At 40.0% G+C, this 71,846-nt stretch overlaps 8 protein-coding genes across 9 annotated transcripts; 4 read left to right on the top strand and 4 right to left on the bottom strand.

Annotated features, from left to right (window-relative positions):
- Positions 1-11,570: 11,570 nt before the first annotated feature.
- LOC106090397 (cytochrome P450 6A1) lies at positions 11,571-13,286 on the top strand. The gene is made up of 2 exons (XM_013256562.2): positions 11,571-12,738; positions 12,800-13,286. The coding sequence occupies exons 1-2, from the start codon at positions 11,646-11,648 to the stop codon at positions 13,216-13,218; spliced, it is 1,512 nt and encodes a 503-aa protein (XP_013112016.2). The 5' UTR covers positions 11,571-11,645; the 3' UTR covers positions 13,219-13,286.
- Positions 13,287-25,263: 11,977 nt separating this feature from the next.
- LOC106090392 (cytochrome P450 6A2-like) lies at positions 25,264-26,874 on the top strand. Its single transcript, NM_001365011.1, is given in 2 exon segments — positions 25,264-26,386; positions 26,456-26,874. Coding segments are annotated over 2 exon segments (1,503 nt in total). The 5' UTR covers positions 25,264-25,302.
- Positions 26,875-31,184: 4,310 nt separating this feature from the next.
- Positions 31,185-32,761, top strand: LOC112806049 (Cytochrome P450-6a2-like). The gene is given in 2 exon segments (NM_001365018.1): positions 31,185-32,274; positions 32,340-32,761. Coding segments are annotated over 2 exon segments (1,503 nt in total). The 5' UTR covers positions 31,185-31,193.
- Positions 32,762-38,274: 5,513 nt separating this feature from the next.
- On the top strand, positions 38,275-39,913 carry LOC106090411 (probable cytochrome P450 6a21). Its single transcript, XM_059370061.1, has 2 exons — positions 38,275-39,427; positions 39,495-39,913. The coding sequence occupies exons 1-2, from the start codon at positions 38,329-38,331 to the stop codon at positions 39,911-39,913; spliced, it is 1,518 nt and encodes a 505-aa protein (XP_059226044.1). The 5' UTR covers positions 38,275-38,328.
- A 963-nt stretch (positions 39,914-40,876) lies between these two features.
- Positions 40,877-42,559, bottom strand: LOC106090398 (probable cytochrome P450 6a21). The gene is made up of 2 exons (XM_013256564.2): positions 41,378-42,559; positions 40,877-41,317 (listed from the first exon to the last, which is right to left on the bottom strand). Exons 1-2 carry the CDS (start codon positions 42,474-42,476, stop codon positions 40,890-40,892), a joined length of 1,527 nt encoding a protein of 508 aa, XP_013112018.2. The 5' UTR covers positions 42,477-42,559; the 3' UTR covers positions 40,877-40,889.
- A 3,690-nt stretch (positions 42,560-46,249) lies between these two features.
- Positions 46,250-48,131, bottom strand: LOC106090407 (probable cytochrome P450 6a21). The gene is made up of 2 exons (XM_013256571.2): positions 46,947-48,131; positions 46,250-46,750 (listed from the first exon to the last, which is right to left on the bottom strand). The coding sequence occupies exons 1-2, from the start codon at positions 48,061-48,063 to the stop codon at positions 46,332-46,334; spliced, it is 1,536 nt and encodes a 511-aa protein (XP_013112025.2). The 5' UTR covers positions 48,064-48,131; the 3' UTR covers positions 46,250-46,331.
- Positions 48,132-51,409: 3,278 nt separating this feature from the next.
- On the bottom strand, positions 51,410-55,737 carry LOC106090393 (probable cytochrome P450 6a21). The gene is made up of 2 exons (XM_059369340.1): positions 54,346-55,737; positions 51,410-51,828 (listed from the first exon to the last, which is right to left on the bottom strand). Exons 1-2 carry the CDS (start codon positions 55,442-55,444, stop codon positions 51,410-51,412), a joined length of 1,518 nt encoding a protein of 505 aa, XP_059225323.1. The 5' UTR covers positions 55,445-55,737.
- A 5,693-nt stretch (positions 55,738-61,430) lies between these two features.
- LOC106090408 (probable cytochrome P450 6a21) lies at positions 61,431-69,644 on the bottom strand. Of its 2 annotated transcripts, none has more exons than XM_013256573.2 (2): positions 68,471-69,644; positions 61,431-61,849 (listed from the first exon to the last, which is right to left on the bottom strand). In XM_013256573.2, the coding sequence occupies exons 1-2, from the start codon at positions 69,567-69,569 to the stop codon at positions 61,431-61,433; spliced, it is 1,518 nt and encodes a 505-aa protein (XP_013112027.2). In that variant the 5' UTR covers positions 69,570-69,644. The 2 variants fall into 2 exon arrangements, with proteins under 2 accessions (XP_013112027.2, XP_013112026.2); XM_013256572.2 differs by lacking the exon at positions 68,471-69,644 and adding an exon at positions 62,182-63,377.
- Positions 69,645-71,846: the final 2,202 nt, after the last annotated feature.

Here is a 71,846-nt window from a genome sequence, read left to right as displayed (position 1 = left end):
CAAGACGATCAAGAATATATAAACTTTATGGGGTCCTAGATCAATATTTCGAGGTGTTGCAAACGCAATGACTAGATTAGTATACCCCCATCCTTTGGTGGTGGGTATAAAAAGAAGATATTGAGCTAATATATCGAACAAATTCCTACTTTCTCCATAGCACTTTCGTTTTTTAGCACGGAAGCAAATCCCACGAAGCAGCTAGGACTCCACAAATTTTGAACCATCGACTGTGACGACAACAAACGACGCTGCCAAAATTTGAAGTCTATATGATCTATGCTACACCTATTTATAGCGGTCTACATTTTACTGATCACAACAACCGGCTCACATAGCGATAATCAAAATGACAAAACAAAACCAGAAATACAAAAATATAAAAATATAACAGTCAAGTCATGCCGGTAAAGTGTTAAAAACAAAATGACTTGGCAAAAATAAGTCAAAACAGTAGTTACAATCAGATGGCTATTCTACCGCATGTTTTTTGCTTTGTGACAAGCCATATATTTTAAATAAATACATTGTTAAGCTAATCGTTTTGTTGTAGGTCAGGAGAATGACTTTGCTCAAATGCGTACACTGAAAAAATATTGATTCTAATTTTAAATATTCGAGCTGGAGATTAGCAATCTTAATTGAAAGATGATCAATTTTCAAGTATTTTAAGGGAACATTCCATTTGTAGGAAAATATTTCGTTTATATTAAGGATTTTCATACCCACCGTATGGGGGCATACGTATCCCGTCATTCCTTTTACAACACCTCGAAAAATTCATCTAATCTTATATATAACAAGTAAAAGCGTGCTAAGTTCGGCCGGGCCGAATCTTATATACCCTCCATCATGGATCGCATTTGTAGAGTTCTTTTCCCGGCATCTCTTCTTAGGCAAAAAAGGATATAAGAAAAGAGTTGCTCTGCTATTAAAACGATATCAAGATATGGTCCGGTTCGGACCATTGGGGCTCACAAAGTAAAATAGAGAGAACGATTTATATGGGATCTGTATCGGGCTATAGACCGATTCAGACCATAATAAACACGTTTGTTGATGGTCATGAGAGGATCCATCGTACAAAATTTCAGGCATATCGGATAATAATGGCGACCTCTAGGGGTCAAGAAGTCAAGATCCCAGATCGGTTTATATGGCAGCTATATCAGGTTATGAACCGATTTGAAGCATACTTGGCACAGTTGTTGGGTATCGAAATAAAACACGTCGTGCGAAATTTCATACCAATCGGATAAGAATTGCGCACTCTAGAGGCTCAAGAAGTCAAGACCCAAGATCGGTTTATATGGCAGCTATATCAGGTTATGGACCGATTTGAACCATACTTGGCACAGGTGTTGGATATCATAACAAAACACGTCGTGCAAAATTTCATTCTGATCGGACAAGAATTGCGCACGCTAGAGGCTCATGAAGTCAAGACCCAAGATCGGTTTATATGGCAGCTATATCAGGTTATGGACCGATTTGAACCATACTTGGCACAGTTGTTGGATATCATAGCAGAACACGTCGTGCAAAATTTCATCCCAATCGTATAAGAATTGCGCACTCTAGAGGCTCAAGAAATCAAGACCCAAGATCGGTTTATATGGCAGCTATATCAAAACATGGACCGATATGGCCCATTTACAATACCAACCGACCTACACTAATAAGAAGTATTTGTGCAAAATTTCAAGCGACTAGCTTTACTCCTTCGGAAGTTAGCGTGCTTTCGACAGACAGACGGACGGACGGACGGACGGACAGACGGACGGACATGGCTAGATCGACATAAAATGTCGCGACGATCAAGTATATATATACTTTATGGGGTCTCAGACGAATATTTCGAGTAGTTACAAACAGAATGACGAAATTAGTATACCCCCCATCTTATGGTGGAGGGTATAAAAATCAATTTGTGTTTGTTTGTTTGTGTGTTCCTTATAGACTCAAAAACGGCTGAACCAATTTTCATGCAGCACATTTTTTGATATCTGAAGGGGGAGCGGACCCTCCCCTTACTCTAATTTTCAGAAACGCCAAATCTTGGAGATGGGTGGTGCTCTCTTATAGTAACCTAAAAACAAAAATTTGGTATCCTAATTCCGGATAGGGTACCTGGGGGGCCGCCCCACCCCAAAACCTACAAAATATATTCATAGACCAATCATGGCAATATGGGACTTAAATGAAAGGTATTTGAGATTAGAAAACGTATCTGATATCCAATTGTCGGACCAAGTGTTTGGGGGACCACCCTAAACCCCAAAACACCCCTAAATCGGACATATTTACCGACCATGACAATATGGGACTCAAATGAAAGGTATTTAGGAGTAGAATACGAATTTAATATCCAAATGTGGGACCAAGTTGCTGGGGGTGCACCGCTTCCCCAAAACACCCCCCAAACAATACTTATTTACTGACCATGGTAATATGAAATATGGGGCTTAAATTAATGGCTATTTAAGTGTAAAATACGAATCTGAAATCCAAATGGTGGCCAAGTGTTTGGGGAGCCGCCCCTCCTCAAAAACATCCCCCAAAGAGAACAAATATATTACCATATCAATATGGGGCTCCAATGAAAGGTCTTTGGGAGTTAAGCATGAATCTGATATCAATATTCGGGGAAAAGTTTCTATGGGGGCCCACCCCCATAACACCACATAAACAGCAAGTATTTGCTAACCATTGCAATATGGGGCTCAGATAAGAGGTATTTTCGAGTAGGACACGAATCTGATATTTATTTTCAAGGCTGAGTCACTGAGTGGCCGCCCCATCCCCCAAACCGGTCATGTTTGCCGACTATGGAAATATGGGGCTCAAATGAATGGCATTTGGGAGAAGACCACGAATCAGATATCAACATTCAGGACCAACTGTCTAGGAGACGTCCCAACACAATAAAAACTTCCAAATAGGACTTAATTGCTCACGAATACAATTTGGGTCTTCAAGACAGTGGAGCTCTATATTGATGGTTCTTGGGGCCCATACCCCAAACCGGACGTATTTGTTGACTTTTGCAATAAGGGGCTTAAATGAAAGGTATTTGACATTAAACAAGTTATAGTCCGATTCGGACCATAAATGAATGCTGAATATTGTAAAAGTCATTGTGTAATATTTTAGTTCAATCGGATAAAAATTACGCCCTTTAGGGGCTCAAGAAGCAAAATCGGGAGATAGGTTTATATGGGAGCTGTATCAAGCTATTGACCGATTTAGACCATATTAGACACATGTGTTGAAGGTCATGAGTGAAGCCCTTGTACAAAATTTCTGTCAAATCTGATGAGAATTGCGTCCTCTATTGGCTCAAGAAGTCAAGATCCCAGATCGGTTTATGAGGCAACTATATCCGGTTATGTACCGATTTGCTCCGCACTAAGCACAGTTGTTGGAAGTCATGACAAAACACCTTACGCGAAATTTCAGCTAAATCGGATGAGAATTGCGCGCTCTATTGGCTCAAGAAGTTAAAATCCTAGATCGGTTTATATGACAGCTATACCAGATTATAACCCGATTTGAATCGGGTAATATACTGGAAGTGATAACAAAACACCACACGCAAAATTGCATTCAAATCGGACTCAAGAAGTCAAGACTCAAGAAGTCAAGACCCAAGATTATTACCTGATTTGAATCATACTTATCACAGCTACTGGATGTGATACCAAAACACCACGTGCAAAATTTCAGTCAAATCGGACGAGAATTGCGCCCTCTAGAGGCTCAAGAAGTCCAGACCCTAGATCGGTTTATATGGCAGCTATAGCAAAACATGGGCCGATTGGGCCCATTTACAATCCCAACCGACCTACACTAATAAAAAAGTATTTGTGCAAAATTTCAAGCGGCTAGCTTTACAAATTTCAAATTTTGCCCATGAACATTCCACTAAGGAACAGAGACAAACTTCTCACCTATAAATAAGTGCAGTCCGATTCAAGTTTAAGCTCAATGAAAAGGGACTCCTTTTTAAGGCCGAGTACGAACGGCGTGCCGCAATGCACCATCTCTTTGGAGAGAAGTTTTATATGGCTTAGTACCTCACAAATGTTGCCAGCATTAGGAGGGGAAAACCACCACTGAAAATTTTTTCTAATGGTCTTGCCAGGACTCGAATCCTGGCGTTCAGCGTCATAGGCGGACATGATTACCCCTGCGCTACGTTGGCGGCTAGCTTTACTCCTTCGACAGACAGACGGACGGACGGACAGACGGATGAACGTACAGACGGACGGACATGGCTAGATCGCCTTAAAATGACTTGACGATCAAGAATGTATTGGGTTGCCCAAATAGTAATTGCGGATTTTTCATATAGTCGGCGTTGACAAATTTTTTCACAGCTTGTGACTCTGCAATTGCATTCTTTCTTTTGTCAGTTATCAGCTGTTACTTTTAGCTTGCTTTAGAAAAAAAGTGTAAACAAGTAAAAAGGCGTTAAGTTCGGCCGGGCCGAACTTTGGATACCCACCACCTCGGGTATATATGTAAACCATCTTTCATCAAAATTCGGTGAAAATTTCATACCTTATACTCATATACCTCATACCGATCTGAACTATATACGACACGGATGTCGAAAACCGAACATAAGTCACTGTGTCAAATTTCAGTGAAATCGGATTATAAATGCGCCTTTTATGGGCCAAGATTTTAAATCGAGATATCGGTCTACATGGCAGCTATATCCTAATCTGGACCGATTTGGGCCAAGTTGCATAAACTTGTCGAAAAGCCTAACACAATGCACTGTCGCAAATTTCGGCGAAATCGGACATAAATGCCTCTTTTATGGGCCCTAAAACTTAAATCGAGAGATCGGTCTATGTGGCAGCTATATGCAAATCTGGACCCATCTGGGCAAAATTGAAGAAGGATGTCGAAGAGCCTAACCATACTCACTGTGTCAAATTTCAGCGACATCGGACAATAAATGCGTCTTTTATGGCCCCAAAACCTAAAACCTAGATATCGGTCTATATGACAGCTATATCCAAATCTGGACCGATCTGTGCGATATTGCAGAAGTATGTCAAGGGGCTACATCGGACAATAAATGAGCATTTTATGGGCCCAAAACCATAAATCAAGAAATCGGTCTATATGGCAGCTATATCCAAATCTGAACCGATCTGGACCAAATTGAAGAAATATGTCAAAGGCCCTAACACAACTCGCCGTCCCAAATTTTAGCAAAATCGGATAATGAATGTGGCTTTTATTGACCTAAGACCCTAAATCGGAGGATCGGTCTATATGGCAGCTATATTCAAATCTGGACCGATCTGAGCCAAATTGACGAAGGATGTCAAATGGTCTAACACAGCTCACTGCCCCAAATTTCAGCAAAATCGGATTATAAATGTGTCTTTTATGGGCCTAAGACCCTAAATCGGCGGGTCGGTCTATATGGGGGCTATATCAAGATATAGTCCATCTTCGAACTTAACCTGCTTATGGACAAAAAAAGAATCTGTGCAAAATTTCAGCTCAATATCTCTCTTTTTAAAGACTGTAGCGTGATTTCAACAGACAGACGGACAGACGGACGGACATGTCTAGATCGTCTTAGATTTTTACGCTGATCAAGAATATATATACTTTATAGGGTCGGAAATGGATATTTCGATGTGTTGCAAACGGAATGACAAAATGAATATACCCCCATGAATATATTCCAATGAGAAGAAATTTTTATTGAATGTATGCTGGTCCCACTAATGTCTAAGGTTGTCTCAATCTCACGATAGGTCACATGACGATCTTGAAATATCCGTTGGTGCACATCATCAATGGATTGTGGAACAATAACTGATTTTGGACGATCTTCACGAAATTCGTCTTGAAGTGAACTACAACTCGGTTGAATTCACCATACCATCGATGAACACTGGAACTTGATGGAGCTTCATCCCCAAAAGTTGAATTGAGATAAATCTTTTAAGTTACTGTAAGCAACACAAATAGCGCTCATATGTCAAAACGTTCTGAGTACGCATAACCTCAAAAAGTCAATCTTTACGATACAGCTCTCAGTTGGCAGAGTGCAACACAAGGGTTATCCAATCCCGAAATATTAAAGGCATCCCTCGTATAGTTCACATATTTTAGCAAAATCCATGGTGGTCTGTTCCCAAGATTAGGCCCGGCCGAACTTAGCACGCTCTTACTTGTTTATAATTTTCTTGATTGGTTTTCGTGATAATTATAATCATTTTTCTTTTTTTTTTTTTTTTGTTATTTTCCCACGTTTATTATTTTTTTGCTAGTCATTAAGATTTTGTTTCACCGCCGTACTTTCTTTCGTTTCTTATCAACCAGAATGACTGTCAGTGGCTTGCCTTATCACCAAAACAATTACAAAGCAGAAAGCAGACCAGTGCTCTGTTGAATGATTTGCGGCAAGGTAATAAGTGCTGACTCATGCTATAGCCGAGAAAACCATTGATGTTCTGATGATTATTAACATCGCAGTATTGACGCTGAAATTTAATATCAAGTGACTGTGCAAAAAAAAACTAGGTGAAATAGAAACACTTATGGAAAATTGAAAATCATATGTAGACAAATTAGGTAATAAATCGAATTGCGCTACCCAATTAATAAAATGAGATTGATTAGAACAAGATTGTTGTCAACAAGCAAACACGTGCTAAAATCGTCCAGGCCGAATCGTATACTCCCTTCACCATGGATCGTATTTGTCGAGTTCTTTTCCCGATATCTCTTCTTAGGCAAAAAAGGATAAAAGAAAAGATTTGCTCTGCTATTAGAGCGATATCATAACAAAACATGTCTTGTAAAATATCATTCCAATCGGATAAGAATTGCGCCCTCTAGAGGCTCAAGCAGTCAAGATCCCAGATCGGTTTACATAGCAGCTACATCAGGTTATTGACCGATTTGAACCATACTTATCACAGTTGTTGAAAGTCGTAGCAAAACACGTCGTGCAAAATTTCATTCCAATCGGATAAGAATTGCGCCCTCTATAGGCTCAAGAAGTCAAGACCCAAGATCGGTTTATATGGACACTGTATCAGGCTATGGACCAATTTGAACCATACTTGACACAGTTCTTTAAAGTCGTAGCAAAACACGTCTTGTAAAATTTCATTCCATTCGGATAAGAATTGTGCCCTCTAGAGGCTCAAGAAGTCAAGATCCCAGATGGGTTTATATGGCAGCTATATAAGGTTATTGACCGATTTGAACCATACTTAGCACAGTTGTTGAAAATCGTAACAAAATACGTCGTGCAAAATTTCATTCCAATGGGATAAGAATTGCGCCCTCTATTGGCTCAAGAACTCGAGACCCAAGATTGGTTTATATGGCAGTTATATCAAAACATGGACCGATATGGCCCATTTACAATCCCAACCGACCTACACTAATAAGAAGTATTTGTGCAAAATTTCAAGCGGCTAGCTTTACTGCTTGAAAGTTAGCGTGCTTTCGACAAACAGACGGACGGACAGACGGACGGACAGACGGACAGACAGACGGACGGACGGACATGGCTAGATCGACATAAAAGCTCACGACGATCAAGAATATATATACTTTATGGGGTCTCAGACGAATATTTCGAGTAGTTACAAACAGAATGACGAAATTGGTATACCCACATCCTATGGTGGAGGGTATAAAAAATTGCATGCTACTGGAGACATACCAAAGACGAAAACTGCACCGCAATGAGTCAAAAGACTGGGGTCACCTGGAGGGCATCCCATGCCTAAAAGAACTAAGGCGAACAGTGGTAACATGGGTTCAAGAACCTTTGCTAATGTCGCTAGAGACAGTTTAGTAATGGCAGTTGTCGACAAGGGAGAAGAACAGGGCTGCATGCATAGGAATAATTGGAGTGGAATAGTCAATGGACTGTCATCAGTATACTCCATACCAAGGAAATGCAATCCCAATCTTTCAACCACCGACTGGAAGATTGGTAAATTGGATGAGGCTGATGGTGACCGGAGACATGCAGTATTCGTACTAAACTCCGGCTGTCTCGCAGACCTCAAAAAGTCTGAAATGGCTGTATCTTACGGATTCAACAAGTTGCAACTGAAGATCTATAGCAGCGGTGGGGTTGGGGAATCAGGATACAACTCAGCAGTTGTTGCTGAACACTTGCCTGAGGAACTATCGACCACATCGCTAAAGTCTGGCGGATTGCAAGAGACTAAAAACCTCCTTGCCACAATCGAGACTGGAGGGAATGGCATCGAAACGGGACCCAACAAGCCCTGCGTGGGTGGATCACAAAGTTGGACTGGGCTTAAAATGTGCGCCAGCGGGGAAGCACGGAACTCAGAAAGTAATTCGACAGCAGCAGTTAGTGAAGCATCTAAGGAAGAATCGTCAATATTGCAAATGTCCAGTGACCTGAGGAAGAGTGGTTCCACAGTTTTCTCACCTCCCCTTGGATTCATACGGAAGTTCAACATGACAAGTTCTAACGAATCTTGTGAGGATGAACTCCAGGTAGAGTCAGAAGGCGAAGCTAACACAACAGTAGTGGAAGTTCTGAATCCTGACTATGGTACGGTTCCTGCAGATAAATCTCCAACATTGTAAGGCCACTTCGGCGGCATTTAAGGTCCTCCTAATGACAGGGTGGATTTGACGCTGTTCTTATCCAGGAACCATGGGTGTGTGGAGGAATGGTTCGTGGACTAAGAATTCCGGGATTTAAACTTCTCAAGGGTAATGGGAGACATAGAGCCTGTATTCTGGCAAAGAGTAGCCTAAATGTTTTTCTTCTTCCGTCGCTAAGCACTGAAGATTTAGTAGTAGCCAGCCTTGAAAGAAACAAGTCTCATTACTGGCTGGCTTCCCCATATACGGCACACGATTCAGAGATGCCACCTTCAAACCTTAAGTTGCTGGTTGAAGCCGCTCCAGCAGGGAAGAAAAGCCTCATTGTGGGAAGTGATGCTAATGCACATCACCAGATATGGGATGTTCGGATATCAACGAAAGGGGTGAGCTGCTTATCGAATCTAATATACAAAATTCAAGGAAACATAGCCTACATAATTTTTGATATCGGGTGGAGGCGGACCCTCCCCCTTACCCCAAAAACGCCACCCATATCCGAAAGTAGTCCGATGGCCACAGTAAGGGTATCAAATGAAAGGTATTGGAGATCAGAAAACGAATATGGTATTAAAATTTGGGTCCAAGTAGCCAGCGGGCCCCCCAACCTCAAAACTCCTCTAAACAGATTTATTCGAAGTTCATGTCAATATGGGACTCAAATGATAAGTATTAGGCAGTAGATTACAAATATGGCATAAAACATTAGGTCCAAGTAATGGGAGACCGCTCACCCCCAAAATACCCTCAAATGGGCATATTAGCCGACCATGACTATATGGGACTCAAATGAAAGGTATTAGGGAGTAGATTACGAATATGACGCTTTTCCTCCTAAAGATACGTCAAATAAGTTATTTGACCCATTATGACAATTTGGGACTCAAATTAAAGGTATTTGAGAGTAGAAAACGAATTTGATATCCAATTTTGGAACCAAGCACCCCCTAAACTGAACTTCATATCCGTTGGGAATAAAGTACGAATTTAATATCTATTTTCAATGCAAAGTGCCGATGGCCGCGCCAGCCCTAAAACACCCTCCGAACGGTTCATATTTACCGGCCATTACAATATGGTGCTCAAATTGAAGGCATTTGGAAGTGCAGCACGAATCTGATATTCATATTTGAGTCGAAATGTCTGAGGTGCCATCCCTCCCCTAACGAGAACCTTACCCTAAGGACGAACATTACCACCAGGAACCGGGAAGGGGCGAATTCTCACACATCACTGAGTGCTTTCCGATTTAAGTTGAAACTCAATGATGAGGGACCTTTTTTATAACCGAGTCCAAACGTCGTCCCGCAGTGGAACACCTCTTTGGGGAAAATTTTTTAAATGACCATGCATGGCAATTTACCTCGCAAATGTCGCCAACATTAAGAGGGAATAAACACCGCTTTGACCCTAAGACCTAAATCGGAGGATCGGTCTATATGGCAGTTATATCCAAATCTGGACCGATCTAGGCCAAATTAACGAAGGATGTCGAAGTGCCTAACACAACTCACTGTCCCAAATTTCAGCGAAATCGGTTAATAAATGTGGATTTTATGGGCCTTAGACCCTAAATCGGAGGATCGGTCTATATGGCAGCTATATCCAAATCACGACCGATCTGAGCCAAATTGACGAAGAATGTTGAAGGGCCCAACACAATTCACAGTTTCATATTTCACCAAAATCGGCTAATAAATGCGGCTTTTATGGGCCTAGGACCCTAAATCGGAGGATCGGTCTATATGGCAGCTATATCCAAATCTCGACCGATCTGGGCCAAATTGACGAAAGATGTTGAAAGGCCTAACAGAACTCACTGTCCCAAATTTCAGCGAAATCGGATAATAAAAGTGGATTTTATGGGCCTAAGATCTTAATTCGGAGGATCGGTCTATATGGCTGCTATATCCAAATCCGGACCGATCTGGACCAAATTGACGAAGGATGTCAAAGGACCTAACATAGTTCACTGTCCCAAATTTCAGCAAAATCGGATAATAAATGTGGCTTTTATGGTCCTAGGACCCTAAATCGGAGGATCGGTCTATATGGCAGCTATATCCAAATCTGGTCCGATCTGAGCCAAATCGGATAATAAATGTGGCTTTTATGGCTCTATGACCCTTAATCGGCGGATCGGTCTATATGGGGGCTATATCATGATCTGTGCAAGGTTTCAGCTGAATATCTCTATTTTGGAAGACTGTAGCGTGATTTCAACAGACAGGCGGACAGTCGGACAGACGATCGGACATGGCTCGATCGTCTTAGATTTTTACGCTGATCAAGAATATATATACTTTATAGGGTCGGAAATAATTATTTCGATGTGTTGCAAACGGAATGACAAAATTAATATACCACCATCCTTCGCTGGTGGGTATAAAAAGGGTGTCCACAATTTTGTTGTTTTTAATTTGAATTCCTGATGTTGGGTCTCCTTTTAGTTAGTCTATACGTGCAGATGTCCCCTAGGGTGCATCTCCTTTTCATCACCACACTTTTTCCTCCCTTATCTGCGCTTAGTATTAAAATGTCCTCATTTTCCTTTCGAAATTTTCGAGTTTCCCCCACTGTGCTTAGAATAAGTGTGTCTCTCCTACCTAAATTATCTTTCTGTAAGTGGTTGTCTATCAATGTAACTTGTCTCACGCTCGCCTTCTCTTGTATTTCTCTGCTCCCCAAAGTCTGAACACACTCCACCCCCTCCGCCAATACATTAAACAGTAGAAATGTAATTTTTGTTGTCGGAAGTAAGAATTTTGGGCCCAATGACAATAACCTTTTTACTTACTTTTCATGCGCAGATTCGTTCTTATCAAGGAGATATATAAGTGAGTGTAGTACATTGGAATTTTTTTTTTTGTCAAGTCATCATAGGTGAACATAGTAAGATTACTGCGTATATATAAATTCGATCCAATGTATTGCTTTTAACTCATAATCAATCAACACTTTGTCAAGATCATTAGCTAGTAGAGCAACAGATTGACCGAGAAATGGAATTGACCACAAGTCTATGGTATATCCTTATAACTCTCATCTTCGGGATTATTTTTGTGCTCAAAAAAAATCTGAATTACTGGAAGGACTTGGGAATACCCCATGAGGAGCCTCATGCTTTGTTTGGCAATATGAGTGGTCTTCGCACCAAATTATCCTTTGGTGAAATTTTGACACGATACTACGCCAAGTTTAAGGGTTCGGGACCTTTTGCTGGCATCTTTGTGGGTCAACGTCCTGGAGCTGTGGTATTGGACAAGGAGCTCATCAAGCGCATACTAATCAAGGACTTTACACAATTTACCGATCGTGGTTTGTACTACAATCAGGAGTCAGATCCCCTAACGGGCCATTTATTTTTGGTGGATGGCGATAGATGGCGCAGCATGCGTAATAAATTATCGCCCACCTTTACCTCGGGCAAAATGAAGTACATGTACCCCACTCTGCTGAAAGTATCCGATTCTTTTGTGGCCACTATGGCCAGCAAGGTGCTGGAGAATCCCTTGGTGGAAATTCGTAGTCTGCTGGCTCGCTACACCGTTGATATTATTGGCAGTGTGGCATTTGGCATTGAATGCAATAGTCTGAAAAATGAAGAGGATAAATTTCTACAGTTGGGTAGAAAATCAGTGGAGCAGCCACGTCACAATGCCCTTGTAATGGGTTTAATAGATAGTTTTCCTCGTCTATCGCGACTGCTGGGCATGCGGATAATACCCGAGGATGTGCATCAATTTTTTATGGCAACCATAAAGGACACCGTCAAATACCGGGAGATGAATAACATACAAAGGAATGACTTTCTCAACATTCTAATTGAGCTGAAGAATAATAGCGAGGATAAATCCGGTTTGGGTGGCATGACTATTGAGGAACTGGCCGCCCAGGTTTTTGTCTTCTTTTTGGCTGGCTTTGAGACCTCGGCCACAACCATGGCCTATGCCCTCTATGAATTGGCCCAGAATCAGGATTTGCAACAACGTTTACGTGATGAGGTGAATGAGGCTTTTGAGAAGCACCAAGGATCCGCAGCTATTCCATATGAGACAATTATGAGTTTGACTTTTATGGATCAAGTGTTAGCAGGTTTGTGGCTATATGGCCTTGATTCACCACAGTTTCATTTAATTTCATTAAACATTTGCAGAAACTCTACGAAAATATCCCCTAGTGCCAGTTCTATTTCGCCAAGCCTTGAACGACTATGCGGTACCTGGCAATCCTAAATATGTTATCAAAAAGGGTATTCCCATTTTTATACCAGTTCTGGGCATTCAACATGATGTCGAATTCTATGCCAATCCCCAGGAATTTGATCCTGATCGTTTTCTTCCTGATTTAGTCAAACAACGTGATCCTATGGAATGGTTACCATTCGGTGATGGTCCACGCAATTGTATTGGCATGCGTTTTGCCAAAATGCAATCTCGATTGGGTTTAGCATGTGCCATACGCAACTTTCGTTTTACAGTTTGTCCCAAGACTGAAATTCCTTTGAGTTATGCCGTCAAACCATTGGCTCTACTTCCGGGAAATCCCATATACCTAAATGTTGAAGCACTATAGGCCTAAGACTAGTTAAAGTAAGGTTTAGGATAAGTTAAATTTAGGAAAATATAGACTTTTTAATATAATTACTTAGCAGAAATGTTTTGTAAAACTAGCAAAAGAGCGAAGTTTGGCTGGGTCGAACTTGGGAAACCTACCACCCCACCTTTCGTCATAAACCAGTGAAACATGAACACTTATGAACCCATAGCAGCTATATCGAAATATGGTCTAAATTGGAGCAAACTCTGTACGGAGGTGAAATGATCCGAAACATTTAACTGTTCAAGATGGTAACACAAAATATTGGCCTTAATGGTGGCCATATACAAATATAGTCCGATCTATGTGTTAGACCCCTAAACACACACAGAAACAGCAAAAAAGTTTGTTGCAGCTACCAAAATTCTGCTAAGAATGAGACAGCAATAATATTTTGCTAATATAGCAAACATTTTCTGCTGTTTTTGGACAGCAAAATGCTGATTATACCGTCAAAGAGTCAAAAACTTTTTAAAAAATTTTTACATGATATCCTAACTTAGGCACCAAAGGCCTACAGACCTATAACCCTCATGTCCTTTCTACTCAAAACCATGGACGTACTGTGGACACCATGATAAAGAGTATGACATCCAGCGAACTGCTCAAATACAAACAGCATGCCTATGTCAAGGGAAGGTCAGTGGGGTCTGCCCTTCACGAGGTTGTGCATAAAAAAGAAAAATCCTTTGATGCCCAAACCTACACCCTGGCGGCATGCATTGATATCATGGGGCCTTTTAACAATGTGCGGACCGACTCACTGATCCAATCCTTAGACCAGTACCGGGTGAACCCGGCCCTTAGAGACAGGATAAACCATATGCTAAGGAACAGGTGGATAAATTGTGTTTCCCGTGGCATAAATATAAGCGAGAGTATGGCACAAGGCACGCCACAATGGGGCATTTTATCGCCTCTCCTATGGGTGACCACTATAAATGACCTATTACGGATACTGACAGAGGAGGGATTTGAACCCCTCTGCTACACAGACGATGTTATAATACTTTTGAAGGGTAAGGATACGAACCAGCTATGCAGAAGGGCCGGAAGGGTCTTGCATATGGCATATGGCCGGGCTAGAAGTTACAGGGCCACCCACGCTGTCCGCAGAATTTTAATTCATTATGACTATGGATTTTTGCAGCATTAGCAAAAATCCATGATCAACGAAATTGTCGCAAATGGATTTTGTATATACAAAATCCATTTACCCCAACCAGCCACAGAGAAACAGAGATCAATGCAAATATCATTTGACCACCCATAGCGAGCCATAATGTAAACAAATACTATGAAGAATTCATCAGCTAATTGTAAACATTTATTTATTAAGCTAGCGTTAAGGAAAATTTGAAATAAAGATTTAGTTAGACTTGAAACTTACACAAGAGAAGTTTGTATCTAAAACTGGCGCAGTCGGTAGGATCCTACAAGGTATCCACGACTCAACACCATCCAGGAAAAGGATGAAAACATAAATCCTCGAAAAGGATTTACTTTCGGAATCCAGGAAAAGGTTTTGTCCGGGCAACAGGAAAAACCATACGACGGATAAAGGAAGAAAAAGGATGAAAACATAAATCCTCGAAAAGGATTTACTTTCGGAATCCAGGAAAAGGTTTTGTCCGGGCAGCAGGAAAAACCATACGACGGATAAAGGAAGAAAGAGGGAGAAACATACCAGCTCTAATTTATGGTAACTAATAAGAAAATAATATTGAATATTAAGAAATTGTGAAAAAAAAATTGTGAAAAATTTACGCTAAAAAAAAAAAAAAATTGTTTCTGATAACTCTAATTTATGGTAACTAATAAGAAAATAATAGTGAATATTAAGAAATTGTGAAAAAAAAATTGTGAAAATTTTACGCTAAAAAAAAAATTGTTTCTGATAAAAAAAAAATCAGCAAAGAAAAAAGTTTTAATTTAGACAAAAAAAATTTAAATAATAGTAAAATGGCACTTAACGCAGTCACGGTTGACCCTATAAAGTATTTATCAAAATTACCGGTTTATAACGGTAGTTTTAGCGAACTCTACACCTTTATTGACTTAGTTGACAGAATTACGCAAATTTTAGAAACCTATGATGACTTGTCGAAGGGAATATTTTTAGACATAATTAAGTCAAAACTAAGTGGACCGGCTAAGGACATTTCCGAAATAAACAATCACCTTACAAGATGGACAGAGCTAAAAGAAACCCTTATTAACAACTTTGGCGATAGATTAACAGATGAACAGTTATATGATAAATTAAGATCAGTTAAATTTAAAACTAATGCAAAGAATTTTTATGACGAGATAATAACTTATCTCAGAAGACTTAACATGAAAACTCGATCATTACATCAAAACGAAGCGGGCTACAATGCTCTCATTGCAGCTAATAAAAGGGTAGCATTGGACGTATTTAAAAACAAATTAATTGAACCAATGCGTTCCATTATAATTTGTAGAAATCCAAATAATATCGAGAATGCGATGAAAATACTTTACGATACGAATTATGCTTTCTATAATCCTAATCCAATTCCAAATAAAAACGAAACAAATTCTACTCATGACAATAGAAATAAAAGCGTGAATCAAAATACGAACTTTAATAAAAATCAAAACTATAAATATCAAAATCAAAGACACAGACAAAATCAACATCAGAATCAAAATTATACCAGATATCAGGATCAATATCAAAATTATATTCCGAGACAGAATGATAGTAATAATCGAAACAACCCGTTTCAAAATAACACCGTTAGCAGTGATTCAACTAATCAGCCAATAAATGATAGTGATAGACCAACACCAATGGATATTGGAAATTTTTGTCAGACAGCTCCAATGAACTCACCTACATAGTAATTAACAAGTGCAAATTTTTGATTGATACAGGAGCCACAAACTCCTTAGTGAATCCAAATGTTTTTCATCAAAGTAAAATAGTACAATTAAAAGGACCAAAGGAAATGTTAGCTTTAAAAAATTCACATATAGTTACACATAAAGCCGTGGTGAAGGCTTTCAGGGAATTTAATTTGCCAAATCAAATGTTTGAATTTTATGTTTACAATTTTAATAATAATTTTGAAGGATTAATAGGCAACGACATTTTATTGAAAAATAAAGCGATTATAAATTACGAAGGGATGTATTTACTTCTAAATGGTTCAAAACTGCCATTACTTTCTGAGAAAATAACGACGAAAGTAAAGATAACTATTCCACCGGGAGAGCAAGATTGTAAAATATGTCTTCCTTTAGAAAATGGAGACGTATTAATTAATAATATTATGCAGGGTAATGGAATAATTCTCAATGAAGGTCTTTATAAATGTGAAAATGGAGAAGTGTGTGTAAAGATTAATAATAAATCAAATAAACCTATTGTTTTAGATACAGGAGTGATTTTGACGTATGAAGAAATTTCGGAAATTCATAATATTAATGATATTAGTGGAAAAATCAATAGCGAAATTATAGATGTTGATTCAGTTCTAAAGAAAATTAGAACCGAACACCTTAATTCTAAGGAGAGATTAGAATTGGAGAAACTAATTAGGGATTTTAAGGTTTTACTTTCTGATAATGGAAAATTGACTTTTACCCACGAAATTAAGCATACTATAGATACCACTGATGAAATACCAATAAGAAGTAAAATTTATCGGTACCCTTATATATACAAAGATGAAATCCAAAAACAGATTTTGGAAATGTTAAGTAATGGAATTATTGCACCGAGCAGTAGTCCATACAACAGTCCTGTTTGGGTTGTACCAAAGAAATCAGATGCATCGGGCATGAAGAAATTTAGATTAGTCATTGACTATCGAAAATTAAATGATAAAACCATTGAGGATAATTATCCGATTCCAAATATAACAGATATATTAGACAAGTTAGGAAAATCGAATTATTTTTCTATTCTTGACCTCAAAAGCGGTTTTCACCAAATCGAAGTCCATGAAAAGGACAGACAAAAAACTGCATTTTCAGTAGATAACGGCCATTATGAATTTAATAGAATGCCATTCGGGTTGAAAAATGCACCGAGCACTTTTCAACGATTGGTAGATAATATTTTAAGGGAAAATGTTTCGAAAAGGGAGTGTATGGTTTATATGGATGATATTATTGTATTTTCCAATGGACTAGAAGAACATGTAAAAAATTTGAAATCAGTGCTTAACAAATTAAGAAATGCAAGGCTCAAAATTCAATTAGATAAATGTGAATTTTTCAGGAAAGAAGTCGAATTTTTGGGTCATACAGTAAATGAAGAAGGCGTGTCCCCGAACCAAGCTAAAATTGAAGTTATAAGAAAATTACAAATTCCTAGAACTGAAAAGGAAATAAAAAGATTCTTGGGAATGACGGGCTATTATAGAAGATTCATAAAAAATTATGCACACATTACTAAACCCATGACTAAATACTTGAAAAAGGACTCGATTTTAGATATAAAAGATATAAATTACATCGATGCATTTAACATTTTGAAGGAAAAGTTGGTTCATGCTCCAATATTAGTTTATCCCGACTTCAGTTTACCTTTTGAAATTACTACGGATGCGAGCAATGTTGCTATTGGAGGAGTTCTATCGCAGAACGATAAACCGATTGCATACGTATCTCGAACTTTGAATGAACACGAAATAAACTATTCCACCATTGAGAAAGAATGTCTTGGAATTGTATGGTGTTTAAAACAATTTAGGCCATATGTCTATGGCAGGAAAATTAAACTTTTTACTGACCACAAACCACTAATATGGTTAAATAACTTAAAAGAGCCAAATTCGAAATTAATGCGGTGGAGACTTCAAATAGGAGAGTATGATTATGAAATAAACTATAAAGAAGGACACCTAAATAAGGTGGCAGACTGTCTTAGTAGAATTGAAATTAATAATACCATATCATCAAATCAAAATTTTAACAATAATGAAAATCTAAATTCAATTAAGGAATTGCAAAAACCAATAAATATTTATGACAATCAAGTTATATTTCAAAAAATAATATCAGGCGCTGTATCAATTAGAAACTCAGTCATACATAACCACAAAAGAAAAGTAATAAAGGCAAAGGAATTTGACGATGATTTCCTGAAAACAATTATAGAAAATCATTTTGATCACGAAAAAACAAACGCACTATTTGTAGATGATGACATATTTAATAAATTAAAATCAATCTTATTTAAAGATTATAGTAATCTAAAAATTGTCAGATGTCTCAAGAAATTAATTGATATCCTCGACGAGGAGTATTTAGAAGAGATAATCTCTAATGAACATTTGAAAAATAACCATAGAGGATGCAATGAAAACTACAAAGAAATTAAAGATAAATATTATTACCCATATTTGTATAAGAAAGTATCGGAATTTATAAACAATTGTGAAGTTTGTATGCTGTCAAAATACGAAAGGAATCCAGATCTAGTTCCTTATAAAATATCTGAAACCCCTAGAAGACCACATGAAATTATCCATATGGATGTATTTTATTCCATAAATAAAAGTATATTTGTTACCATGATAGACAAATTTAGTAAAGTAGCACTTATAACTCGTGTTACCAATAGATCAGACCCCGAATTTAGGAAATGCATCTTAAGATATTTAAGCTCTTATGGAAATATTGAAAAAATTGTAACAGATAACGAACTCGGAATGAAATCACATGGAATGATGGAGTTCTTAAAAGAAAAGAATATTGAAATTAACTTTACATCAAGTTTAAATCATAATAGCAATAGCGATATTGAAAGGCTACATAATACTATCAATGAACATTTAAGAATTCTCAAGCAAAGCAAAATTGACATTTCTATAGAAGAACAGATGATTCAAATAAATGGTTTCTACAACCATACTATACATAGTACAACAAATATAAAACCAATTGATTTTATTCAAGGGAAGATTAATGAATCTCAATACCCGGATATATATGATAGGATGCTAAAGAAAAAGGAACAAGTAATTAATAAACTGAATGAATCAAGGATAGGAGAAAAAATTCTAGAAGACGGCATCAATTATATCAAAAAGACTAGAGGAGGCAAAAATTATCAGAAATTCAGGAAAATAGAAGGAAGGAAAATTGACGACTCTCATTTAAAAGACCAAAATTCAAAACAAATTTATTATAAAACACATGTTAAAAAGAAAAAGAAATTCCAAAACGCACAGAACGTAAGATTCCCAGTGCAACAAACCACTAGAAGGGGTAATGCTGTTAAACGAAATAATTAGTAGCAACAATACAGGAGCATAAAATCGAATTTTAAAGATTACTGCATTAATTTTATACATATATATATATATATATATATATCTAAATAACAAATAATTATCATAATTGTCTAAATTGGTCTTCCTTGATCTTATATTCTATTAGATCACAATGACAACTTTGTTGGTACTAATAATTTTGATATATGGAATTCATGCGGAGAATATCGAAATAATCGATTTGGACAACAACAATGGTTATTTACCAATCAAAGTGGATGAAGTGCGGCTTATTGAGTATAATATGAAAGTATTACACATAATTAATATAACAGAACTAGAAGTTGCTAGAAACCAAATAGAAGTTAATATTAAGATGTTAAATGAAACGCTACCAAGTGACACAAAAAATGACTATATACATAGGACGTTGCTTAGGAATTTTAGGGAACTGGATACAAAACTTAAAGCTTTAACACCAAAAATAAGAAATAAAAGAGGATTAATTGACTTATTAGGGAAAACATTAAAAGTTATTGCAGGAACCATGGACAGTGAGGATGAAAAAGCAATCTATAATGCATTACATAATTTAGATACAGAAAATACCGAACTTATTAATGAAAATAACAAACAAATTAAAATAAACAAGGAATTACAGGAACAGATAGAAATTCTAAACAAAAATATTTTGAATATTGAAAGATATATTTCCAGCCAAATAAAAAGTCTTGTATTAAATACTCAGATTAGGGAACATTATTACTATTTGAAAGTATGTTTTCAAATACACAATGACATTAATTCTTTACTTCATTTTATCGACACAATAGAGGACGTTATTTTGACCAGCCGATTAGGTATCCTCACAAGAAATATTTTGACAGACCAAGAAACAAAACTGATAGAATCTGACGAAGAATTTAAAAATATTGATTTAGTGTCATTACTATATAAGCATAATATTATTATATTTACTCTATTAATTCCTAAATACGGAAAAGAAAAATATGAAAAATATCGTCTTTTTGAAATTTTGGATGATAAAAATGAAACAATTAGTTTTAAGCACAAAGAAATATTGTTAAAAGACGGTATTGTTTACGAATTTAATGAGAAATCGGAAAAAGCAAGCAATCTTGTAAAATTAAATGATGAATGTATTATCGATATTTTTACAAAATCCATAATAAAAAATTGCATTAGAATTAAGAAAAAAGCAGAAGAAACAATAAAAATTATAACGCCAGGCTCTATTGTAATACAGAAATTTCATAAAACCAAAATGAAAACTACTTGTGGTCATAATATTTTTGTAGAAGGAACAAAATGGATTAAATACAAAAATTGTACTTTATACCTTAAAAATCAATCTTTTACAAATGTCGAAAACACTATTAAACACCATTATTTAAACCCTGAGTTTATTAAAGCTATACCATTTACAAATACAACCAAAGAAGAACTTACTATGGAAATATTGGACACAAAAAATGTCCAAAATAGAAACAAAATTGAAAAACATCAAAAAGTGTCAAATTACCATTATACATGTCTGTATTTGTTAATATCAATTATAATTATACTTATTTCATATCAAAGTGTAAAAAGATTTAAGTTAAATCTATCATCGACTCCGAGGACGGAGCCCGAAACAAGCGTTGGGGGAGTTACAGGGCCACCCACGCTGTCCGCAGAATTTTAATTCATTATGACTATGGATTTTTGCAGCATTAGCAAAAATCCATGATCAACGAAATTGTCGCAAATGGATTTTGTATATACAAAATCCATTTACCCCAACCAGCCACAGAGAAACAGAGATCAATGCAAATATCATTTGACCACCCATAGCGAGCCATAATGTAAACAAATACTATGAAGAATTCATCAGCTAATTGTAAACATTTATTTATTAAGCTAGCGTTAAGGAAAATTTGAAATAAAGATTTAGTTAGACTTGAAACTTACACAAGAGAAGTTTGTATCTAAAACTGCTAGACCCAGAGGTCTCAATGTTAACCTAGGGAAGACTGAAATATGCCTGTTCACGAGGAAGACGAAGGTGGGGCAATTTAAAGCACCACGTTTCCTCAATAAGAAGATTTTGATATCTGACAAGGTCAAATACTTAGGTGTGATCTTGTACGGGAAACTGAATTGGAAGTGTCAAATTCAGGGGAGTACTGAGAAGGCTTACAGATGTTGGGCACTATGTAGAAATGGGGCCTGAATCCTAGGATAGTCCACTGGCTCTACAACAGCGTGATTAGACCAATACTTACTTACGCCTCATTAGTTTGGTGGACTACTATGGAGAAAAAGTGCAACATAAGGACCATACAACAGGTTCAGAGAACATGTTGTCTTGGCATAGGCGAAGAGATGAGATCCACGCCCACAAGGGCCTGGGAAGGCTATTCTACGTTCGGCTAGTGGAACAAATATTCTGTCATAGCCAATTAAAGTAAGTGAGTAAGTAAGATAGTAACCCGAAGCCTTTCGGGTCGATGCGGTCCGAGTTAAGGGAATAGGCGACGAATGCGCATGCAACACTGTGGAACAGCAAAACGGTCGGAAGGACGGCGAAAATCCTATGCGGGGATCCAGATCTTGAGAAGACGATGCTATTACTGAAAGGAAGCGAGAAGGAGGTCAGTATAGCTATTAGTATCATGACGGGACATAGGACTACGAGCTCACTTTTGTAAAATCGATGCGGCAAATGATAGCATGTGTAGGACATGCGGGGAAGATGATGAGACATTGGAGCATTTCCTTTGTCAATGCCCGGCTTTAGCATCTAACAGATACCGGCACTTAGGTGGGGCCTCTATACCAGACATGAACCAGCTTAGGGGAGTGGCATGGAATATAATAAAGGATTTTGTAAGTAGCACGGAATTCCTAATTTAGATTTTCTTTTTCGAGGTTAATTTTTGTATTTAAAGAGCACAACTAGCCGATTACTGGCTTAGGTGTATGTCCATAGTGGCTTGGGGCGGATTAATATCTGCACTCTCTTTTCAAATTAACCTCACCTAACCTAACCTAACTTTAGTCAAGAAGGAAGATGTTTCCTCTCGACCAATGGCGCATGCTTGGATATCAAGGATTCCCTTAGATCATGAATTCATATTTGGAAGACTAAGGGAATGTAATACCAATATTTCAATCACCAACTGGATGAGGCTGATGATGACCGGAGACATACAGTATTCGTACTAAACTCCGGTTGTCTCCTAGACCTCAATGAGTCTGAAGGATTTGTATCCTACGGAATCAACAAGTTGAGACTGAAGGTCTATAGAAGCGATGTTGGGCAATCAGGAGACGACCCAGCAGTTGTTGCTGATCACTTGTCTGAGGAACTATCGACCACATCGCTAAGGTCTGGCGGATTGCAGGAGACTGAAAATCCCCCTGCCACAATCGAGGCAACGAAACGGGACCCGACAAACCCTCTACACAGGGCTTGTCGTCGTATAGAGGGCTGGGCTGAAGGGCCAGGGCCGAAGGACAACGGATCAAAGATGGTCGAAGAGAGGCGGCTGTGAACATTCCAAAACTATGTGGAAGTATCTATACTTGAAGAGGTCTACCGCTTTGCTGTCACTGGCTAGAACAGACGTCTCAGTCATTGTGTCCGTCATGATGGGTCACTGTCTAATACGAAAACATGCTGACAGACTGAAGGCAGCCAGTATGCCACTTTTGCAGAAGCTGTGAGGTCATCGAAGAAGAAGAGACTATAGAACACATTCTGTGTGTGTTCATCAAATTCGAGGGTTTGCCGTAAATGGGTTAATGGTGCTTCCTTTATCAGTTACCACAATATTAAGGTTATTTAAGGAACAGTTGAACTAGAGGTATGCAATTTTCGTTTTATATTGATGCCTACTTAAAACAAGATTAAAGATCAATAACTTTGTATAATATGCAAATAAATACATTTTATTTATAACTAAGAGTATAAATAAACACAAAAAAAAACCATTATCATCAAAGCTAATATTTTTGATTCATATGCATTTGTATACCCTCCATCATAGAATGGGGGTATACTTATTTCGTCATTCCGTTTGTAACACCTCGAAATAGGCATCTATGACCCCATAAAGTATATAAATATATTCTTGATCGTCATGGCATTTTAAGTCGATCTAGCCGTGTCCGTCCGTCCGTCTGTCTGTCGAAAGCACGCTAACTACCGAAGGAGTAAAGCTAGTAGTTAAAATTTTGCACAAATACTTTTTATTAGTGTAGGTCGGTTGGTATTGTAAATGGGCCATATCGGTCCATGTTTTGATATAGCTGCCATATAAACCGATCTTGGGTCCTAACTTCTTGCGACTCTAGAGGGTGCAATTCTTATCCGATTTTGCTGAAATTTCGCATGAGGTGTTTTGTTATGACTTTCAACAACTGTAATACGTATAGTTGAAATCGGTCTATAACCTGATATAGCTGTCATATAAACCGATCCGGGATCTTGACTTCTTAGGCTTTTAGAGGAGGCAATTCTCATCCGATTTGGCTCATATTTTGCACGAAATGTTTTGTTTTGACTTCCAACAACTCATCTGGTTAAAAATCAGTTCATAACCTGATATAGCTAAATCGATCTTGGATCTTGGCTTCTTGAGCCACTAGAGGGCGCAATTCTTACCTGATTTGGCTGAAATTTCGCATGACGTGTTTTGTTATTACTTCCAACAACTGTGGAAATCTTTAGCCTCTAGAGGGCGCAATTCTTATACGATTTGGCTGAAATTTTGCATGGATCGTGTCAAAAATAGTCTAAATCGGTTCATAACCTGATATAGCTCCCCATTTCATCCTCTGAGCCTCTAGAGGGCGCAATTTTTACTCGATTTGCCTGAAATTTTGAAGGTGGTATTTTCTATGACTTCTAACAGCCATATCAAGTACGATCAATATCAGTCGATAACTTCATATTGCCTATATACATATTGAACAAGTAAAAGCGTGCTAAGTTCGGCCAGGCCGAATCTTATATACCCTCCATCATGGATCGCATTTGTCGAGCTCTTTTCCCGGTATCAGCCAAATCGGATAATAATTGCGCCCTTTAGAGGCTCAAGAAATCAAGATCCCAGATCGGTTTATATGGCAGCTATATGGGATTATGAACCGATTTGTATCATACTTAGTGAAGTGATACCGAAAAAAAATTTGCAAAAATTCATTCAAATCGGATGAGAATTGCGCCCTCTAGAGGCTCAACAAGTCAAGACCCAACATTGGTTTATATGGCAGCTATATCAAAACATGGACCAATCTGACCCATATACAATCCCGACCGACCTAACGAAATTAGTATACCCCCATCCTATGGTGGAGGGTATTAAAATGCTATCCATGATGGAGGGTATATAGGATCCGGCCTGGCTGAACTTATCACGCTTTTACTTCTTTGCTACTACAGCCGAATAACAAAGCGGACGGACTTGGCGATATCGCCTTAGTATGACAAATGGATATCAATCAGAATAAGAGTATGATTATTCCTCCACTTTTGATGGTTGACAGCCAACTGAAGCGTGCGTATGATTCGTTCTCAACGTTTTGCATCTATTTTGTAAAAATATTTGGCAAGTCATTGCGTCACTTCCAATTGGTGATTCTCGTTATGGGTTATCAGTTTATTAGTTCGCCTTTCTTATTTGGAGATAACCTAATATACTGAGCTAAAAATACCAACCCAATTCTATATAAAGTGCCTTCAAACATATTGCAGTATTAGTCTGCACAAAAGAAAGGTCCAGCATTAAACCAATTAGCAAATATGGAACCAACTACACAAGTCTTGTATTTAGTATTAGCATGTACGTCTGTGGTGTTACTTTTCCTAAGAAGACACCTTAACTACTGGAAGAGACGTGGCATACCCCACGAAGAGCCCCATGCGCTGTTTGGTAATATGAAAGGTGCCCGCAGCGAAATGGGTGTGGGAGAAATCTTGGCCAACTATTATCACAAATTCAAAGGAAGCGGTCCCTTTGCGGGTATATACATTGGCCTGCGTCCGGCTGCAGTGCTTTTGGATAAGACTGCCATTAAGCATGTGCTTATCAAGGACTTCTCCAACTTCACCGATCGCGGTTTGTACTACAATGAAAAAGAGGATCCTTTGACGGGACATATATTCTTCATGGATGGCCAAAAATGGCGCAGAATGAGGAATAAACTTTCGCCCACCTTCACTTCGGGTAAGATGAAATACATGTATCCCACTCTACAGAAAGTGGCCGACGAGCTTGTTGAAGTTTTAGCAGAACGTATTCAGGAAGATCCTGTGCTCGAAATACGTGACCTATTGGGGCGTTTCACCACCGACATCATTGGTCGTGTAGTCTTTGGCATTGAGTGCAATTGCTTGAAGAATAAAAATTCGGATTTTATGAATTTTGGGCGCAAATCCATTGAAGTACCCCGTCATCATAGTGTGATAATGAATTTAATTGACAGTTTTCCCGGAGTGGCACGCAAGTTGGGTATGAGAGTTTTGCCCGAGGACGTGCATCAGTTCTTTATGAGAATCATCAAGGAGACAGTGGACTATAGGGAGCAGAACCAAGTAAAGGCCAACGATTTCCTGAATTTGTTAATAGAGCTTAAGAACGACAAGGAAGACAAGTCCGGTCTAGGAGGTTTAACTTTCGAAGAGATGGCAGCCCAACTTTTTGCTTTCTTCATAGCCGGCCTGGAGACTTCGTCCTCGACCATGGCATATGCCATCTATGAATTGGCTATGAATCCAGAAATTCAGGATCGCTTGCGTCACGAAGTCATGCAGGCATTTGAAAAGGACGAGGCCATAACCTATGAGACTGTTATGCAGATTCCTTATCTCAATCAAGTATTAAGTGGTGAGTTTCTTTACTTTTTTTTTCATAAATTATAAATCACAAATTCCTTGCAACTTTGCCAAATTCCAGAGTCTCTGCGAAAATACCCTATTGGCTCATTTGTCACTCGCCGTGCTCTAAACGATTACACAATTCCCGGTTATCCCAAATATTCTGTGGAAAAGGGTACCACTTTTTTCGTATCCATCTTGGGTATACACCATGATCCAGAATTGTATCCTAATCCTGAAAAATTTGATCCGGAACGTTTCTCTCCCGAGTTGGTTAAACAACGTGAATCGGTGGAATTTCTGGGCTTCGGAGATGGACCACGCAACTGCATTGGTATGCGTTTTGGACAAATGCAATCTCGTCTGGGGCTAGCCTATATTATCAAGCATTACCGTTTCTCAGTGTGTCCCCAGACTGAAAGAAATCTAAAATTTGATCCCCTGTCTCAGAGCTTGAAGACTTTGCATCCTATATTATTAAGAGTTGAAGCTATATGATAAAGTTAGTTTATAAGAAAAATAAAAAAGAAAAAATTCTGAAATTGAAAGTTTCACTAGATGTTAATGGCAATTCAAAGGCTTTGGCTTATTAAGGTTCAATAATTAGTTTAAAATCTTGATACCATTCCATGGCAAAAAAATCAAAAATATGGTGATTTTGTTATGGCAATAAGGTTGTAATCGAGGTCCTTCCCTTAAAATCATGAAGAAGATCCAGCAAAGAAGTCTTTTGAAGGCAAACACGATAGTACACGCAAACTGGAACGACCATGGCAAGATCAAATGGTGGGAGACACCTCGAAACTATGTGTTCAGAGGTTATAAAATGATCGCAGAAAATCGAGGCGCTTGGAACACTGTTCTACGTTCGACTGGAACAACTGTTTTGTCATAGCCAATTAAAGTAAGTAATTGAGATATATCCTTATGCTGCTGAGACTGCCAAATGAGTTTGCACTCTACCACACCGATATATACGAAATTTAGAAATTATGTGGATATTATGGCGATGCTCAAGGGCTGAGGCTCGAAGTGAGTGGTGGAATGTTTAGAGTCCCTTAACTAACTCCAAGTTCACGGCATAACGTTGAGTTGGGTTCCGAACATGATGGTATTCCAGGTAATGAGAAGTCTTACTACCATGCCAGGAAGGGCTTGAGCTCCAGCTTGAGTGCTATATGTCGAGTATTTTAAAAGTTTTTTTTTATACCCGCCACCATAGGATGAAGGTATACTAATTTCGTCATTCTGTTCGTAACACCCAGAAATATGCGCCTGAGACCCCATAAAGTATATATATTCTTTATCGCCGTGTCATTTTAACTCGATCTAGCCATGTCCGTCCGTCGAAAGCACGCTAACTTTCAACGAAGTAAAGCTAGCCGCTTGAAATTTTGCACAAATACTTTTTATTAGTGTAGGTCGATTGGGATTGTAAGTAAGCGAAATCGGTCCATGTTTTGATATGGCTGCCATTTTAACCGGTCTTGATCTGATCTTGATTTGACTGAAATTATGCACCTGATGTTTTGGTATCACTTCCAACAACTGTGCTAAGTATGGTTCAAATCGGTCCATGTTTTGATATAGTTGCCATATAAACCGATCTTGGGTCTTGACTTCTTCAGCCTCTAGAGGCCGCAATTCTCATCCGATTTGGCAGAAATTTTGTACAACGGCTTCTCTCATGACCTTCTACATACGTGCCTTATATGGTCTGAATCGATGAATAGCTTGATACAGCTCCCATATAAACCCATCTCCCGCTTTTGCTTCTTGAGCCCCTACAAGGCGCAATTCTTATCCGAATGTACTGAAATATTACACAATGACTTCTACAATGTTCAGCATTCATTTATGGTCCGAATCGGACTATAACTTGATATAGCTCCAATAGTAAAACAGTTCTTATTCAATAGTCTTTGTTTGCCGCGCATAGAACTCGACGAATGTGATCCAAGGGGGAGGGAATATAAGATTCGGCCCGGTCGAACTTAGCACGCTCTTACTTGTTTTTATACCCTGCACCACCACTGTTGTACAGGGCATTATAGATTTGTGCATTTGTTTGCAACGCTAAGAAGGAGAGACCCACTAATAAGTATACCGATCGACTCAGCATCACTTTCTGATTTGATTTAGCCATGTCCGTTTGTCCGTCTGTGAGTCCATTTATTCTTGTAATCAAAGTGCAGGTCTTATATGTTGTCCGTTTGTCACGAAATTTAGCACATGTCACTTTTTTGGCCCAAGGACAAACGCTATTGATTTTGAAAAAAATCGTTTCAGATTTAGATATAGCTCCCATATATATATTTTATCCGACATGGACTTTTATGGCTGTAGAAGCCACAGTTTTGGTCCGATCTTTACAAAATTTGCATTGGATTTTTTATCTAAGGTCTACATATGTGTGCAAAATTTCATAAAAATCGGTCCAGAATTAGATATAGCTCCCATATATAAGTATCGCCCGATTTGCACTTAGATGGTCGTAGTAGCTACAATTTTCAACCGATCTGCACAAAATTTGACACGGACTGTTTTGTTACTGATCTTAATATATCTGGAAAATTTCATAAAAATCGGTTCAGATTTAGATATAGCTCCCATATATATATTTCATCCGATTTGAACTATTATAGCTGTAGAAGCCACAATTATGGTCCGATATTTACCAAATTAAGTGAGGAGTCGTTTTTTTAAAGTCTCAATGTATGTGCAAAATTTCTCAAAAATCGGTTCAGATTTAGATATAGCTTCCATATATATCTTTCATCCGATTTGAATTTTTAAGGCTGTAGAAGCCACAATTGTGGTCCGATCTTTACCAAATTAGGTGAGGAGTCGTTTTTGTGAAGTCTCAATGTATGTGCAAAATTTCATAAAAATCGGTTTAGATTTAGATATAGCTCCCATATATATCTTTCATCCGATTTGATTTTTAAGGCTGTAGAAGCCACAGTTTTGGTCCGATCTTTACCAAATTAAGTGTGGAATCGTTTTTGTAAAGTCTCAATGTATGTGCAAAATTTCATAAAAATCGGTTTAGATTTAGATATAGCTCCCATATATATCTTTCATCCGATTTGACTTTTTAAGGCTGTAGAAGCCACAATTTTGGTCCGATCTTTACCAAATTAGGTGAGGAGTCGTTTTTTTAAAGTCTCAATGTATGTGCAAAATTTCTTAAAAATCGGTTCAGATTTAGATATAGCTCCCATATATATCTTTAATCCGATTTGACTTTTGAAGGCTGTAGAAGCCACAATTGTGGTCCGACCTTTACAAAATTTGGCAAGAGGTGCTTTATTCGACGTCCTCATGTGTGTGCAAAATTTCATAAAAATCGGTTTAGATTTAGATATAGCTACCATATACATCGTTCATCCGATATGGCCTTTTAGTGCTGTAGAATCCACAATTTTCGCCCGATTTTATATGAGACGTTTAAATTGACGTTCCAATACGTGAGCAAAATTTCATTAAAATCAGTTCTAATTTAGATATAGCTCCAATGTGTAAATTTCATCCAATATGGACTTTTATGGCAGTAAAAACCACAATTTTTGTAACATCTTAATGACACATACTGGGACATCAAACACCATTTGACGCCCTAGTATGTGTCATTAAAAATTGGCACAGGTTTCGATATAACTCTCATATAATCTTTTATCCGATATGGCCTTTTAAAGATCTGGAAATCCAAATCTTTTGTCCTATGGTAGGAAAATCTTACAAGGCTCTAAATTGCTATTTCAATTGGTATCCAAATTAAAGTCTGACTAGATCTCGAGATAAGTTCTACATATAAAAAGTACTACATGCACTAGGTGGTGTAGGGTATTATATAGTCGGCACCGCCCGACTTTTGCCTTTCCTTACTGGTTTAGTATTTAGAGAGCACAACAAGCCGATTACTGGCTTATGTGTATGTCCATAGTGGCATGGGACGGTTTAATGTCCGCATCCTATTTTCAACCTTACCTAACCTAGGCGGAGTTTAGTACGAATACTGCATGTCTCCGATCGCCATCAGCCTCATACTTTCTACCAATCTTCCAGTCCCTGGTCGAAAGATTGGGAGTACATTCCCTTAGTCTGCTAAGTATGGATTCAGAGTTTGGAGGAATCCTTGGTATTCAAGTCAGTTTTCCATGAAGTTTACTAAATTTCCGCAAAAGAAGTTTCGATATTTCTCATGAACATTCCATTTAGGAATAAGGAATACTTTTCTCATATGGATGAGTGGCGTCCGATTAAAGTTTGAGCTCAATGATAATGGGCCTTCTTGTTTATGGGGGCCTTCTTTTTTTATGGGGGCCTTCCTTTTTATGGGGGCCTTCTTTATACCTCTCAAATGTGGCCTTATTATGGGGATAACCACCGCTGAAAAATTTTTGTGATATTCACGCTCATTCGATCGGCGTTACAAGCAAAAATGCTAACCTCTACGTCACGATGGCTTTGTCGATACTTGCGTTGGGTGATAATGACATATATATTTCTATTTTCGTACACCAAATTTAATCGAAAATGATTCCTCCAAGTCTGCAAAAATCACTTGTCACGTTCACTTTTGCCAAGTCATTTGGAATGACTTTGCCAAAATGACCAAGCGATTTAGTGGAACAAATTTAAACTTTTCCAAGCTTATCAGATAATATTTGCTTCAAATTATGCTATAATTTATGAGATAGTATAGCTGACACGACTGGCAAATTAATATAAGCAGAAGGTTACAGAATTCCAACATTAGTTAGCTTGAAAATCTTCAAAGCAATAGACACACCCCTCAAAAATAAAAATTGAAAATGGAACTCGGCCCAAGTTTTCTATATCTCATAATAGCTGTCACCTCAGTGGCTATATATTTTTTGAGGAAAAACTTGAATTATTGGCAAAACCGGGGTATACCTCATGAGAAACCCCATATCCTATTTGGCAATATGATAGGATTTCGTACCAAGCTGGGATTTGGTGAAATTATGGCCAACTATTATCGCAAATTCAAGGGTACCGGTCCCTTTGCTGGCATATATCTGGGACAGCGTCCTGCTGCAGTGCTCTTGGATATCCCCACCATCAAGCAGGTCTTGATTAAGGACTTCTCCAACTTTACCGACCGCGGCTTGTACTATAATGAAAAAGATGATCCTTTGACGGGACATTTATTCTTTATGGACGGTGAAAGATGGCGCAACATGAGGAATAAACTATCGCCCAACTTTACCTCAGGCAAAATGCGTTACATGTATCCCACACTAGTTAAAGTGTCTGAAGAATTTATGAAAGTTTTAGCTGAACGCATTCAAGCAGATCCCGTGCTCGAGGTACGTGACTTGTTGGGCCGCTTTACCACCGACATTATAGGACGTGTGGCCTTTGGCATTGAATGCAACAGCCTGAAGGAGCACAATACGGATTTCATGACTTTGGGAAGAAAATCCATTGAAGTGCCTCGACATAATAGCCTGATAATGCAATTCATAGACAGTTTTCCCAGATTGGCTCGCAAACTGAATATGCGCATTTTGCCCGAGGATGTGCATCAATTCTTTATGAGAGTCATCAAAGAGACGGTGGATTATCGGGAAAAACACCATATAGAAGCCAATGATTTTTTGAATTTGTTGCTGGAGCTGAAACATGATACGGAAAACAAATCCGGTTTGGGAGGTCTGAGTTTTGAAGAGTTGGCAGCCCAGGTTTTTGTATTTTTCATTGCGGGCTTTGAAACCTCTTCATCCACCATGTCCTATGCTCTGTATGAGTTGGCCTTGAATCAGGAGCTGCAAGATTGTTTACGTGAAGAAATCAGCGCGGCTTTTGAGAATCATGAAATCACCTATGAAGTGGTTATGAATTTGCCTTATCTCAATCAAGTTTTAAATGGTGAGTATGGTGAATTTTTAACTGCCTTAACTTCAAAGCCACTACAACAACCATTTCTGTTACAGAATCTTTGCGCAAATATCCCATTGTACCATTTCTCACACGTCGTGCTCTTAAGGACTACTCTCTTCCCGATTATGCCAAATATACCATAGAAAATGGCACTACCGTCATAATACCCACTTTGGGTATACATCATGATCCCGAGATCTATCCTAATCCCGAGATTTTCGATCCTGAGCGTTTTAATCCTGAAATGGCAAAACAGCGTGAATCTGTGGAGTTTTTAGGTTTCGGTGATGGTCCACGCAATTGCATTGGCAAACGTTTTGGTCAAATGCAGTCACGCCTGGGAATGGCCAGTATTATCAAGAACTTCCGATTCTCAGTGTGTCCACAAACAGAGATGAAATTGAAATTTGATCCTTTGGCTCCGACTTTGACAACACAAAAGCCCATCTATTTAAAAGTTGAAGTTATTAAATAAACATTGATTAAGAATAACTAAAAAAAAAAAAAGTAAGAAACAAGGAAGAAAGTTTTGCCGGGAACCCACCACCATGGACTTAAATTTAAACAAACTGAACTCAGTTGAAGTTCATTGAAGTTACCAAATTACTAAACTTCTGTCAAACCAGGCAAAAATTAAAAAATTTTAGAAGCAATTGAAGGCTTAGCGGGAAATGGGATTATATGGGAGCATTCAGTCAGCCAACACCCAGGGGATGTCCCCTTTGAATGCAGTGCATTGCGTTGAAGAGAGGAAATTAGAAATTGGAGGGAGGGGAGGATGTAGTGCTTATTCCCATTTGTCTTAAATCTTTGGATGTCAAAGTGGATGGGAAAAACATTAGCCGCAAGTCGATTCCACATACGAACGGTTCGGGCGAAATAAGAATTCTCTCTATAATACATTGTGCCGTCTGCTGGCCAATCAATTACAAACGGGTGTGAGTTCCTGGAATGTCTAGTATCCCTGACATACATCCTTACATCATGAATAACAAGACGAATATCAGACAAACACACACCACGAAAGTACCGATAGAACAGCGCCAAACAACCCACATTGCGACGACGATGAAGGGAGGCAATAGAGTTGGATACCCCACATTGTCCCCAATCAACGCCATCGCTCTCCTCTGTATACGGTCCAATAGCTGCAGGGATGATTTTGAAGCTCCAGCCCATACATGTGAGTTGTACTCCATTTTCGTCCTTATGAAAGTGGTGTAGATGTTAAGAAGATCAATTACTTCACTAATTCTTACACCGTTTAAGGAAGCCTAAACACTTGAATGCTTCTTTCGACACTTCGAATACATGCCCAACGGACATCACATTTTATTTGCATGCTCAGAACATCAATAGCTTCTGAGTTTCAATTTCGTTAAGAGTTTAGGGTTGGGTTAGTTAAGAGTGGCAACGGACATCACTTTGTATTTGCATGCTCAGAACATCAAGAGCTTCTGAGTTTCAATTTCGTCACGAGTTTAGGGTTGGGTTAGTTAAGAGTGGCAGTCCTTTACATACTCACTTGGACACTGTTAAGTCCATTGTGATACCCCGGTAGCGACAGACCAAAGCTTCTGGAGGGAATCGAACGCACAACCCCTGCAATGGTAATCCAAAAACGCTACTCGTCTACAGGGGCACCCTATGCAAGAGTTTGGCCGGGCCGACTCTTATATACCCTCCACCATGGATCGCATTTGTCAAGTTCTTTGCTCGGTATCTCTTTATAGGCAAACAAAGGATAGTGGATAAGAATTTCTATGCTATTGGATTTATATGTCAGCTTATGAACTAATTCCGGCCCTACTTAGCTTGGATGTTGGAGACCATAGTAGATACCATAGTGTAAGAAATAAAATCGGGAGATCGGTTTACATGGGAGCCAAATCGGTATACATGAGAGCTCTTATGAACCGATCCAGACCATATTTAGCACGTATCTTAAAGTCCATAGAAAAAGTCACTTTGCAAAATTGCAGAAAATTCGAATAAGAATAGCGCCATCTAGAGGCGCAAGAAATAAAATCAGGAGATCAGTTTATATGGGAGCTATAAAATCGGGAGATCGGTTTATTTGTAAGCTATATCACGTAATGAACCGATTCAAACCATATTTTTTACCTGTGTTAGAGGTCATAGGAGAAATCATCGTGCAAAATTTTAGTCAATTCGGATAAGAGCTGCGCCCTCTATAGGCGGGAAGTAATTGCGCTATCTAGAGGCTCAATAAGTCATATAGGGATATCGGTTTATATGGGAGCTATACTAAAACATGGGCCGATATGGCTCTTTTGCACTCTTATAGTCACCAAGGAGTGTGAGAAGCAGGTAAAAGCCTTCTCTGAGGATTGCACAATCCGCATCCTATGGTTAACCCAAAGCCTTTCGGGTCGACGCAGTTCGATTTAAGCGCGTAGGCGACAAATGCGCATGTAACACTGTGTGACAGCAAAACAGTTGGTAGGACGGCGAAAAATCTTATGGGGTGATCCGGATCGTGAGAGGACGAGGCTATTATTGATAGGAAGTAAGAAGGAGGTCAGTATAGCTGTTGGTGTTATAACGGGACACATAAGACTACGAGCTCACTTATGCAAAATCGGTGCGGCAAGTGATAGCATATGCAGGGCATGTGGGGAAGATGATGAGACGTTGGACCATTTACTAGAAACAACAATTTTCTTCTTCGAGATTACTTTTTAGAGCGCACTACAAGCCGATTACTGGCTTAGGTGTATGTCTTAAGTGGCATGGGGCAGATTAATATCTACACCCTCTTTTCAACCTAACCTAACCTACAGTCACCAAAAACCAAACATAGTTTCTATTGTTGTAGTCTGGTGACTCGGGGGCCGCCCGAAACCCGCCAAATGAATACATAGACCAATCACGACAATTCAGCGTCGTAGGCGAACATGTGCTACAATGGTACGAATTCGATATTCACATTCAGAGCGAAGTGTCTCCACCCTAAAAAGATATTAAAGAGTTAAAGAAGGGGCAGCGGAGCGGTACCGGTTCGGCTAGTGTATACATATTCTTGATCGTCTCGACGTTCTGAGTCAAACTAGCCATGTCTGTCCGCCCGTCTGTAGAAATCATGATAGCGGTCGAACGCGTAAAGCTAGCCGCTTGAACTTTTGCACATATACTTGATATTGATGTAGGTCATTGGGGATTGCAATTGGACCATATCTGTTCCGATTTGGATACAGCTTCCATATCAACCGAATTCCTGATTTGATTTTTTGAACTGCTGGAAGCTGCAATTTTTATCTGATTTGTCTGACATTTTGCACATGGTGTTCCGTTATAACTTCTTGCAGTTGTGTCAAGTACGGTCCAAATCGGTCAAGATCCTGATATAGCTCCCATATAAACTGATCTCCCAATTTGACTTCTTAAGCCTCTGGAAGCCCCAATTGTCATCCTATTTGGCTGAAACTTTGCGCATAGTGTTCAGTTATGACTTCCAACAACTGCACCAAGTATGGTCCAAATCGGTCTGGAACTTGATATAGCTCCCATATAATCCCGATTTGAATTCTTGAACCTCTGGAAGCCGCTGTTTTAGTCCGATTTGGCTGAAAATGTTGCACATAGTGTTCCGTGATGACTTGCAACAACTGTAACAAGTATGGTCCAAATCGGTCAATAACCTGATATAGCTCCCATATAAACCGATCTCCCGATTTGACTTCCTGACCCCTTAGAAGCCGCAATTTTTTCCGGATTTGGCTAAAATTTTGCATGCAGTGTTCTGTTATGACTTCCAACAACTGTGTTAAGTACGGTTCAAATCGGTCAATAGCCTGATATAGCTCCCATATAAATCGATCTCCCAATTTGACTTCTTAAGCCTCTGGAAGCCTCAATTTTCATCCGATTTGACTGAAATTTTGCGCATAGTGTTCTGTGATGACTTGCAACAACTGTACCAAGTATGGTCCAAATCGGTCAATAACATGATATAGCTCCCATATAAACCGATCTCCCGATTTGACTTCCTGACCCCTTAGAAGCCGCAATTTTTTCCGGATTTGGCTAAAATTTGGCACGCAGTGTTCTGTTATGACTTCCAATAAATGTGTTAAGTATGGTCCAAATCGGTCAATAACCTGATATAGCTCCCATATAAACCGATCTCCCGATTTGACTTCCTGACCCCTTAGAAGCCGCAATTTTTTCCGGATTTGGCTAAAAATTTGCACATAGTGTTCCCATATGACTTTAAACAACTGCACCAAATATGGCCCAAATCGGTCTGGAATTTGAAATAGCTCCCATATAAACCGATCTCCCAATTTGACTTCTTGAACCCTGAAAGCCGCTGTTCTAGTCCGATTTGACTGAAATTTTGCACATAGTGTTCTGTGATGACTTGCAACAACTGTACCAAGTATGGTCCAAATCGGTCAATAACATGATATAGCTCCCATATAAACCGATCTCCCGATTTGACTTCCTGACCCCTTAGAAGCCGCAATTTTTTCCGGATTTGGCTAAAATTTGGCACGCAGTGTTCTGTTATGACTTCCAATAAATGTGTTAAGTATGGTCCAAATCGGTCAATAACCTGATATAGCTCTCATATAAACCGATCTCCCGATTTGACTTCCTGACCCCTTAGAAGCCGCAATTTTTTCCGGATTTGGCTAAAATTTTACACGCGGTGTTCTGTGATGACTTACAACAACTGTACCAAGTATGGTCCAAATCGGTCAATAACATGATATAGCTCCCATATAAACCGATCTCCCGATTTGGCTTCTTGAGCCCCTGGAAACCTCAATTTTCATCCGATTTCGCTGAAATTTTGAACATAGTGTTCTGTCATGACTTCCAATAACTGTGCTTAGTAAGGTCCAAATCGGTTAAAAACCTAATGTAGCTCCCATATAAGCCGATCTCCCGATTTGGCTTCTTGAGCCCCTGGAAACCTCAATTTTCATCCGATTTCGCTGAAATTTTGCACATAGTGTTCTGTTATGACTTTCAATAACTGTACCAAGTACGGTCCAAATCGGTCTTGAACTTGATATAGCTCCCATATAAACCGATCTCCCGGTTTTACTTCTTGAACCCTTGGAAGCCGCATTTTTTGTCCGGTTTGGCTGAAATTTTGCACATAGTGTTCTGTTACGACTTCCGACAACTGTGCCATGTACGTTTTAAATCGTTCAAGAACCTGATATAGCTCCCATATAAACCGATCTCCCGATTTTACTTCTTGAACCCATGTAAGCCGCAATTTTTTTCCGATTTTGCTGAAATTTTGCATGTGGTGTTCCATTATGACTTTCAACAACTGTGCCGAGTACGGTCCGCCTCTCAGTCTATTACCTCATATAGTTCCCATATAAACCGATCAGCCGATTTGCCTACTTGTGCCCCTGGCAGACTCAATTTTCATCCGATGCGTGCGGTGTTCTGTTATGACTTTCAACAACTGTGCCAAGTACGGCCCAAGTCGGTCTATAACCAGATATAGCTCCCATATTTTAACAGAATCCATGGTGGTGGGTTCCCAAGATTCGGCCCGGTCGAACTTAGCGCTCTTTTACTTGCTATCTTTTAACTTGTTGTTTATCTCGTTCTTGCTCCATTCCGCTCTCCAGTTTTGTTCAAGCCATCTCAGTTTGCAATACCAAAACTATACCACAGAGAGAGCTGGCCAAATTGCCATGGTTTTCCAAAAGTTTGTTTTGTCTGTTTATCCTATATTTTGAAGCGAATAGCTTTTGCTTAAAATGCGAAAACCAGGCAACAAGAGGGAGAGAGAGAGAGAGTGAAATTTTGGGGGTAAAGCATTCTGGCTATCTAATCAATACAAATCCATGGAAGCGTTGCTATCAACATCAACATTCTCATACAAGTTTACGCATAAACACAATGAGTTAGCACAATAATCAGAACCGGCCCAAACATATTCGTCATAACTGCAATGACAAGGGGCAAAAATATTTCAGTCTAATACCCAACTCTCTCGGGTAAACATTAGCACGGCGCCGCTTTGTAGCTAAGCAAACTTTCATCGCAATGGCAATTACCTCAATTTTGCTGTATGCTGTTTTGGCTTTGATGGGCTATTTGGTGTATGTCATGCATAAACGTATGTCATACTGGAAGTCCAAAGGTATCATAAGCGAAGATCCGCATTTCCTAATGGGCAATATGGCGGGATTGCGCAAAGCCAAAAGTTTTGGAGATATCTGGCAAGAGTTCTATGACAAATATAAGGACACTGGCCCATTTCTGGGCTTCTACTTTTTCAGCAGACCTTCGGCATTTGTGTTGGAGCCCGCATTGATCAAGAATATTCTGATCAAAGATTTTAATAAATTTACGGATCGTGGATTTTATCACAATGAAAAAGATGATCCTCTATCGGGGCAATTGTTTCTTATCGATGGCCAAAAGTGGCGACGCATGCGCACTAAACTTTCGCCCACTTTTACCTCGGGCAAAATGAAGTTGATGTTTCCCATTGTAACGGAGATTTGTGATGAATTTGTGCAGGTGCTTAGCAAAATGTGTAGTGAAACTCCCATCATTGAGATGAGAGAAATGTTGGCCCGCTTCACCACCGATGTCATTGGCTCCTGTGCCTTTGGCATTGAGTGTGGCAGTTTGAAGAATCCCAATGCCGAATTCCGTGAATATGGTCGCAAAAGTTTGGAAGAGCGCAGACATGGCAACTTGGTGGTGGCCTTTACTAACAGCTTCCCCCAATTGGCCAGAAAATTGAAAATTAAAATGTTCCCCGAGGAGGTGATTAACTTCTTTTTGCGCATCGTAAAGGAGACGGTGGATTATCGTGAAAGCAACAATGTGCGCAGAAATGATTTCATGGATATGTTGATCGATTTGAAGAACAAGAAGCTGGTGAAATCCGAACATGGAGATGATTTGACAAATCTGACCATGGATGAAATCACCGGTCAGGCTCATGTGTTTTTCAATGCAGGCTTTGAGACTTCTTCGACCACCATGGGATTTGCCTTGTACGAATTGGCTAGAAATGAAGATATACAACAGAAGGCACGCGAAGAGGTAATGGAGATGTTTGCCAATAACGAGGATAAGTTTAGCTATGAGAGCATGAAGGAAATGCCTTATTTGGACCAAATTATATCGGGTAGGTATTTTTAAACTTCTTTAAAAGCTTTTCACTTCATTTATTTTTTGTTATTTAACCAAAACAGAGACCCTACGCTTATACACTGTGGTTCCTGTCCTCAATCGCCAGGCTGTGGAAGACTACCAGGTGCCGGGTCATCCGAAATATGTCATCAAGAAAGGCATGCCTGTTCTCATACCCATCTCAGCCATTCACTTGGATGAACGCTACTATCCCAATCCCAAGCAATTTAATCCTGAGAACTTTGCCCCCGATAAAGTTGCACAACGTGATGCCATTCTCTATTTGCCCTTTGGCGAGGGACCACGCAACTGCATTGGCATGCGTTTTGGTAAAATGCAAACCATGGTGGGTTTGGCCCTACTTTTAAAGCACTTCAAATTTTCCATATGCTCAGAGACACAAATACCTTTAAAATTCGATAAGAAAAATTTCTTAATAGGCTCTGAGAAGGGCATAACATTGAAGGTGACCAAAATATAAAAAAAAAAACTTAAGTCCATCTTTTTGGCCTATCTATAGATTCAAGTGCTATTAGTATGAAAGCAATTGTTTTGATAAAGTGATCAACGCCTAAATGTAAATATTGCCAAATCATTGCGTTTAAATGTGTATTGACTGAAATTAGTGCTGATAGTCGTATCATTATTTAAGTATTTATAGACAAATGTAAACTTTTCGTTTGAAAATACAAGTAAATCTGTTGTTTAGGTTTGGCAAGAAGTGAACCATAGCAAAAACAGAATAAAGTCCACCGCCTTCATAGCAAAGGTTCATACATTAAACGACCAAACAATTTAATTTTTACTCAAACTTACTTTACTTAAAATGGCTATGACAGAACATTTGTCCCGTAATCCGAACTTAAAATAACTTTTCAAGTGCCTAGATCTCCTGCAATCCTTCTCTAAACTCTCACAATAAGTTTCGAGATGTCTTTCATTACATGACTTTTCAATTGGATTTTTGGTCTCCTCGGATTGCGTATACCACAGTGCTTAGCTTCAAAAGACTTCTTCACTGGAGCCCCTACATTGATTCTGACAACATTACCCACCCAACACACCGTTGGCAAGGTGCTTTCATCTAGCAATTGGGTCTTTACTTTGTTTTAATTGGCTGTGAAGATGCCTTCTAGTTCCTACCGTTGAACCATTCAGATCGCTTTGAAATGCCCAATAACCGATACCGGGATTTGACTTCTTCAGCCCTTAAAAGCCTAAATTTTGATCTGATTTGGCCCAAAACCCTATCATTGCCAAGTTTTATCCGGATCGGTCAATATGGTGATATAGGTCGCCCAAAGTAGCGATATCCCGATAAAATGTCTTGAAAATTTATTCAATTAAAACAGGTTCAAAATATGGAACTTATAAACTATGTACCAAAAGTTTTTAAATATTTCTTTCTGCAGATCATATAACCAGAAATTTTATTTGCGATCATATAACCAGAAATTTTATTTGCGATCCAAATTCTGCACCAACAAAGGGATCCCACCCTCTGAGGACAGCAAAAGGCTTTTCTTGTCAATTTTCATGGGAATTGGTGTGCGATCACAAGTGGAAAATTTGAAATTTGCCAACAACAAGGCTAGACCAACAATGGCCTGCATTTTGCCAAAACGTGCGCCTATACAATTTCGTGGTCCATCGCCAAAGGATAAATTCAAGACAGTATCACGAGCAGCCACTTTGTCGGGACTAAAATGATCGGGGTTGAAAACGTTTGGTTGGGGAAAATAGCGCTCATCACGATGTATGGCTGCCGAGGGTATGAAAACGTGCATACCCTTCTTAATGACATGTTTGGGATGATCAGGCACAACAAAATCGTCTGCAGCAATTCTTATAATGGCAGGTACAATGGTATAAAGACGCAGTGTTTCTGAAAGTAAAGAAAAAAAATTCAAGAAAAATCTTTGGAACTTGGAACTTAACCACTTACCCTCTATTATCTGCTCCAAATACACCATATCCTTCATACATTCATAAGTGAAGCAGTTGTTGTGGGCACCCAATACCTTTACAACCTCCTCCCTGGCCTTCTCTTGTATTGCCTGATTGAGCGCCAATTCGTAGAGGGCAAAACTCATGGTGGTCGAAGATGTCTCATAACCAGCCAAAAGAAATACAAAAGCCTGGGCTGCCAATTGGCCAAATGTTAGATTGGTCAGTTCTTCGCCATTATCGCTTTTCATCAGTTTGTTATTCTTCAAATCGATTAACATGTCCATAAAATCATTACGCCTTACATTGTGCTGCTCGCGATAATCCACTGTGCTTTTGGCTATGCCAAGGAAAAACTTTTCCACATCCTCCATGGTTTCCTTTAGGTGAAGACGCCTGGATAGCTGAGGAAAATTGAAGCGCACCATAAAGCCCAGAGTACCATAGCGTTGTTCGGTAAGAGCCTTACGGCTCATTTTCCTAAACTCCACTTCAGGATTGTGTAAACTGTTGATCTCCAAGCCAAAGGCACAGGTGCCAATGACATCGGTGGTGAAACGGGCCACTAAATCGCGTACCTCCATTACCGGAGAGGTGGCCAGAGATTTGTTGGCCACTTCCATCAGTTTATCGCCAATTTCCATAACCAATGGAAACATGGCTTTCATCTTTCCCGAGGTGAATGTGGGTGATAACTTGTTGCGCATATAGCGCCATTTGTCGCCTTCCAAATTCAATAGATGACCGGTTAGTGGGTCATCCTCTGCATTGTTATACAAGCCTCGATCAATAAATTTTGAAAAATCTTTGACAAGTATATGCTTCATTAGAACTGGATCCAAAACAAAAACAGCAGGTTTGGTAAACCAATAGAACCCCACAAAGGGGCTAAAATTTTTAAATTTCTCATAATACTCCTTTATGATTTGACTGTAGCTTCTGCTTGACATTATCCCCTCAACGTTGCCCAACAGCCAATGGGGAGTATCGCAGGCGACGCCCTGATCTCGCCAATACGCCAATTGTTTTCGTTTTTTATAACCCAAATAGACGAACAAGAAAATCACACAGGCCAATAGAATTGTGGAAACGCTCATTGTTGCAGAGTTTTTAGAACTGTGGAAGAAAAAAAACAAAGAACTTGTTTAACCGAAATATTTTTTGTGAGCGCCTATGAACTTGTCAGAGAAAACACTTTAACGCTACTGAGAACCCCAAAACAAGTAGCACCCATATATAGCCAATTGGTTGAAGCTCGCTTAGAGCTTTTAATACCATTTAGCATAGCATGGAGAGTGTTCTAACTTCATCACTCCGTTTGTTACGTCATACAAGTTTGTCAAACAGACCATACGAGTATATGCATATTCTAAAGCCATGCCTATCTGTGTTGAACTAATCTGTCTGTCTGTCGAAAACGATCAGAGTTTCCAAGTCTAAGGCTAGTCACGAGTAGCCGGGCATTAATGATCTCCGTCGGTTGGTATATTAGCTGGGCTATATTGCAGCATACTTAGATGAAGCTTCCCCACAAACCGATTGCGATTTGAGTTCTAAAGCACCCAAAAATACAAACTCTAATCTATTTTATCGAAAATATTCTCCTATGACTTCTTCATCTCAACCTAAACAAGTAAAGAGGCATTAAGTTTGGTTTTATATGTAAATCACGGGCGGGCCCTCCCCTTACCTCAATTTTCAAAAACGTCAGATCATGGAGTTGTATGCCACCTCATGGTACCTCAAAAACACAAACTTGCCGTAAAATGCTGGGGCCAACTAACCTGGGGGGACGCCCCAACTCAAAACCCACCTGAACGGACATGTTTACCGTCTGGGACAATGGGTATCAAATGAAAGGTATTTAAGAGTACAGTACGAACTTGGTATAAAAATGTCACTCTTAGGGTCGGGGGGTCCCCCACCCCCAAAAACAGGACACTTTTACCACTTTGGGCAATATGAGTATCAAATGCAAGATATTTAAAAGTAGAGTACCAATCTAAGATGAATATTTATTTCTTGGTGTCTGAGAGGCCTTTCCAAGGAGGTCAAAAGGCCTAACATAAGTCACTGTGACAAATTTCAGCGAAATCGGACTACAAATGTGCCTTTTATGGAGCCAAGACTTTAAATGGAGAGATCGGTCTATATGGCAGCTTTATCCAAATCTGGACCGATCTGGGCCAAACTCAAGAGGTATGTCGAAGGCCCAAACGCAACTCACTGTCCCAAATTTCAGCAAAATCGGACAATAAATACGCCTTTTATGGGTCCAAGACTATAAATCGAGATATATTTAAATCTGGACCGATCTGGGCCAAATTGACGAAGGATGTTGAAAGGCCTAACACAAGTCACTGTCCCAAATTTCAGCGAAATCGGATAATAAATGTGGCTTTTATGAGGCTAAGACTATAAATCGGAGGGTCGGTCTATATGGCAGCTATATCCAAATCTGAACCGATCTTGGCCAAATTAATGAAGGATGTCGAAGGGCCTAATGCAACCCACTGTCCCAAATTTCAGCAAAATCGGATAATAAATGTGGCTTTTATGGGCCTAAGACCCTAAATCGGAGGATCGGTCTATATGGCAGCTATATCGAAATCTGAACCGATCTGGGTCAAATTGAAGAACAATGTCGAAGGGCCTAACACAACTCACTGACCCAAATTTTAACAAAATCGGATAATATATGTGGCTTTTATGGGCCTAAGACCCTAAATCAGAGGATCGGTCTATATGGGGGCTGTATCAAGATATAGTCCGATATAGCCCATGTTCGAACTTAGCCTGCTTATGGACAAAAAAAGAATCTATGCAAAGTTTCAGCTCATCTCTATTTTTAAAGAATTTAGCGTGATTTCAACAGACAGACGGGCAGACTGACGGACAGACGGACGGACATGGCTAGATCGACTTAAAATGACATGACCATAGGGTTTTAGACGCATATTTCGAGGTGTTACAAACAGAATGACGAAATTTGTATACCCCCATCCTATGGTGGAGGATATAAAAAAGAGGCCCCTTATATTTAAGCTTAAACGTGAATCGGGCAGCATCATTGATATATTAGAAGTTTGCCCCTATACTTTAATAGAATGTTCATGAGCAAGTTTGCATTTTTCACAGGGTCGAAGATTAACACTTTGAGGTGTTACGAGCGAAATGTCTAGTTTAGTGTACCCATCCTAGGTACAATAATAACAGGTATGGCTTCGCAGAAGAAAGTCTTGTACAGGCAGTTTTGATCGACTCAGACAATAGTCAAGGCAAAAAGTTGTTATTTCGAGCAAAAATTAACGGATTTAGAAATTTAGTTTTCTTTCAAACATTTTTATACCCACCCACCATAGGATGGGGGTATACTAATCGAGTCATTCCATTTGAAACATCTTGAAATATTGCTGTAGGACCCCATATAGTATATATTGGTTTGCCCAAAAAGTAATTGCGGATTTTTTAAAAGAAAGTAAATGCATTTTTAGTAAAACTTAGAATGAACTTTAATCAAATATACATTTTTAACACTTTTTTTCTAAAGCAAGCTAAAAGTAACAGCTGATAACTGACAGAAGAAAGAATGCAATTACAGAGTTACAAGCTGTGAAAATATTGAACATCCGAGCGATCACGGAATGGGTGAAGTGGTGTGATGCTAACACGAAGACGTCGAGTGTGAATATCTTTACCGACAGTAAAATTGCCATGCGGGCAATAACAACCAGGACGGTAAGGTCACGAATAGTCTTGCAGTGTAAGAAGGAGATCAACGCTTTCTCTGAGGATGATAAAATCCGCATCGTTTGGGTGCGGGTCATATGGGAGTAAGGGGAAATGAAAGGGCAGACGTTTTGGAGGTGAAGGCCTGAGAACTGTCGTCAATAAACTTTGTAGCCCGTAGCCTTTCGGGTCGACGCAATCCGAGTTAAGGTAGTGGGCGACGGATGCGCATGCAACATTGTGGAACAGCGAAACGATGGGTAGGACGGTGAAAATCCTATGGAGGAATCCAGATCGTGAGAAGATAAGGCTATTACTGAAAGGAAGGAAAAAGGAGGTCATTATAGCTATTGTTATCATAACGGGTCGGCTCACTTATGTAAAATCGGTGCGGCAAGTGATGGCATGTGTAGGGCATGCGGGGAAGATGATAAGACGATGGAGCATTTCCTTTGTTATTGCCAGGCTTTCGCGTCTAACAGATACCGGCACTTAGGTAGAGGCACAATACCACACATGAACCAACTTAGGGAAGTGGCATGAAACACAATTTAGGATTTTTTAGGTAGCACTGAATTGCTAACTTTAAATTTTCTTTTTAGAGGTTACTTTATAGTTTTTAGAGCGCACAACCAGCCGATTACTGGATTAGGTGTATGTCCATAGTGGCATGGGCCGGATTAATATCTGCACCCTCTTTTCAACCTAACCCAACCCAACCTAGTATTGAACATTGGGAAGTGCAAATGGGCCATATCGCTTCAGATTTAGATATAGCTCCCATATAAACCGATCTCCCGATTTGATTTATTGAGCTCCTAGAAGCCTAAATTTTTTGTCCGATTTGGCTGAAATTTTGCACATACTGTCCAGTTATGAGTTTCTCCAACTGTGCCAAGTACGGTCCAAATCGGCCAAGAACCTGTTATAGCTTCCATATAAACCGATCTCCCGATTTGACTTCTTGAACCCCTGGAAGCCTCAATTTTCATTCGATTTGGCTGAAATACGGTCCAAATCGCTCTATAACCAGATATAGCTCCCATATTTTAGCAGAATCCATGGTGGTGGGTTCCCAAGATTTGGCACGGCCAAACTTAGCACGCTTTTACCTGTTGTTATCAATAAAAAATATTTTCAATTTTATCCTCAATTAATATCAGGTTAATATCGGCAACCATTTCTTTGAAATAATTTCTTAATACATTCACATTTCATGTCTATTACAATTTCTCAACTTTCAAATAGATACCACTCTCCGAGGACACCAGGAAACTCTTCTTATCGTATGTCATGGGAATCGGTGTCTGCTCACAGGTGGAAAACTTAAAGTTCTTTAACAGCAAGGCCAAGCCAACCAATGTCTGCATTTTGCCAAAACGCAAGCCAATGCAATTTCTGGGTCCTTCGCCAAAGGATAAATTTAATATAGAATCACGTGCGGCCACCTTTACGGGAATAAAGTTGTCAGGATTGAAAACATTGGGTTGGGGAAAATAGCGTTCATCTCGGTGTATGGCACATGCTGGTATAACGACAAACATTCCCTTTTTGATTACATAATGAGGATGGTCAGGCACAACATAATCCTCCAGAGCCCTACGCAGAAGAGCAGATATAACGGTGTAAAGTCTAAGGGTTTCTGTAAAAAAAAAAAATAAACAACAACAAGCCAAAGTTTTAAACAAATCATTAACAATTGGAATCTACTATAAAGGTGTAAAGTTAACAGTTTTTTAATACGTTATGAAAATGTTAAAACTTCGATGAGAGTTTCAAACTCATCGTCATTACTGTATTTCAGCTACGGCTGTGATATGCCTCATATATCGACTTACCCTCTATGACTTGATCCAAATACACCAATTCCTTCATGCACTCATAGGTAAACTGCCCTCCATGTTTCTCCAAAACTTGCTCAACCTCTTGCCTAGCCTTCTGTTGCACTTTTTGATTTTGGGCCAACTCATATAAAGCAAAGGACATAGTGGTCGATGAAGTTTCAAAGCCAGCTAACAGAAAGAAGAAAGCCTGCGCAGCTATCTGACCAAATGTCAGATTGGTCATCTCTTCTCCTGTTTCACTTTTCATCAATTTGTTGTTCTTCAAATCGATTAGCATATCCATGAAATCATTGCGTTTCACATTATTCTGCTCTCTATAGTCTACAGTGTTACGGACAATATCTAGGAAAAACTCTTCAACATCGGCCACAGTTTCCTTGACATGAAGGCGACGCGAGAGTTCAGGAAAACTGAAACGTAGCATAAACCCCAAAGTGCCATAACGCTTTTCCACGATTGCTTTGCGGCTCATGCGACGAAATTCAACATTTGGATTGTGTAGACTGTCAATTTCAAGGCCAAAGGCGCAAGTTCCAATGACATCGGTGGTAAAGCGAGCGACCAAATCGCGCACCTCCAACACCTGATCAGAGACAAGAGTCTTGTGGAAAACTTCGATTAAATCATTGCCCAATTTAGTAACCAATGGGAACATGACCTTCATTTTGCCCGACGTAAAGGTGGGTGAGAGTTTGTTGCGCATATGGCGCCACTTGGCTCCATCCAAGTTAACAAGTTGTGCCGACAAAGGATCATCTTCCTCATTGGTGTATAGACCACGATCCGTGAACTTTGAGAAATCTTTGATCATTATGTGTTTAATCAAATTCGGTTCCATAACAAAGACAGCCAGTTTGGAGAACCAATAGAAACCGACAAAGGGTCCCGCTAATCTGAATTTGGCATAATAATCACTAATTATATGATTTAAAGGCTTCGAAGTTCCTAAACCTGCAACACTACCCATTAACCAATTGGGTGGCTCACAGGCAACACCCAAGTCCTTCCAATAATTGAAATGTTTTCGCATCCTTAATCCAATGTACACAAGAAGCCCGGCTAATGTGGCCAATAGAATCTCTATTACGGACATTGTCCAGTAAGTTGGCATCCATCAACAAAATTAAGAAATTTAATCTACTTTCGATAAGAGATACTGCCGGATAGAACTTGGGGCTTTTAAAGTTAAAGCGCTACTGAAGTAAATTTAAAGATATTCAAGCTTTTTGTGCGATGTTCAACAATGATTTTAGTGGAAGAGAGGATGCTTAGAAAACGCCTTCTCTCTCTCTCTCTAACTCTCTCTCTTTCTCTTCTTCCTTGGTTAATGGGAGATGCAGTTGAGTTTTAATTTGTATTTTTATACACACCACCATAGGATTGGGGTTATATTTATTAAGTCAATCCGTTTGCAATACATCGAAGAAGCGATTTCCGACCCTACAAAGTATATATATTTCCGATCGTCGTAAAATAACTCCAATCGTCGTAAAAAAACGTTTTAACGTGTGTCTGTCCGTCCGTCTGTTGTAATCACTCTACAGCCTTCAAAAAGACGAGATATTGAGCTGAAATTTGGCACAGATACGTCTTTTTGATGCACGCTGGTTAAGTTCTTGAACGGTCCAAATCGGACCATATTTGCATATAGCTGCTATATAGACCGATCTACCAGTAAAGGATCGAATGCCCATAAATGCCTTATTTTGTATCCGATTTCGCTAAAATTTTAAACAAAAGGTAGTTTTGGGCCTCCTAACAAAGTACCCAAATATGGTTCAGATCGGACTATATTTAGATATAGGTGCCATATAGACCGATCTGTCGATAAAGGGTCTGAAGCCCATAAAAGCTTTATTTATTGCTCAATTTCGTTGAAATTTGAAACAGTGGGCCATTTTAAGCCTTCCGACATCTGACCTAAGCATGGTGTAGATCGGACTATATCTAGATATAGCTGTCATATAGACCGAATTGCCGATAAAAGGTCTGAAGCCCATAAAAGCTTTAGTTTTCAACCGATTTCGCTGAAATTTGAAACAGTTGAAACAGGCCTCTCAACTTTGAATCTTAATATCGTTTAGATCGGACTATATCAAAATATAGCTGCCATATAGACCGACTTACCGATAAATAGTCTGACACCTATAAAAGCTTTAGTTTTCAACCGATTTCGCTGGAATTTGAAGCAGTGAATAGTTTTAGGCCTTCCAACATAGGACCCAAATATGGTTCAGATCGGACTATATTTAGATATAGCTGCCATATAGACCGATCTGCCGATAAAGGGCCTGAAGCCCATAAAAACTTTATTTTTTATCCGATTTCGCTGAAATTTGAAACAGTGAATAGTTTCAAGCCTCTCAACTTTGAATCTAAATATGGTTCAGATCGGACGACATTTAGATATAGCTGCCATATAGACCGATTTACCGATAAAGGGTCTGAAACCTATAAAAGCTTTAGTTTTCAACCGATTTCGCTGGAATTTGAAGCAGTGAATAGTTTTAGGCCTTCCAACATAGGACCCAAATATGGTACAGATCGGACGACATTTAGATATAGCTGCCATATAGACCGATCTGCCGATAAAGGGTCTGAAGCCTATTAAAGCTTTATTTTTTATCCGATTTCGCTGAAATTTAAAACAGTGAGTAGTTTAAGGCCTCCTAATATAAGACCCAAATATAGTTCAGATCGGACTATATTTAGATATAGCTGTTATATAGACCGATCTGCCGATATAGGGTCTGAAGTCAATAAAAGCATTTTTATACCCACCACCGAAGGATGGGGGTATATTCATTTTGTTTGCAACACACCGAAATATCCATTTCCGATCCTATGAACTATTGTATATATATTCTTGATCAGCGTAAAAATCTCAGACGATCTAGCCATATCCGTCCGTCAGTCTGTTGATATCACGCTACAGTTCTTAAAAATAGAGATATTGAGCTGAAACTTTGCACAGATTCTTCTTTTGTTCATAACCAGGTTAAGTTCGAAGATGGGCTATATCGGACTATATCGTGTTATAGCCCCCATATAGACCGATCGGCCGATTAGGGGTCTTAGACCCATAAAAGCCACATATATTATCCTATTTTTCTGAAATTTGGAAATGTGAGTTCTGTTAGGCCCTTCGACATCCGTCGTCAATTTGGCCCAGATCGGTCCAGATTTGGATATGGCTGCCATATAGACCGATCCTCCGATTTAGGGTCTTAGGCCCATTAAAGCCACATTTAATATTCGATTTTGCTGAAATTTGAGACAGTGAGTTGTGTAAGGCCCCTCGACATCCATCGTCACTTTGGCCCAGATCGGTCCAGATTTGGATATAGCTGCCATATAGACCAATCCCCCGATTAGGGGACTTAAGCCGATAAAAGCCATATTTATTATCCGATTTTGCTGAAATTTGGGAAAGTGAGTTTTGTTAGGCCCCTCGACGTCCTACGCCAATTTGGCCCAGATCGGTCCAGGATTAGATATAGCTGTCATATAGACCGATCCCCCGATTTAGGGTCTTAGGCCCATAAAAGCCACATTTATTATACGATCTTGCTGAAATTTGAGACAGTGAGTTGTATTAGGCCCTTCGACATCTTTCTTGAATTTGGCTCTGATCGCTTCAGATTTGGATATAGCTGCCATATAGACCCATCCCCCGATTAGGGGACTTAGGCCCATAAAAGCCACATTTATTATCCGATTTTACTGAAATTTAAGACAGTGAGTTGTCTTCGGCCCTTCAAAATCTTTCGTCAATATGGCCTAGAGCGGTTCAGATTTGGATATAGCTGCCATATAGACCGATCTCTCGATTTAAGGTTTTGGGCCCGTAAAAGGCGGATTTATTCTCCGATTTCGCCGAAATTTGGGACAGTGCTTTGTGTTAGGTTCTTCGACGTTTTTCTGCAACTTGACTCAAATCGATCCAGGTTTGGATATAGCTGCCATGTAGACCGATATCTCGATTTAAGGTTTTAAGTCCATAAAAGACGCATTTATTGTCCGATTTCGCCGAAATTTGGGACAGAGCGTTGGGTAAGGCTCTTTTTTGCAACTTGGCCCAAATCGATCCAGATTTGGGTATAGCTGCCATGTAGACCGATTTCTCGATTTAAAGTCTTGGCCCCATAAAAGACACATTTATAATCCGATTTCACTGAAATTTAACATAGTGACTTATGTTAGGCTTTTCGACATCCATGTCGTATATGGTTCAGATCGGTGTATTTTTAGAGATAGCTACTTAACGCCTTTTTACTTATTTCTATCATTGCCACAATATATATAAATTTTAGTCGAAATTCTACATATCAAATTGAAGCAATTTTTAGTTTCGACGACTAAGCTTGCATTTAGGATAGGGTATCAAGAGGTCGCCTTTTTCCCTCCATAGCGCCTCCTTAATTATTTTATTCATTATGACTCATATTTGATATCCACTACAATTTCTCAACTTTCAAGTAAATACCACTCTCCGAGGATACTAGAAAACTCTTCTTGTCGTATTTCATGGGAATCGGTGTCCTCTCACAAGTGGAAAATTTGAAATTCTTCAAAAGCAAAGCCAATCCCACCAATGTTTGCATTTTGCCAAAACGCATACCAATACAATTTCGTGGTCCTTCGCCAAAGGATAAATTTAATATAGAATCTCGTGCGGCCACCTTTTCGGCACAAAAATTATCAGGATTGAAGACATTCGGTTGGGGAAAGTAACGTTCATCTCGGTGTATGGCTCCCGCTGGTATAACGACAATCATTCCCTTTTTAATTACATATTGTGGATGATTGGGTACAACATAATCCTCCAAAGCCATACGAATAAGAGCAGACCCAATGGTGTAAAGTCGAAGGGTTTCTGAAAAAAATCGAAAAAAAACGAAATCTTTATGAAAGAACATCAAGAGAACAGAATGAGCATATCAAATCATAAATCAACTGCTAATATGAGTACATCATTAGCATTTGGAACAGTACCGGCTAAAAACCCAGCCTTTGTCACCCCTGGATATTTGTTCCATATCGCAACCGCTTTCGCATTACTTCGAAATGGACCCCTTATCTGGTGATTATCCATATCATCTTCATTGTGTCTGCATCCAGACCTCCGCATTCGTACCCTACGCCGCTGCGTCCAGGTCTACCCTCTTCCTGCGCAGTACTTGTTCGGTGTATCTCATGACCGCCTCCCACTTACTCTCGTCTTCCAGCATTCTCTGGACTAATGTCCCAGACGAAATGTCACCAATTGTTCCTTCCAATTCCCTGCGTCTTTCCACCCAACGCTCGCACTGGAATAATGTGTGGTCCACATCATCTAAAACTTCTAGCCAGTCGACCGAACCATGCCTTACCGGGAAAAATTATTTTTCGCCCGAACCATTCGTATGTGGAATCAACTTCCGGCTAATGTCTCTCTCACCGACATTGACGTTCAGAAATTTATGACGAATATCAATTAACACTGGAGGACACCGAAGCGCAGAGCTTAGCATGTCCGCCTATGACGCTCTACGCCCGGGTTCGAATCCTGGCGAGACCATAAAAAAAAAATTTCAGCAGTGGTTTTCCCATCATAATGCTGGCAACATTTGTGAGGTACTAGGCCATGTAAAACTTCTCTCCAAAGAGATGTCGCACCACGGCATGCCGTTCGGACTCGGCTTATCATTGAGCTTAAACTCGAATAGGACTGCACTCATTGATATGTGAGAAGTTTGCCCGTGTTCCTTAGTGGAATGTTCATGGATAAAATTTTCATTTGAACCAGGAGGCAAAGCTGTCGGCTACAATGTGCTACGTAAGGATCCCTTAAGGAATGAAGGTTAGGGATTGGCCTTCGTGATGCACCATTCCGTGCAGTATAGACCCATCTCTACTGCGCCTGGCGTAAGTGACCCCTACATGGAGTGCATGGGGATAGCAGCCAGGTCCGGTACTGCCGAGATAGAGCTATACAACGTGTGCTGTTGGTGGCTGTATCCCAATTTATGGCCAAGCTTACAAGCCCGACATAAGTGGGCTACTATCTGGCCACAATCGTCTGGTTCTATGAGACTTTAATGCGCATCACATTTCTTGGCATTCTACCCAAGGTTACGACCAGCGGGGCATAGGTCAGGTTAAGCAAGGCAGTCTGCTATCAGACTCACTTAGACGTTTTCGTCCATTGTGATACCATAGGAACAGACGAAGGAAGATACCCTCTAATTCCTACCGTTGAACCATACAGATCGCTTTAGAAAGCCCAATAACTTGCGAATGTTCATATCCGCTAAATCAGACAGGTTCTCAAAGAAATGATAACCTAAAGAGGAACTCCTTCGGAGTGCTAGTGCGGGACACACATACAGAAGGTGTTCTATAGTCTCTCCTTCTTCGATGTCCTCACAGCTTCTGCAAAAGTCGTTGCTGGCAACCTTCAGTCTGTCAGCATGTTTTCCGTTTAGACAGTGACCTGTCATGACGGCCACAATGACTGAGACGTCTTTTCTAGCCAATGGCAGCAAAGCAGTAGACCTCTTCAAGTCTAGACAAGGCCAAATAGTTTTGGAATGCTCACAGCCACCTCTTTGTGACCATCTATCATTCATTGTACTTCGGGCCTGGTCCTGAAAACGCAAGCTCATCCGCTTTACAATTCCCAGGGATATCTATGTGGCCCGGAACAGGTTCAGCCATCTTGTTGAGAGATCTGCGACAGTCGAGGGCGGTTTTTGTGTTCAGATATACATTCTCCAGGGATTTAATAGCTGTCAGGCTGTCTGAGAAGATATTTATGATAATCGTCGTATTGACATTATATCTTAGCCATTCCACCACTTCCTTAATTGCAAGGATCTCTGCTGGATACACACTGCAGTGGTCGATATGACCAGTTCTAGATCTTTAGAGTACACCCAAAAGCCCACCTTTCATCAAAAAGCGTGGCATAGCTTAGGCAGAGCAGATTGAAGGCTCCACGTTTCGCACGGTGAACGTGGAAGTCCCCCCCTAGGATTACGAGGGGGTGTAGCAGCTAACCAGACATTTCCATTGCATCCCCTGATCTCCTAAATGACGAATCATAGTCCTTAATTTTTATGGGATCACAACACCTTTTCATAATTCTACCCATCGACCGACCACCTGACTTCATAACGTCTGAGAGCTGGACGTTTATCAATCAGGAGAAGGCAGATTGGGCCGGCTTCAGAGAGTACACCAATCGCCGATTCAATGAACAGATACCCCCTTGAAATATGTTAGTTGCCGAAATTCCGAGGCATCATAACGCTGCAGCCCCAGTCCCATCCTATGGTGAAGGTTATAACAATCTGCTACAACAACAATAAAATATTTCCCTCTTATTGACAACTCCCTTATGCCGACTTACCTTCTATGACTTGATCCAAATACACCAATTCCTTCATACACTCATAGGTAAACTGCCCTCCATGTTTCTCCAAAACTTGATCAACCTCTTGCCTAGCCTTCTGTTGCACTTTTTGATTTTGGGCCAACTCATACAAAGCAAAAGACATGGTGGTCGATGAGGTTTCATAGCCTGCTAACAAAAAGACAAAAGCCTGGGCAGCTATCTGGCCAAATGTCAGATTGGTCATTTCTTCTCCTGTTTCACTTTTCATCAATTTGTTGTTCTTCAAATCGATTAGCATGTCCATGAAATCATTGCGTTTCACATTATTCTTCTCTCTATAGTCTACAGTGTTTCGCACAATTCCTAGGAAAAACTCTTCCACATCCGCCGCAGTTTCCTTGATATGAAGGCGGCAGGAGAGCTCAGGGAAACTGAAACGTATCATAAAACCTAAGGCACCATTACGCTGTTCCACAAATGCTTTGCGGCTCATGCGACGAAATTCAACATTAGGATTATGTAGACTGTCAATTTCAATGCCAAAGGCACAAGTTCCAATGACATCGGTGGTAAAGCGAGCCACCAAATCACGCACCTCCAACACCTGATCTGAGGCAAGAGTTTTGTGGAAAACTTCGATTAAATCATTGCCTAATTTGGTAACCAATGGGAACATGACCTTCATTTTGCCCGACGTAAAGGTGGGTGAGAGTTTATTGCGCATATTACGCCACTTGGCTCCATCCAATTTAACAAGTTGCCCCGACAAAGGATCATCTTCCTCATTGGCGTATAGACCACGATCCGAGAACTTTGAGAAATCTTTGATCAGTATGTGTTTAATCAAATTCGGTTCCATAACAAAGACAGCCAGTTTGGAGAACCAATAGAAACCCGCAAAGGGTCCAGTTAATCGGAATTTTTTATAATAATCACCAACGATCTGATTGAAAGGCTTCGAAGTTGAAAACCCTGCAACACTACCCATTAACCAGCTGGGCGGCTCACAGGGAACACCCAAGTCCTTCCAATAATTGAAGTGTTTTCGCACCCTTAGTCCAATGTATATAAGAAGCCCGGCTAACGTGGCCAATAGAACTGCTATTACTGTCATTGTCTATTGCGTTGGTATGATCTTCAAATAATTAGGAAATTTATTCTTCTTTCGTTAATAGCAAGTTCCGTAAAGAATTTATGGCTGTCGATGTTAAAGCTATACTCAAGAGAATTCAAAATTGTTGTAGCTTTTTGTGCCATGTTCAACAATGATTTGTGTGGCAGAGTGGATGTCCAAAAGTCTTTTCTCGCTCTTTGAGTAGTGGGAGAAGCAGTTGAATTTTAATTGGATTTTTCGAATTTTTAAAGTATCAACAATAAAAAATCATCTAAACAAAATAAGTTTGTGTTAATTGTTAATTGATGAGAACAAGTAGCTTTCTACTTAATTCAAACAACTTTATGACGCAACAATACCCAAGACAATCAACGATTCATTTCCATTCATGTTTCCATTCGCATTTCAAAATAGCTTTGCCGACCGATCTTAACAAGCAGTTTTTTATACCCACCCCCGTAGGACAGGGGGTATATTCATTTTGTCATTCCGTTTGCAACACATCGAAATATCCATTTCCGACCCAATAAAGTATATACAATATATTACTGATCAGCGTAAAAATATAAGAAGATCTAGCCATGTCCGTCCGTCTGTCTGTCTGTTCGTCTGTCTGTCCGTCCATCTGTCCGTCCGACTGTCCGTCCGTCCGTCCGTCCGTCCGTCCGTCTGTAGGTCCATCTGTCCGTCCGTCTGTCCGTCCGTCTGTCAGCCAGTCTGTCCCTCCGTCTGTCCGTCCGCCTATCCGTCCATCTGTCCGTCCGTCTGTCCATCCGTCTGTCTGTCCGTCTGTCTGTCCGTCTGTCTGTCCGTCTGTCTGTCCGTCTGTCTGTCCGTCTGTCTGTCCGTCTGTCTGTCCGTCTGTCTGTCCGTCCGTCTGTCTGTTGAAATCACGCTACAGTCTTTCAAAATAAAGATATTGAGCTGAAACTTAGCACACATTTTTTTTTGTCCATATGCAGGTTAAGCTCGAAGATGGGCTATAACGGACTATATATTGATATAGCCCCCATATAGACCGATCCGAAAATTAAGGGTCTTAAGCCTATAAAAGCCACATTTATTATCCGATTTTACTGAAATTTGGAACAGTGCGTTGTGTAAAGCCACTCGACATCCTTCTTCAATTTGGCCCAGATTGGTTCAGATTTGGATGTAGCTGCTATATAGACCGATCCTCCGATTTAGGGTCTTAGGCCAATAAAAGCCACATTTATTATCCGATTCTGCTGAAATTTGGGACAGTGAGTTGTGTTAGGCCCCTAGACAGCCTTCGCCAATTTGGCTCAGATCGGTTAAGATTTGGATATAGCTGTTATATAGACCGATCTTCCGATTTAGGGTCTTAGGCCCATAAAAGCCACATTTATTATCCGATTTTGCTGAAATTTGGAACAGTGAGTTGTGTTAGGCCCCTAGACAGCCTTCGCCAATTTGGCTCAGATCGGTCAAGATTTGGATATAGCTGTCATATAGACCGATCTTCCGATTTAGGGTCTTAGGCCCATAAAAGCTACATTTATTGTCAGATTTTGCCAAAATTTGGCACAACGAGTTTTGTATGGCCCATCGACATCCTTTTTCAATTTGGCTCAGATTGGTTCAGATTTGGATGTAACTCCTATGTAGACCCATCCTCCGATTTAGGGTCTTAGGCCCATAAAATCCACATTTATTGTCAGATTTTGCCATAATTTGGCACAGTGAGTTTTGTAAGGCTCTTCGAAATCCTTCTTCAATTTGGATCAGATCGGTGGAGATTTAGATATAGCTGCCGTATAGACCGATCTCTCGATTTATATTTTTGGGCCCATTAAAGGCGCATTTATTGTCCGATTTCGCCGAAATTTGGGACCGTGAGTTATGTTAGGCTCCTGACATCCTTCTTCAATTTTGCTCAGATCGGTGCAGATTCGGATATAGCTGCCATATAGACCGATCTCTCGATTTAAGGTTTTGGGCCCATAAAAAGCACATTTATTGTCCGATGTCGCCGAAATTTTGGACAGTGAGTTAAGTTAAGCCCCTCGACATATTTCTGCAATTTGGCTCAGATCGGTCCAGATTTAAATATAGCTGCCATATAAACCCATTTCTCGATTTAAGGTTTTGGGCCCATAAAAGGCGCATTTATTGTCCGATTTCACCGAAATTTGAAACAGTGAGTTGTGTAAGGCCCTTCGACTTTCTTCTTCAATTTGGCTTAGATCGGTCCAGATTTTGATCTAACTGCCTTATAGACCCATATCTCGATTTAAGGTTTTGAGGCCATAAAGGGCGAATTTATTGTCCGATTTCGCCGAAATTTGGGACAGTCTTGGCCCAAATCGGTCCCAATTTGGATATACGCGTAAAGAAGGGCAAAAGTCGGACGCTGCCGACCGTATAACACCCTAAACCTACCCTGTAGGTACAAAGTGGGAGCAATATCCAATTCTGAACCAATTTTGTTGGACTTCGGCGAATTTCTTCAGATGGACTATAAAATAATCCGTATCAAATTTCGAAAAAATATGTTCAAACTGTAATCATTACGGTTGATAAATGAAAACATTACTGCAAAATACACAAAATCTAACGAAAATATATATGGGAGCTATTTCTAATTCTAAACCGATTTTAAGCAAACTTCTCAGATAATGTGTTAGTCGTCGAGGAAAGCGTTTTGCAAAATTTTCGCAAGATGGGTAAAACAATGCGCTCGCAGTGGCTCTTGAAGTGAAAATCGGGCGTTATACATTTATGACAGCTCTATCTATATCTGGGGCGATTCACTCGAAATTCACCTGTAATGGCGAGAGTCATAAGAAAATCCCTTCTGCCATATTTCGGGAAAATCGGTTAACAAATGAGCGTTTTATTGCAATATTTCTCAAAATAGGACCAACATGTATATGAGAGCTATACCTAAATCTGAACCGATTTCGAGAAAACTTCTCACATACTGTGGCAGTCGTCGACGAAAGCGTTTTGCAAAATTTTGACAAGATGTGTCAATAAATGCGCTTGCTGTGACTCCAGCAGTTAAAATCGGGCGATATCTATATATGAGAGCTATATCTAAATTTGAACCGATTTCTATGAAACTCATCAGTGATGTCAAGAGTCAAAAGGAAATCCTTCTTGCCAAATTTCTAGAGAATCGGTCAGCCAATGACCATTTTATTGCAATATTACTGCAAATCGGACGAACATATATATAGGAGCTATATTTATATCCGAAACGACTTTGACCAAACTTTACAGACATTATGAATGTCGTCAAAGAAATCGTTTTACGAAGTTTTGGGAAGATTGGTCAATAAATTCGCTTGCAGTGGCTCTGGAAGTGAAAATCGGCCGACATATATATATGAGAGCTATATCTCAATCTGTGCCGATTTCTATGAAATTCACCAGTAATGTCGAGAGTCATAAGAAAAAACTTCCAGCCAAAATTCGAGAAAATCGGTACTCAAATTACCATTTCATTGCAATATTACTGCATATCAGACGAACATATATATGGGAGCTATATCTATATCTGAACCGACTTTGACCAAACTTTATAGACATTGTGAAAGCCGTCAAAGAAAGCATTGTACGAAGTTTTGGGAAGATCGGTCAATTAATGCGCTTGCAGTGGCTCTGGGAGTGAAAATCGGGCGATATATATATATATAGGAGAGCTATATCTAAATCTGTACCGATTTCTAGGAAATTCACCAGTAATATCGAGATTCATAAGAAAAACCTTCCAGCCAAAATTCGAGAAAATCGGTTCACAAATTACCGTTCCATTGCATTATTACTGCAAATCGGGCGAACATATATATGGGAGCTATATCCAAATCTGAACCGATATTTTCCACGTTCAATAGGCTTCGTCTCTAGGCCGAAAAACATGCCTATACCAAATTTGAAGACAATCGGATGAAAACTGCAATCTATACTTTGTACACAATTTATCATGGACAGGCAAACAGACAGACAGACGAACATGGCTAAATCGAATCAGAAAGTGATTCTGAGTCGATCGGTATACCTATCAATTGGTCTATCTCTCTTCCTTCTGGGTGTTAGAAATAAATGCACTAAGTTATAATACCCTTTACCACAGTAGTAGTATAGGGTATAAAGAGTTCTCTACTACCAAAGACCTGTTATTGCTGTCCTATGGGTTGCCCAAAAAGTAATTGCGCATTTTTTAAAAGAAAATAAATGCTTTTTTTAATAAAACTTAGAATGAACTTTAATCAAATATACTTATTTATACACTTATTTTCTAAAGCAAGCTAAAAGTAACAGCTGATAACTGACAGAAGAAAGAATGCAATTACAGAGTCACAAGCTGTGAAAAAATTTGTCAACGCCGACTATATGAAAAGTCCGCAATTACTTTTTGGGCAACCCAATATTTTATCCTGACCGGCCTTTGCATATTGTTCTTAATTCCTTTTTATACCCTCCACCATAGGATTGGTGTATACTAATTTCGTCATTCTGTTAGTAACACCTCGAAATATGCGCCTAAGGCAGCATAGAGTATATATATATTCTTGATCGTCATGACATTTGAAGTCGATCTAGCATCTGTCCGTCCTTCCGTCTGTCTGTCGAAAGCACATTAACTTTCGAAGGAGCATAGCTAGCCGCTTGAAATTTTGCGAAATACTTTTTATTAGTGCAGGTCGGTTGGGATTGAGAAAGGGCAAAATCGGTCCATGTTTTGATATAGCTGCCATATAAGCCGATTTTGGGTCTTGACTTCTTGAGTCAAGCTGTCAGCTGCCCCTAGAGGGCGCAATTCCTATCCAATTTGGCTGAAATTTTGCATGAGGTGTTTTGTTGTAGCTTCGAACAACTATGCTAAGTATGCTTCAAATTGGTTCCTGACCTGATATAGATGTCATATAAACCGATCTTGGGTCTTGACTTCTTGAGCCGCTAGATGGCGCAATTCTCATCCACATAAGCTGAAATTTTGGGTGAGGTGACTTCCAATAACTGTACCTAGTATGGCGCAAATCGCTCTATAAACTGACATAGCTCCCATATAAACCTATCTCCCGATTTGACTTCTTGAGCTCTTACAAGCCGCAATTTTTTTCCAATTTGGCTGAAATTTTGCATGTAGGGTTTTGTTATGACTTCCAACAAATGTGTTGAGTTCGGTTCAAATCGGTCTATAACTTGGTATAGCTTCCATATAAACCGATCTTCCGATTTGATTTATTGAGTCCTTACATGCAGCAAAAGTGATCCGATTTGGCTGAAACTTTGTAGCTGCTATATAAACCGATCTTGGATCTTGACTTCTTGAGCCGCTAGATGGCGCAATTCTCATCCGATTTGGTTGAGATTTTGCATGGGGTGACTTCCAATAACTGTGTCAAATACGATCCAAATCAGTCAATAATCTGTTAGACTGATTTGGACCGTACAACCGGTCTCTCGATCATCTTTGTTTGGTTCCTAGAAGCTTTAATTTTTGCTGGTTTGACAGTAGGATAAAATTATGCCCTTCAACTAATTTTAGTTTGTATAAATTTTTAGCAAAATCCATGGTGGTGGGTTCCCAAAATTCGGCCCGGCCGAACTTAGCACGCTTTTGCTAGTTGACTTTAGAACATTTGGTAGGTTTCATCCGGCTTTGGTAGGATTGTTCTTAGATTTTGTTAGGAAATAATTTTCTTGAGGGCCAACACTGGTTTTGGAATATATTCCGTTTCATCTTCAAACATGGAGAGCGAGAAGTGAGTAGTTGATGCGTTGTCTTCTGTTGTAGAGGATCTCTCTCTCCCTCTCTCTCTCTCTCTCGCAGTTTGCTTATCCTCATGCAATGATGTCAAGTGCCAGTCGAAAGGTTGTCAAGGTCATAAGAATTTGCTTTATTTGGGAATAGGAAAACTAGTTCTGAAAGTCTCGTCCGTTTATAAAAATATATATTCTACCACTGTGGCTAAAAAATGAACATTAAGCAAAAATTATTATTATTTCTTTTACATTACAATTTCTCAACTTTTAAGTAGATACCACTCTCTGAGGACACCAGAAAACTTTTCTTGTCATATTTCATGGGAATCGGAGTCCGCTCACAAGTGGAAAACTTGAAATTCTTCAAAAGCACAGCCAAGCCAACCACAGTCTGCATTTTGCCAAAACGCATGCCAATGCAATTTCGTGGTCCTTCGCCGAAAGATAAATTAAGTATGGAATCTCGTGCGGCCACCTTTTCGGGACTGAAGTTATCAGGATTGAAGACATTGGGTTGGGGAAAGTAACGTTCATCTCGGTGTATGGGACCCGCTGGTATAATGACAATCATTCCCTTTTTAATCACATATTCTGGATGGCCAGGAACAACATAATCCTCCAGAGTCTTACGCAGAAGAGCCGAAACAATGGTGTAAAGTCTAAGGGTTTCTGAAAAAAAATAAAAGAAATAAAGAATCAACTGTTAATGCACCAGAGGCACTTGGATAACTAAAATTATGTTAAAGTAAATTTGCCCATGAACATTCCATTAAAGGTTAATTGAAATACTTAGGTATTCAATTTAAAATATGGCCTTAAATGATTAAGAGGTATGAAATGTGCTCCATTAAAACAAAACTCTAAGCTTATTACCCAGTTTCCCCAAATACATAAAGTTACTGCCAACCATCGTCAGAAGCTTATCCCTCAGCGAAGCAACCCTCATCTCTGCGGTATTTCGCCTACCTCTTATTGATAACTTCCGCATATCCTCCACTTACCCTCTATGACCTGATCCAAATACACCAATTCCTTCATACACTCATAGGTAAACTGCCCTCCATGCTTCTCCAAAACTTGCTGCACCTCTTCCCTAGCCCTTTGTTGCACTTCTTGATTTTGGGCCAACTCATACAAGGCAAAAGACATGGTGGTCGATGAGGTCTCAAAGCCTGCCAACAAAAATATAAAAGCCTGGGCAGCTATCTGTCCAAATGTGAGATTGGTCATCTCTTCTCCTGTTTCACTTTTCATCAATTTGTTGTTCTTCATATCGATTAACATATCCATGAAATCATTGCGTTTCACATTATTTTTCTCTCTATAGTCCACGGTATTTCGTACAATTCCCAGGAAAAATTCCTCCACATCGGCCAAAGTTTCCTTGATATGTAGGCGGCTGGAGAGCTCAGGGAAACTGAAGCGTAGCACAAAACCTAAAGTGCCATAACGCTGTTCCTTAAATGCTTTGCCGCTCATGTGACGAAATTCCACATTTGGATTATGTAGACTGCCAATTTCAATGCCAAAGGCACAAGTTCCAATGACATCGGTGGTAAAGCGAGCCACCAAATCACGCACCTCCAACACCTGATCGGAGGGAAGGGACTTGTGGAATACATCTACCAAATCGTCGCCCAATTTGGTTACCAATGGGAACATGACCTTCATTTTGCCCGACGTAAAGGTGGGCGAGAGTTTGTTGCGCATATTGCGCCACTTGGCTCCATCCAAGTTGAAAAGTTGTCCTGTCAAAGGATCATCTTCCTCATTGGTGTATAGACCACGATCCGTAAACTTTGAGAAATCCTTGATCAGTATGTGTTTAATCAAATTCGGTTCCATAACAAAGACAGCCAGTTTGTAGAACCAATAGAAACCCGCATAGGGTCCAGTCAATCTGTATTTCTCATAATAATCACCAACGATCTGATTGAAAGGCTTTGAAGTTAAAAACCCTGCCACACTGCCCATTAGCCAGTTGGGTTGATCGCAGGGAACACCCAAGTCCTTCCAATAATTGAAATGTTTTCGCACCCTTAGTCCAATGTATACAAGAAGCCCGGCCAAAATGGCCAATAGAATTGAAATCACTGACATTGCCTAATGCGTTGTTAGAAACAATAAAATTTTTTTATAAAGTCACTCTTATTGCGATAATGAGTAGGAAAGAACTTGTGGCTTTCAATGCGATAGCTATACTAAAGAAATTTTGTGTGATTTTCAACTTTTTGTGTGATTTTCAACAACAAACGACTTCCATAAATGGAAGTAGTCCAGAGCATTCTCACTCACTCTCTCTCTTGGGGAAGTGGGAGAGATTGTTGAATTTTAATTGTGTTTTTTTTTTTTTGGTAAATTATTTGAAATAGATTAGCTTTAGTAAACATATACTTGAAGCCATTGCTATTTTCATACCCTTCACCATAGGATGAAGGTACACCTATTTCGTCATTCTGTTTGTAACTCTACGAAATATGGATCTGAGTCCCGAGAAAGTATATATATTCTTGATCTTCTTAGCGTTCTAAGCCTATTTAGCCATGCCCATCTGTCTGTCCGTCCGTCTGTCGTAAGCATGCTAACGCTCGAAGGAGTGATGAAGCGTGCTAGCTTTTCACAAATACTTTCATTAGTAATGATCGGTTGAGATTGTAAATGGTCCATTTTGGTCTATGTTTTGATATAGCTGCCATATAAACCGATCCCGGGCGGAATTCTTATTCGCCCTCTAGAGGGCGGAATTCTCATTCGCTCTCTAGAGAGCGGAATTCTCATTTGCCCCCTAGAGGGCTGAATTCCCATTCGCCCTCTAGAGGGCGGAATTTTTACTCGCCCTCTAGAGGGCGGAATTCCCATTCGTTCTCTAGAGGGCGGAATTCCAATTCGCCCTCTAGAGGGCGGAATTCCCATTCGCCCTCTAGAGGGCGGAATCCCCATTCGCCCTCTAGAGGGCGGAATTCCCATTCGTCCTCTAGAGGGCGGAATTCCCATTCGCCCTCTAGAAGCGGGATTTCCAATCGCCCACTGGAGGACAGAATTCTCATTCGCCCTCTAGAGGGCGGAATTCTCATTTGCCCTCTAGAGGGCGGAATTCTCATTTGCCCTCTAGAGGGCGGAATTCTCATTCGCCCTCTATAGGGCGGAATTCCCATTCGCCCTCTATAAGCGGGGTTTCCAATCGCCCACCAGAGGGCGGAATTCTCATTCCCTCTCTAGTGGGCGGAAATCCCATTCGCCCTCTAGAGGGCAGAATTCCCATTCGCCCTCTAGAGGGCCGAATTTTTACTCGCCCTCTAGAGGGCGGAATTCTCATTTTCCCTCTAGAGGGCGGAATTCTCATTCGCCCTCTAGAAGCGGGATTTCCAATCGCCCACTGGAGGACGGAATTCTCATTCGCCCTCTAGAGGGCGGAATTCTCATTTGCCCTCTAGAGGGCGGAATTCTCATTTGCCCTCTAGAGGGCGGAATTCCCATTCGCCCTCTATAGGGCGGAATTCCCATTCGCCCTCTATAAGCGGGGTTTCCAATCGCCCACTAGAGGGCGGAGTTCTCATTCCCTCTCTAGTGGGCGGAAATCCCATTCGCCCTCTAGAGGGCCGAAATTTTACTCGCCCTCTAGAGGGCGGAATTCCCATTCGTTCTCTAGAGGGCGGAATTCCAATTCGCCCTCTAGAGGGCCGAAATTTTATTCGCCCTCTAGAGAGCGGAATTCTCATTCGATTAGTACGAAATTTAGATGAGGTATTTTGTTTTGACTTCTTACAACTGTGCTAGGTATAAATGAATTCGTTTCATAACCTGATATAGCCCTCTAGAGGGCGGAATCCCCATTCGCCCTCTAGAGGGCGGAATTCCCATTCGTCCTCTAGAGGGCGGAATTCCCATTCGCTCTCCAGAGGGCGGAATTCTCATTCGCCCTGTAGAGGACAGAATTCTCATTCCCTCTCTAGAGGGCGGAATTCTCATTCCCTCTCTAGAGGGCGGAATTCCCATTCGTCCTCTAGAGGGCGGAATCCCCATTCGCCCTCTAGAGGGCGGAATTCCCATTCACCCTCTAGAGGGCCGAAATTTTATTCGCCCTCTAGAGAGCGGAATTCTCATTCGATTAGTACGAAATTTAGATGAGGTATTTTGTTTTGACTTCTTACAACTGTGCTAGGTATAAATGAATTCGTTTCATAACCTGATATAGCTGCCATATAAACCGATTTGACTTCTTTAGCCTCTAGAGGGCTTTATTATCACGTTATATGTGTAAAATTGTAAGCTTGGTATTTTTGTATGACTTCTAAAACGCCATGACAAGTATGATCCACATCGGCCCACAATTTAATATAGCTCCTATATACTATTTGAAAAAGTCATAGAAAAAGCTTGTCGCTTGCGATCCATGATGGAGGGTATATAAGATTCGACCCGGCCGAAGTTAATGCGCTTTTATTGATTAGTATTGGAGACTCCAGAAAACCGTAACAAATTAATGAGATAAAGATATTATTAACAAAAAAAGTGCGGTAGATTCTTGATAACCAAATAATTTTTTGAAGCACCTGGCGAAACAACGAACTACGCCCTACAAAAAAAAAAAATTATTGACTGAAGTGGGATAAGGCCACAGTACCATTATGGCTATTGTAGATGCAACGGATAGACTGAGGAAGATCTCAGACTACCTGGCACTAAGACCAACTCAAGATAATATCTTCCATCTAACTTCTGTGTGTGAGGATGATAAGACCTCTGTTTCCGCTTAAGGCTCTATGATGGAGTCTGAGAGGAGATTGGTGGTCTTCTCCAAGATACTCGATATCAGTTTGTCTCTGAGACTGCCGGACGATGCGCTATGGGCCCAATGAGGAGTTATAGAGGCAACAAATCACAGGAAGCAGCAAGGACTCTAAAATTTTAAACAAGTGACTGTGAAGGCATCAAGATGACACTGAAACAAGTCATTGTACAATTGTGTATATCTGGTAACCGACACAGATAACATGCTGTGGATATGGAAAGAACATTTTACTCAACTGCTAGTGTCCGACGTTGGCGGCGAAGAGGATACCGCAGAACCAATCCCTGATGATGGTATAGAATGTTTACATCCTAGTCGGAATGAGGTTCAAGTAGCAGGGACCCGACTCAAGAACAACAAGGCAGCAGGAGCCGACGGGTTACCCACTGAACTATTTAAGACCGGAGGCGACACGCTGATAAGGCGTACGCATCAGCTTATCTGCGCAATCTGGCTAGAAGAACGCATACCCGATGATTGGAACCTCAGCATACTATGTCCCGTACACAAAAAAGAGACAAGATGGAATGTGTCAACTACAGAGGAACGAGTCTCCTCCTCATTGCATACAAGATACTCTCGAGCGTACTGTGTGAAAGATTAAAACCTAAAGTCAATGAGATAATTGGGACCTATCGATGCGGCTTTAGACCTGGTAAATCCACCCTCGACCAGATATTCACACTGCGCCAAATCCTAAAAAAAGGACCCGAGAAGGACAAATCAACACCTTCCATCTCTTTTTTGACTACAAAGACGCCTTCGATACCTCTTTGTGTTCGAAGTTATTTCAAGCCATGTCTGAGTTTGGTATCCCTGCAAAATTAAATAATAAGACTCTGCAGGATGACACTTGCTGATACGCGTTCCTCAGTAAGAATAGGCAAGAATCACTCCGAACCATTTAATACCAAACGAGTTTTCAGGCAAGGAGACAGCCTATCTCTTTAATATCCTCTTGGAGAAGATTATACGAGATGCAGATGTGAATAGATATGGCATAATAATCACAAGAGAACACATGATACTCGCCTATGCCGACGACATCGATATCATAGGTCGGTCACCGGAAGTGGTGACTGCAGCTTTGAAAGAATCGAAAGAGAGTCAGTGAAAATGGGTCTGGCAGTAAATGGAGATAAGACGAAATGGATGATTTCCACTCCAAAAAAGCCTTGCACAACCGAGCAGATAAAGAAAATGGAGAAAGTTGGGAACCACAAATTTGAGATAGTCAGAAACATTATCTACCTCGGCACCGCCGTAACCGAAATGAATGACACCAGTTTTGATATTAAGCGAAGAATAATACTGGCAAACGGATGCTACTTTGGACTAAGTAAGCAGTTTTGAAACAAGGAAACCTTAAATCAAGATATTGGTCTATATGGCAGCTATATGCAAATCTTGATCGATCTAAGCCAAGGGTGCAGAAATATGTTAAGGGGATTAACTTGACTCACTGTCCCAAATTTAGGCGATATCGGACAATAAATGCGCCTTTTTTAGGCCGAAGACTTTAAATCGAGTGATCGGTTTATATGGCAGTTATATGCAAATCTGGACCGATCTGATCCAAATTGAAAAAGGATGTTGAAGGGCCTAACACAACTCACTGTCCCCAATTTAAGCAAAATCAGATAATCAATGTGGCTTTTATGGGCCTAAGACCCTAAGTAAGTGGATCGGTCTATATGGCAGCTATATCCAAACCTCGACCGATCTGAGCCAAATTGAAGCAGAATGTGGAAGGTCCTAAAACAACTCACTGTCCCAAATTTCAGTAAAATCGGATAATAAATGTGGCTTTTATGGGCCTTAGACCCTGAATCGGTGGATCGGTCTATATGGGAGCTATATCCAAATCTGGAACGATCTGAGCCAAATTGAAGCAGGATGTTGAGGGTCCTAAAACAACTCACTGTCCCAAATTTCAGTAAAATCGGATAATAAATGTGGCTTTTATAGGCCTAAGACCCTAAATCGGTGGATCGGTCTATATGGGGGCTATATCCAAAGCTGGACCGATCTGGGCCAAATTGTCGGAGGATATTGAGGGACCTTACAGAACTCACTATCCCAAATTTCAGTAAAATCGAATAATAAATGTGGCTTTTATGGCCCTAAGACCCTAAATCGGCGGATCGATCTATATGGGGGCTATATGAAGATATGGTACGATATAGCCCATCTTCGAAATTACCCTGCTAATGGACAAAAAAAGAATCTGTGCAAAGTTTCAGCTCAATATCCCAATTTTTAAAGACTGTAGCGTGATTTCAACAAACAGACTGACAGACGGACGGACATGGCTAGACCTTCTTAGATTTTTACCCTGATCAGGAATATATATACTTTATAGGATCGGAAATGAATATTTCGATGTGTTTCAAACGGAAAGGTGGATATAATAAATTTATCAATACATTGCCAACGAAATTATCATATTGGTCTGCAAAGACCATACTTTTATCTTATTTTCTATGACTTAAACTCACCTTCGATAATTTGTTCCAGATACACCATTTCCCTCATACACTCATAGGTGAATAATCCCGAATGTTTGTCAAGCACTTTGACAATCTCCTCTCTGGCCTTCTCTTGTATCTCTTGATTTTTGGCCAACTCATACAAAGCAAAGGACATGGTGGTCGATGAAGTTTCAAAACCAGCCAACAGAAACACAAAAGCCTGGGCAGCTATCTGTCCAAATGTCAGATTGGTCATCTCTTCTCCCGTTTCACTTTTCATCAATTTGTTGTTCTTCAAATCGATTAACATATCCATGAAATCATTGCGTTTCACATTATTCTTCTCTCTATAGTCCACAGTGTTTCGAACAATTCCTAGGAAAAACTCTTCGATATCGGCCGGAGTTTCCTTGATATGAAGACGTCGGCAAATATTTGGGAAACTGAAACGTAACATAGTTCCCAGTATACCATAACGCTCCTCTACAAAAGCTCTGCGGCTCATATGACGAAACTCCACACTCGGATCATGTAAACTGCCAATGTCAATACCAAATGCGCAAGTGCCAATGACATCGGTGGTAAAGCGGGCCACCAAATCGCGAACCTCCAGCACCTGACCAGAGGCCATGGTCTTGTGAAAGACTTCAATCAAATCATTGCCCAATTTGGTGACCAAGGGAAACATAATTTTCATTTTACCCGATGTAAAGGTGGGCGAAAGTTTGTTGCGCATATTCCTCCATTTGGCTCCGTCCAAGTTAAAAAGTGATCCGCTCAAGGGATCATCCAATTCATTGGAGTACAGGCCGCGATCGGTGAACTTTGCAAAATCCTTTATCAAAATACTTTTAATCACATCCGGATCCATAACGAAGACCGCTAACTTGGAAAACCAATAGAATCCCGCTAGGGGACCTTTGCCTTTGTGTTTTTCATAATATTCCCTTATAATCTGTTCAAAGGATTTTTTCGTTGACATTCCGGCAACGCTGCCCATCAACCAACTGGGTGTCTCGCAAGGTATACCCAAATCTTGCCAGTAATTGAAATGTCTTCGAATCCGCAAGGCTATGTAGATAAGAAGACTCAGCAGTATGACCAATAAAGCCACCACTACGCCCATCGTAGATAGAGAACTTTGCAAACACAAAAATGTGAATTTCAAGCGTTTAATATGCTAAGATGTACTTGCCGCTTGACAGCAATACCAAATTAAAACTGATAATGAATTCAAAATGTTGTGGCATTTATTCTTTCGCCAGAGAATTGATAACCATGAGCAGTGTGGATGTGTTCATTTTCATTACCTCCATCGTAGCATGGGGGGCAAGTTAATCTAATCATTCTGTTTGTAACACTCAGCAATATCGATTTGTTACCCCATACATAATTGATTTTGTCGTACGCCTTGTTGTCCATTCGTCCGGCTGTAGTAATCACTATAGTGATTGGACAAATAAATAAAACCACTTGAAATTTTACAGAGATTCAAATGGGCCATATCGGTGTAGATTTGGCAATAGCACCCATATACAGTGATTCTTCCATTTGATTTATTGAGCCCATAGAAGACCCAATTGTTATGCGATTTGGTTAAAATTTTGCTCGGAGTGTTTTGCTCAGAGCTGCGGAGTCGACCAACTTTCACTCGACTCCGACCCTGGGAAGCGTGGTCGACGCCGACACCATAGTCAACTCCGAGCAATAGTCGACTATGATAGATGGAAGGCATTTATCCGATGATCCGGCGCATTGGCAAACTATTGCCCACTCCATGGAAAATGCCGCGAAATCCGTACTTGGGTACCGGAAACCTCCTCCAAGAAACCCATGGTACGACCAAGAGTGTCGAGATGCTACTGAAGCCAAAAATGCGGAATACAGAGCAACCCTGCAATCACTAGCAATGCCCCAGATGAAGGAGAGGTATCGGGAGAAAAGGAGAGAGGAGAAACGTCTATTCCGCAGAAAGAAAAAGGAAATGGAAAGACGTGAGTGCGAGCGAATTGAGATGTGCAGGAGTCAGAATGAAGTCCGGAAATTCTACCAAAGAATTAAACATCAAACCGATAGTTTTGGTGCAGGCACCAGGAGGATGTGCCAGAGACAAAGAAGGAAATCTGGTAACTGACACAGATAACATGATGAGGATATGGAAAAAACATTTCACCCAACTGCTAGAGTCCGATGTTGGCGGCGAAGAGGACACCGCAGAACCAATCACTGATGATGGTGTAGAATGTTTACCTCCTAGTCAGAATGAGGTCCAGGTAGCTGTAAACCGACTAAAGAAAAACAAGGCAGCAGGAGCCGACGGGTCGCCCACTGAACTATTTAAGACCAGAAGCTGATAAGGCGTATGCATCAGCCAATCTACGCAATCTGGCTAGAAGAACGCATATCCGACGATTAAAACCTCAGCATACTATGTTCCGTACACAAGAAAGGAGACAAGACGGAATGTGCCAACTACAGAGGAACGAGTCTCCTCCCCATTTCATACAAAATACTCTCAAGCGTACTGTGTGAAAGATTAAAACCTAAAGTCAATGAGATAATTGGGCCATATCAATGCGGCTTTAGACCTGGTATATCCACCCTGGACCAGATATTCACACTGCGCCAAATCCTGGAAAACATCCGAGAAGGACAAATCAACACCTACCATCTCTTTGTTGACTACAAAGACGCCTTCGATACCTCTTTGAGTTCGAAGTTATTTCAAGCCATGTCTGAATTTGGTATGCCTGCAAAAATTAAATAAGACTCTGCAGGATGACACTTGCTGATACGCGTACCTCAGTAAGAATAGGAAAGAATCTTTCAGAATTATTTAATACCAAACGAGGTTTGAGACAAGGAGACAGCCTATCGTGTGATCTTTTTAAAATCCTGTTGGGGAAGATTATATGAGATGCAAATGTGAATAGATATGGCACACTAATCACAAGAGAATACATGATACTCGCCTATGACGACATCGACAACATTGGTGGGTCACCGGAAAAGTTGACTGAAGCCTTTGAGGAAATCGAATCGAAAGAGAGCCAGTGAAAATGGGTCTGGCAGTACATGGAGATAAAACGAAATGGATGGTTTCAACTCCCAAAAAGCCTTGCACAACCGAGCAGATAAAGAAAATGGAGAAAGTTGGTAACCACAAAATACAACGGCTGCGGAGACACCTCGAAACTTTGTGTCAGAGATTTTAAAATGAGCACAGAAGATCAAGGCGCTTAGAACGCTATTTTACGTTCGGCTAGCGGAACAAATATTCTGTCAAAGCCAATTAAAGTAATGTTAGTCCCATATAAACCGATCTCCCGATTTGACTTTTTGAGCCCCTAAAAGCCGCAATTTTCGTTTTTGCTGAAATTTTGCACGTGGTGTTTCTTTGTGA

Source organism: Stomoxys calcitrans, chromosome 5, assembly GCF_963082655.1.
Source record: "Stomoxys calcitrans chromosome 5, idStoCalc2.1, whole genome shotgun sequence".
NCBI lineage: Eukaryota > Metazoa > Arthropoda > Insecta > Diptera > Muscidae > Stomoxys > Stomoxys calcitrans.
This window is presented reverse-complemented; position numbering and strand designations above follow the sequence as displayed.

What these genes read in the sequence shown, in the direction of transcription:
- LOC106090397 (XM_013256562.2), top strand. Translation starts at nt 11,646, where the DNA reads ATGGAATTGACCACAAGTCTATGGTATATCCTTATAACTCTCATCTTC. An exon ending in TATGGATCAAGTGTTAGCAG is followed by an intron (nt 12,739 to 12,799) that starts GTTTGTGGCTAT and finishes AAACATTTGCAG; the next exon opens with AAACTCTACGAAAATATCCC.
- LOC106090411 (XM_059370061.1), top strand. Translation starts at nt 38,329, where the DNA reads ATGGCAATTACCTCAATTTTGCTGTATGCTGTTTTGGCTTTGATGGGC. An exon ending in TTTGGACCAAATTATATCGG is followed by an intron (nt 39,428 to 39,494) that starts GTAGGTATTTTT and finishes TAACCAAAACAG; the next exon opens with AGACCCTACGCTTATACACT.
- LOC106090398 (XM_013256564.2), bottom strand. Translation starts at nt 42,476, where the DNA reads ATGAGCGTTTCCACAATTCTATTGGCCTGTGTGATTTTCTTGTTCGTC. An exon ending in TTTGGAGCAGATAATAGAGG is followed by an intron (nt 41,318 to 41,377) that starts GTAAGTGGTTAA and finishes CTTTACTTTCAG; the next exon opens with AAACACTGCGTCTTTATACC.
- LOC106090407 (XM_013256571.2), bottom strand. Translation starts at nt 48,063, where the DNA reads ATGCCAACTTACTGGACAATGTCCGTAATAGAGATTCTATTGGCCACA. An exon ending in TTTGGATCAAGTCATAGAGG is followed by an intron (nt 46,751 to 46,946) that starts GTAAGTCGATAT and finishes TTTTTTTTACAG; the next exon opens with AAACCCTTAGACTTTACACC.
- LOC106090393 (XM_059369340.1), bottom strand. Translation starts at nt 55,444, where the DNA reads ATGACAGTAATAGCAGTTCTATTGGCCACGTTAGCCGGGCTTCTTATA. An exon ending in TTTGGATCAAGTCATAGAAG is followed by an intron (nt 51,829 to 54,345) that starts GTAAGTCGGCAT and finishes GATTTTTTTCAG; the next exon opens with AAACCCTTCGACTTTACACC.
- LOC106090408 (XM_013256573.2), bottom strand. Translation starts at nt 69,569, where the DNA reads ATGGGCGTAGTGGTGGCTTTATTGGTCATACTGCTGAGTCTTCTTATC. An exon ending in TCTGGAACAAATTATCGAAG is followed by an intron (nt 61,850 to 68,470) that starts GTGAGTTTAAGT and finishes ATTTTTTTTCAG; the next exon opens with AAACCCTTAGACTTTACACC.